Consider the following 72089-nt stretch of genomic DNA (forward strand, 5'->3'; position numbering starts at 1 on the left):
AGTGTACAGTTTCCAATGAGCAAGAGTCTTTTTGTATAATTTTTTGAACAATTTTTTGTCAATTTACAAATTATTTAAACTGTTCACAATTTTACCAGTGGCTAGAAAGTGAAGTTCTGTAAAGTAAAATGCAATGACTGGACGGTAAACTCTTGTCCCAAGGGAAGGTATCCACCTCCCCTTCAGAGTTTCACTTCTCTGAGCGTTTTTAGGAGTCATTTGCTCTCTTCCCACTGGTACATAGTATCAACATAGTCAGTCTCCTATTTATTATTTCATTCAATTTACTGACTAGTATTCACATATGAGTCCCTGTATGTTTTTCTAACGATGTCATAAGTTTGCCATTTTTTTTCCAAGAGAAAAAAGAAAAACCCCATCAAAGTGGCGTACCTAGCATATGTTAGATAGAGTAAACACTTTCAACACTGAATGTGAAGATATCCAAAAATGTAAGACAGGAACAGCATAGACCTAACTCAGTCCAAAAAATGAAGGAAAAAGCCTCAGAAAGGGCACTCCCACTTCACCAAAACGGCTCAAAGAGGTGGTCGAGCGTTCACCTCACTGGCAAAAAACCTTCATTGTGTGATAAAGTCTTATGCTGTGCTTTAATATGCCAACAGAAATTAAATAATAGAAGAAATATTCCACTTTTCTTCACTGATCGGTACACCAACGGTGGCCAGCGTTTCACAAATTCATGCTGCTTCAGGGTGTATCCTGACCGATCAGATTTCTTTCAGAACAGGACGCTAAACCACCTCTTGCTTCTGCCCCTCTCCCCCCCCCCATATGTATGAAAAACCCAAGCTGATGAAGACTAAGACAAACATACTGAAAACGAAGTGGAAGGAGGTTGAACTATAATAAGTTAAGAAAAGTAACTTAAAAAGTTAAAACAGAAGGACGGGGAAGGTTGATTGAGGTACTTAGAGGTCTATTGTGTGTTAATTTGTTAGCATGCACTAACCCAGTGGCGTACCTAGCATATGTGACACCCGGGGCCCATCATTTTTTGGCGCACCCCCCCATCTGTACGAAAAAACATGATTTTTAGTAACAAGCCACACGTCACACATGAGTACCTAGGAAAAGGTAGCATCTTACATACTGCAGTGAGCAGTACAACATCAATACACCCACTGTAAAACTAAACAAGCCAGACTAGTACAGATCAGTCCTGCACAGTCATTCCTAACAGAAAACCATTTCTTTCGAACACACAGAACACAGAAAACACCTTCGCCTAGTATTGAATATGTAATCATAAACTCACCCGTCCCCCTTTTACAAAACTATAGTGCGTTTTTTAGCCATGGTGGTAACAGCTCAGACGTTCATAGAATTCTTAGCATCAGAGTTGTTACCATCACGGCCAGCACTAAAAAATGCTTTACAGTTTTGTAAAAGGGGAGACAAAATAGAAATACATACACAAAAGTTAAACTGAACCACCAAGAAGCTGGACTTTGCATACAATGCAACACCACAGAAACAGTGCCACATGTCCCCTAAAGCAAAAAAAAAAAATAATTTTTTTCTGCCTTTGTCTTCTCTGGTTTCTGCATTCCTCATCTTCTTGTCATTCTCTTCCTTTCATCCATTGTCTTCCCCTTCTATACTCTCCTTCTATGCCCCTTCCAGAAACTGTATGCCTCCCCATCCATCTCTCCCTTCACTCCCATTAGTTTGGCATCTATCTTCTTCTGTTCCCTCTTCCAATGGTCTGGCATCTCTTTCCTTTCCCTTCCCTTCCCTTCCCTCTCCCACACCCCCATGGTCTGGCATTTCACTCTCTCCTCTCCCCTCCCCCCCCCCCACTTCCATCAGCATCTGCCTCCTTTCTTTCTTTCCAACCCAATTCCATCCATTATTCTTTCCCCTTATGTCTCTCTCCCCTTTCCCTGCACTCCAATTCTATTAGCATCTGCCCCTTTCTCTCCCTCCACCACCCTTCCATACCACCCTGCCCTCTTTTTCTCCATCCACCACCCTTCCATGTTCCTTTCTCTCTCCCTCCAAACAAATGCAAGGCCCCGCGCTGCTGGCTCTACTCGCTGAGCTCCTTTACAAAAGGCTGTCCAAAAGCAGAAATTGGTAGAACAGCTGATGGCATCAACAGCAACACGGTCGACTCTGTTCCAGGAAGGACCTGCAATGACTGTGTTTGCTGGTCCATCCCCTTTCGACGTCACTTACTTGCTCCAGAAGAAGTAAGTAACTTCAGAAGGGGATGGACAGGCAGATGCAGTCATCGTGGGACCTTCCTGGAGCAGAGCCAGCTGTATTGCCATTGATGCTGGGGGGCCCTGTGTTGCCGTCAATGCTGGGTGGGGGCCCATCACTGTTGATACTGGGTGGCCCATTGCCATTGATGCCGTGAAGGGGGAGGGACCCGTTTCCATTTGAAAAAAAATTGCAAGGTGAGTCATCTTTTTACCCTCCATCAGTGGGCCCTTTGACAGTTTTGGGCCCTAGGCACATGCCTAATGGGCTTACGCTTTAATCCAGCCCTGTAAGCGGTAGAGGGAAGGTCCTGGTAGGGAAGGCCGCAAACTCATGAAGCAGCCCATTTAGAGCGCTGCCACTGGTTTTGAGGCTTCGGAGGAATGTAAAGCAGTTGGTGATGTTCTGGTGCATAAAGGTATGGGAAGGAGGGATAGATATAGCATGGTGGGAAGGTCAGCGGGGTTCTGGTGCACAAAGGGATGGGTTTATATTAGGACCTACCCCAAAAATCATGCTAGGGCTTATTTTTGGGGTTGGTCTTATTATCGGTGAAACATGGTAAGACAATAATCAGTGGGATGGTTTGCATATTACATTAGACATTCTTATCTCTGAAAATGTTGGCATAATTTTATACAAAAAAAACAACTCAGATTTTCTAAAGGCATCCTCACTGTTTCTGCATCTAGGTTTGTCTGGTTTTTAAGTAAGCTTTTATTGGCAAACAGCAGGCACAGTTCCTGCCAGGAGTGTAATGAGAGTGAGGTGATGATCCATGACTGATCCCTCTTGTCTAATACGGTCTGTATGGGTAGGTATTCCACATTACATGTTTACTGCATGGAAAGAAGAGTAGGGAGGGGCACTTAAGACTGCAGGAGTAATTACAGTGATGCTTCTTTGCTGGGATGGGGTTCTCAGGAATGTCTGTACCCCATTGCCTCTAAAAAAAAAGACACTGCTTGACTTTGCATTTGTCTACATTAAATTTCATCTGCCACTTGGATGCCCAGTAAGCTGCTTGACTTTTCACGATTGCAACACACATTTGATCTTAATAAATCACAAAACTATAGATGGTTGCAGTTGAAGCAGCTTGCAGGTCCTATGCTTTCAGACAGATTTGCTAGGGCATCAGGCCACCCGGTGGTATAAATTGATTTCTGAATTCTTGAATAAGAAACCAAAAAATGGTCTTAGAGACATTTGGAGCATTGAGATAAAGCAGTATATTTCTGTGTCTCGACAGCTACGAATTTGGACTTGAAGGATGAGATGTACAGCGTTAGCATCTATGAGACAAACGTGTTTTTTTCTGTTACATAGATCATTTTGGACCCCTGTTAAGTTACACAAATTAGATAGCTCTAATTCTAATAGATGCTGGCACTGTCATCTAAATCTAAAGAAAACCCGAACAATGGGAGCTAACAAAACTAGGAAAAAGCAAATCTCCCAAGCCCCAAAACAGAAACTGTGATCAGGGGGAGGGACTGCCCACAGAGACGATTGAAGTAGAAAACTACTTCCTTTGACCACTACTAAAGAGTAACTTAACTAATAACTCAAAATAATTTATAGAGAGCCCTCAGTCACACAGCCAACCTCCGGACTCCGGAGGAAAAGGCTGCCACTGGTTTGCACCTAGAAGGTGTCAACTGTGAAACATCCTAGGGCTCTCTGTGAATTTAGGTGCTAAATAACACAAAAGTGCTGTAAGTGCAAAAAATCAAAAACGTACACTGTAAGCAGTCTCTTCCCCTGAACCAGGGGGGCAAAAGAACAAGTGTCCAAATTCAATCTGTAAGCCAAAAGAAGGTACTTAGCTTCTCTGGTAAGCAGTCAGCAAGTCACCGACGTCCAACGGGACTCCGTTTCGGGGGAGCACTCCCCCTTCTTCAGGAACGACTGACGCTGTGCAGGAGCCTGAAAATCAAAAGGCTACAGCAAGATGGCAACGATGGAAAATGGCGCTTGAACCAGGGCGGACGCCTCTAATTTAAACCTGCAGACCAGAGACCTTCTGATCTGTTTGTGTTATTTAGCACCTAAATTCACAGAGAGCCCTAGGATGTTTCACAGTTGACACCTTCTAGGTGCAAACCAGTGGCAGCCTTTTCCTCCGGAGTCCGGAGGTTGGCTGTGTGACTGAGGGCTCTCTATAAATTATTTTGAGTTATTAGTTAAGTTACTCTTTAGTAGTGGTCAAAGGAAGTAGTTTTCTACTTCAATCGTCTCTGTGGGCAGTCCCTCCCCCTGATCACAGTTTCTGTTTTGGGGCTTGGGAGATTTGCTTTTTCCTGGCACTGTCATCTAGACATAGGGACATTGGATCATCTGTTGTTCTATTGTCCTTTGATACTCAGTTTTTGGAGGTCAATATGGGGACAGATTAACCTTATACTGGAATCAGCAATCCCTTTGACGTATGAGGCAGTTATATGTGGAACTTTGCTGCACGTCAAGCCTCCTATGGATCGCAACAAAGGCAGGCTCTTTTTGATTATGACAAGGATAGGTATGCAGTTGATAACCCGCAATTGGAAGAATTGTGATCGGCTTTCCGTTTTGGTGGGCCAGTTTATGTTTAGGGTGCAAATACAAGCTGAATCAAATGGATGGAGATCCTTAGATAAACATAATCCTTAGATAAACATAAAATGTAGAACACTCACAGTTGTATAAAGTGCACAATCTATGCTAAAACAGAGGGAAAAGACCTCAATATACTCCAGAGATTCAATCAATAGGTTGAAACCATTTTGGGGTTAAGGTATCATCATTGGTCAAAACCTCCATTGTGAATCTTGTTTTATATATATTTTAATTATATTTAATATATAATTGTGTAATTAAATGTTTATTTCTCTCATCTTTCAAATAAATGAAAAAGAGCTGGCAACTCTAACGATGATATTCTACGATCTGGCTTTGTAAATAAATCTTTAACAAGCACTTATCTTTTTTAAGCCGACGGAGGTCACATCCGTTTTGCACCAGAAAGCTTTTTCAAGGAAAATGATAAAGCTCGTTTGAATTGCCAGAACAATTCTTTTTTACTTGAAAATCTTTGAATAAAAGAGAGAGAGAAAAAAAGAATATATTACATTTTATCTTTGTTTTACTCTATAAATCAAGACTTTTTATTTATTTAAAATGCTTATAACGAATAGATGCATAAAGCACTACTTGCCTGCTTAGGAGTTGCCACCAGCGCGCTCTCATGTACAAAAACAAAATGACGCCCAAATTTAAACAGAATGCCAAGATTTTCAACCAATCAAACACTGACTCGATTCCTGATGTCAGATAATACAAAATGCTTGGTGGAATACGCTATGCCTTACAGTAAAATATGAAAGCGTTATAGTGGAAAAACACAAGGCCATGAGTTCCTATACTAAAATATGGAGTCCAGTTAACTCCTTTCGCAACACAGGCTGATGACATTCAGCTCATGTGCGGAAACATGACTGTCATCATTTAAATCTGGCTCTTACCTTATGGCTCATTTCCAATGTTTGTATGGGTGTATGGTTCCGGTGTCTCTCTGTGTTTGGATATTACATGTACTTTTGGCTGTGTGTTGCGCTGCTACTCCCCTCTTTCTAGATAGGCGTAGGTCTGCCTGCTGTATCACATTATGTAGATAATTTTTTGTGACTCATTTCATTGGTGCAGCGTGTATGCTTCTTGCCTTGTTAACATTTATTGTACTTAATATACCAAACTTAATAAAAAATTTTGAACTAAAAAAACCCCCCCAAAAACCCCAGATTGTATATCAATGAACTATTCCCGCTGCAGTATTCAAAAACAAGTTGGGGTTTACAAGCATTGGAAAAAGAAAAGGATCAATTGTGATCCACAGGAAGATAAATTATCGAGAATATATTGAAAAGATATTAAAAGAATGCATGCCATTCAATTAAATTGTTTAGTCCATGGGGTTCTAATGAATGTAATTTAGAAATCCATTGTTGTTCCCGTCTTAAAAGGAGCTTGTTGCGATCTCCTCCTCTTGTTGATTTAATAACGGTGTCTAGAACCCAGCATTTCAGATGATTAAACTTATGTTGTGATTCTAGGCAATGAACCACAAGGGGTGCTTCTGTTTTGCTTCGCTTTAAGTTGGATCGATGTTCATTTTATCTGATCTTCAAGCTTCTTATAGTTTTTCCAAAGTAAATTTTGCCACATGGACACAATATTAAATAAACAATGTATGTGCTGTTACAATTACTGAAGAAATTAATTGAATATTGTTTTACCATCATATGGATTTGTGAATTTATCAGATGGCAACATAATTTCACAATTAGATCAATGTCCACATTTGTAGTGTCCTTTAAGTGTAGATTTTATAAACAAAGAAGACCTTAAATTCGATGGACTCAGTAATCTAAAGGAATGTGGCCTCCGTCTGCTTAAAAAAGATAAGTGCTTGTTAAAGATTTATTTACAAAGCCAGATCGTAGAATATCATCGTTAGAGTTATTTGGTTGCCGGCTCTTTTTCATTTATTTGAAAGATGAGAGAAATAAACATTTAATTACACAATTATATATTAAATATAATTAAAATATATATAAAACAAGATTCACAACGGAGGTTTTGACCAATGATGATACCTTAACCCCAAAATGGTTTCAACCTATTGATTGAATCTCTGGAGTATAATGAGGTCTTTTTCCTCTGTTTTAGCATAGATTATGCACTTTATACAACTGTGAGTGTTCTATATTCTATGTTTATCTAGGGTACAAATACGAAAAGATGAATGCAGTTATACTGGGGCATAGCAAAGTATTTAATTTGATCTGGAGCCTGTTGATATCCTTTGTTAATTCAACATAGTTTCTTGGTTTTCAAATCTTTTCTTTATTTTTATACATGTCCAGGATGGGGGTGGGTGGTTGGTTGGGGGCTATATATTTTGGTTTGTTTCTTGATCAAATTGTTGGATGGGAGGGGAGGGATATTTATTATCTTCTTTGTTATTGATGGAATTTAAGTGCTTATTTTGTAATGAATGTATGTATAATTTATGGCACTTTGTATTAGTTTTGGAAAGTTAATAAAGATCTATAAAAAAATAAAAGACACTGATGGGTATAGCCTTTTCTTACTTTTCTAATACTATGTCGCTCATTATCAAAAGAGAAAACATCTCAAAAGTGGCACAATGTCGCAGAGGGACATTTTTAAAAAATTCTGGCTTGGGTGTTTTCCCCATGAAACTCAGACCTGAGGTGGTTTTCTCCATAGTTTGTTTAAATCAGTTTTTTTCTGCTGTTCATCTAAATTGCAAGGGAAACATAGAAACATAGAAAATGATGGCAGAAAAGGGCTATAGCCCACCAAGTCTGCCCATTCCAAGTATCCACCCCCCTGAATTCACTCCCCTAAAGATCCCACGTGAGCATCCCATTTGCTCTTAAAATCCGTCACGCTGTTGGCCTCAATCACCTGTTCCACTGATCCACCACTCTTTCGGTGAAGAAGTACTTTCTGGAGTCTCCATGAAACTTCCTTCCCCTGATTTTCAGCAGATGTCCTCTGGTGGTCGAGGGTCCCCTGAGACAGAAGATATCATCATCTGACTCGATGCAACCTGTGATGTACTTAAACGTTTCAATCATGTCTCCCCTCTCTCTTCGTTCCTCAAGTGAGTACAGCCGCAACTTCTTTAGTCTTTGTTCATACGTTAGGTCCTTTAGCCCCAAGACCATCCTGGTGGCCATTCACTGAACCGACTCGATCCTCAGCACGTCCTTACGGTAGTGTGGTCTCCAGAATTGAACACAGTACTCCATGTGAGGCCTCACCATGGATCTGTACAGCGGCATAATGACTTCAGGTCTCCTGCTGACAAAGCCTCTACGGATACAACCCATCATTTGTCTTGCCTTGGAGGAAGCCTTCTCCACTTGATTGGCAGCCTTCATGTCTTCACTAATGATCACCCCTAGATCACGTTCCACCGTGGTCCTAACCAAGGTCTCACCATTTAGTGTATAAGTTCTGCGTGGGTTTCTCTTACCCAGGTGCATTACCTTGCATTTTTTAGCATTGAAGCCTAGCTGCCAAGTCGTTGACCATCGTTCCAGCAGCATTAGGTCCTGTGTCATATTATCAGGTAACAAGCTTTTTCTTACTATATTGCAAATTTTGGCGGCGGCGGCGAACAGTGATACCTTTCCCCTAAGTCCTTGCGTCATGTCTCTTATGAATAAGTTGAAAAGAATCGGGCCCAAGACTGAGCCCTGCGGCACTCCACTAAGCACGCTCGACGCTTCTGACAGGGTACCGTTCACCACCACCCTCTGTAGTCTACCGTTCAGCCAGTCCCCAACCCATGTAGTTAGAGTGTCTCCCAATCCTATTGTTTTCAGCTTGTTCAATAACCTTCGGTGTGGGACGCTATCAAAGGCTTTACTGAAGTCCAAATATACCACGTCCAGTGACTCTCCGGCATCCAGTTGTCTAGTAACCCAGTCAAAAAAGCTAATAAGATTGGATTGGCAGGATCTGCCCTGGGTGAACCCGTGTTGGTGGGGATCACGTAGATTTTCCTCATCTAGGAATGTGTCAAGATTCCGTTTGATTAGTGTTTCCATGAGCTTACAAACTATAGATGTGAGACTCACTGGTCTGTAGTTTGCTGTCTCTGTCCTGCAGCCCTTTTTGTGGAGTGGGATTACGTTGGCGGTTTTCCAGTCCAAGGGGACTCTTCCTGTGTGTAGGGAAAGATTGAAAAGCACAGATAATGGTTCCGCCAGGACCTCACTTAGCTCCCTGAGCACCCTGGGGTGTAGGTTGTCCGGTCCCATGGCTTTGTTTACCTTGAGTCTTGTTAGTTCATTATAGACGTCACTGGGCATAAATTCGAAATCCTGAAACGGGTCTTTTTGGTTATCTCCCATCTGAAGCTGTGGACCATCTCCCGGTGCTTCACATGTGAAGACTGAGCAGAAATATTCGTTTAGTAGTTTTGCCTTGGCAGAATCTGATTCTACAAAGTTACCGTCTGGTTGCTTCAGGCGTTCAATCCCATCTTTGTTTCTTTTCCTGTCACTAATATAGCTGAAGAAAGATTTATCCCCTTTCTTAATGTTCCATGCTAGAGTTACCTCCATTTGTGTTTTGGCTTCTCTGACTACTTTTTTGACAGCTCTAGACCTGTCTAGATAGTCCTCTTTCGCCTCTTGTTTTCCTAAATGTTTGTAGGTGTTGAATGCTTCTTTTTTCTTTTTGACTAGGTCTGAAATTTCTTTGCTAAACCATTGGGGTTTTTTGTTTCTCCTGCGTTTACTTATTGTTCTTATGTAGCGGGTTGTTGCTTCCTGTTGGGGATGTGTGTTTTGTGTAGGACTTGGGCAGGCCCAGAATTTGGACATTTTTCAGGGTAAAAATTGTGTTGTTTTATGTAAGATTTGTTTTAATCAGTATTAAGTTGCAAAAAGGTACCCTAACTGGCCAGCTGATCACTGGAGAGATGGGCATAACCCCCCTTAAATCTCCCAGTGGTCACTGACTGTCTCCCACCCCTCAAAGATGTAACAGTTCCAATACATACCAGACTGTGACAGTTTCTGATATCATGGCCATTCCTATTAGAGCAACAAGCTGGTTTGCAGAAGTAGGCTAGGGATCGGTGCAGTGGATTGTAGAGAAAGGGCCCCAAGACTATATCCCACTCTTAACTAGTCTACAACAGCCTCTGGAAGCGCGTTCCATGTATCCACCACCCTCTGAGGAAGTTCTTTTTCACTCAGAGGGTGGTGGATACATGGAACACGCTTCCAGAGGCTGTTGTAGACAAGAAAACATTAAATGGTTTCAAAGAAGGTTTGGATAGATTCCTAGAAGAAAAAGGGATTGGGGGGTATAGATAGGTATAGACCATTGCTCAGGCAATGGGCCTGATGGGCCGCCGCGGGTGCGGACCGCTGAGCAGGATGGACCTATGATCTGCCTCAGCGGAGGCAACTTCTTATGTTCTTATGTTCTTACACCTGGGGTGGAAATTGTGAGCCTTCTAAAACCCACAAAATATCAACTTTATCTATTGTTAGGAGACACCTGTAGACCTGAAGGTTTTTGTAGTGGCATACAGTTTGGTACAGTAGGTTTTTAGATGTTCCTGGAAGGCTCACAATAAAAAGTAAAGTAATTAAGATGGAATTTGTAACCAGGTCTCTTTATATGAAGTCCAAGTTTCCAAGTTTATTTACAATTTTCTATCCCGCCTTAGGGAGAACCTTCAGGGTGGCTTACAATCTAAAACATAATAAAATAACAAAATAATAAAATGTACAAAATTAAACCATACATAATACATAAAATTAGGGTTCAAGGGGAAAAATACATTAAATTTAGCAAAGAAATAAAAAAATTAACATTAGGGATATTCTTCTGTTTTCCAAGATACCAATAGTGCTACCTGTTAAACCTGAGAAAATGCATTGGAGTAAAGATAGGTTTTTAAGTTTTCCTTGAATTTATCAATGGAAGTTATTGATTTCAGTGCCAATTGTATTTAATTCTACTGTACTAACACTTGGCTGCACCTTTGCTCTGCTGGGATGTCTCCATGGCCAGTTTATTAGGAATGTTCATGTTTATTTAAAACACTTGATGTACAGTCCAGCCTGAACCAGAAATGGTTTTCAAGGATGATAATGCAGAGGAACTGAATCAGTGAATCTGGAAGATGTACTAAGCCAAATCAACAAGTTAAAAAAATCACCTGGACCAGATGGTATACATTCCAGGGTACTGATAGAACTCAAACATGAAATTACTGGCCTGCTGTTAGTGATTTGTAACTTGTCGCTAAAATCATCTGTAGTACCTGAAGATTGGAGGGTGGCCAATATTACGCAGATTTTTAAAAAGGGTTCCAGGGGAGATCCAGGAAATTACAGACTGGTAAGCCTGACTTCAGTGCTGGGCAAAATTGTGGAAACAATTATAAAAAATAAAATTATGGAACATGTAAGAACATAAGCAATGCCTCTGCTGGGTCAGACCAGAGGTCCATCGCACCCAGCAGTCTGCTCACGCAGCGGCCCATCAGGTCCAGGACCTGTATAGTAGTTCTCTATCTATGCCCTTCAATCCCCTTTTCCTTCAAAAAATCATCCAATCCCTTCTTGAACCCCAATACCGTACTCTGTCCTATCACACGCTCTGGAAGCACTTTCCAGGTATTCACAAACATGATTTAATCAGCAAAACAGAGTCAGCAATGGTTCAGCTGAGGGAGATCTTGGCTCACCAATTTGCTTGACTTCTTTGAAGGTGTGAATAAACATGTGGATAAAGGTGAGCCGGTTGATATAGTGTATCTAGATTTTCAGAAAGCTTTTGATAAAGTTACTCATGAGAGGCTCCTGAGAAAATTAAAGAATCATGGGCTAGGTGGCAAAGTTCAGTTGTGGATTAGGAATTGGTTATCGGATAGAAAATAGAGGATAGGGTTAAATGGTCATTTTTCTCAATGGAGGAGAGTAAACAGTGGAGTGTCGCAGGGGTCTGTACTGGGACTGGTGCTATTTAAATTATTTATAAATGATCTGGAAATTGGAATGACAGGTGGGGTGCTTAAATTTGCAGATGGCACTAAACTGTTCAAAGTTGTTAAAACGCATGCAGATTGTGAAAAATTGCAGGCAGACCTTAGGAAATTGGAAGACTGGGCATCAAAGTGGCAGATGAAATTTAATGTGGACAAATGCAAAGTGATGCACAATGGGAATAATAACCTGAATCACAGTTACTGGATGCTATGGTCTACCTTGGTGTTAGCTCCCAAGAAAAGGATTTAGGTGTCATCGTAGACAATACAATGAAACCTTCCACCCAATGTGTGGCGGTGGCCAAAAAAGCAAACAGGATGCTACGAATTATTTTAAAAAGGGATAGTTAAGAAGACTAAGAATGTTATAATGCCACCATATTGCTCCATGGTGCAACCTCATCTGGAATATTGCATTCAGTTCTGGTCTCCTTATCTCAAGAAATATATAGACATTGTCGCTTCTTCCTCTATATTACCAAAATCCGATCTCTCCTTTCCGAGCTCGCTATCAAAACCCTTATCCATACCTTTATCACCTCTTGCTTAGATTACTGCAACTTGCTTCTCTCAGGTCTTCTGTTCAACCATTTTTCTTCCCTCCAATCCATTCTAAATTCTGCTGCATGACTCATATTCCACAAGAGCTGCTATACTCACATTACCCCTCTCCTCAAGACACTCCACTGGCTCCCCAACCATTTACTGGATAACACAGATTAATGTGAGAGCACTTATTGTCACTGTTCTTCCTAAGCTGACAGGTGTCCTCCAACTGCATTACTTCCATTAAGGGGTGGTGCTTCAATATTATGTTTTCAGTCACGAGATACGCAGGTTCTCTGGACTCCTGCAGAACTTGCCTGTAGAGAATGACACGGTGACAAAATTTGTGACCGTTCCCGTCCCCGCGGATAACCGCAGAAAATAATCCCATGTCATTTTTTAGTGTCTATTTCAGCCTCAGTCCTTCTACACCAGCATTCTTCAAAGCAAAGCTTGCGGGTCAGCGGTTGTGGCCATTCATAATCTGATTCTTCCCTCTCTCCTTAAAGAACGACATGAAGATGGTTTCCCGTGGTTATCCGCGGGGACGGGAACAGTGATGAATTTTGTCACCGTGTCATTCTCTACTTGCCTGTCCCTCACTATTGACAATTAGTGAAACAGCATCTCCTACTGGCAGGGATATAGGTGGAGGACAGTTTAGAGAGAAAAGTGCTTACCGCCTCCTAAATAAGAGGCAGTAAGTTTTTGCTTATTAATATTTTTTGCAGATCTCATGTGCTAATGGAAAAAGTAGAATAGGGTCTTTCCCCCCCAAAAAAAAGGGGGAAACCCTATACAGAGATGCTTAGAAATGAGTTTAGAGCATGGAAAAGTCCTGCATTAAATTGCACTATCCCCAAAATTCTGTATATGGCTCCTTATGTTGTGCATATAAATTGATAAAAACAAAAACTGTGGATGCAGATGTTCTGGAGATAATTTATTAAACACTGACATATAAAAGCATGAAAATTCAATTAAAAAAGTACAATGATAAAAAATACTGTGATAAAAATCCAATCGGACCCTACACGGTCTGTGTTTCGGCGAACACGCCTTCCTCAGGGGTCCAATGGTTTGCAACCTCACATATAAAGAATTGGACTGAAAACAGTCTATTGTCTTTAAACACTTGAGCAAAGAACACCGCAGACAAGTTGAAGTAGCAAAAAAAATGCATTAAGATGGTTTGTAATTAGTGCAGATGCACTTACCACTATAGGAGCCAACTTGTCCCTGGATTCGGTCAAGGAAATTTCTCAATGCTGAGGGTTGCCAAACACCTTCCGTACCTACAGAGCCGGCACCTGCTTGCTGCCTCCACAGTACCACATGATAACTGCGGTGTGCAGTCCATGACCATTCTCCACCCATAACCCATACACTTAAAACTTCCTATCACAGCATGCTTCCATTAGAACATGCTATGATGCCACCACAATAACAGATATCATGCTTGTGTGGTAAAAGTGCATGCTAATTTGTTTATGTTAACTGCTAAACCCAAGCTAGTAAAAAAAAGAACAAAAAAACCCCCACAGTGAATCCTGTAGGCAGCAGTTCCTGGTAAAATAGAGTTAGAATGTGCTATTTTGTTGTGGGTTATTAAATAAGTACTTTAGATTAAACCTTCTGGGGTAAGGGATTGCTCACTGTATCTGAATTGTGACTCATTGTGAACATAGATTTGGAAAGGTAGGTAAATACATCTGACAGTCCCTTAAAAGCAAATAGAAAAAAAATATATCATAACAGCTATTTAGAAGGAAAATATTTTTAAAAAGTCATGCAATAACAGTGTTTAAAAAAAGGTTTATACTTTGATGAAAACCAAGTATTGTAAAAATAATTGTATTTGGATGTATTCTTGTAGGAAAGAAACTCCCAAAGTTCACCGATATTTGCTGATAGCAATATTTCACGTCATTCTTTTTTCTTGCAAATCCCCAGGTTCCATCTTTAAGCCCTTTCCAGCTCCCAATTCAATAAAATTGCTTCATTAACATAATCACCCTGACCCTTCTCAGCACTGCTGCTCCTGTGACATGTTGGCAGGGATTTCAGCCAAACACTTTCCTTCCACCTGAGAGGGTTCCTGGAGTAATCACAGATTGTTCCCCTGTGGCGAAGCAGTCATTTAACATCGGTTCAACCTTGAAAGTTATTAGAAACTTGAGGACCACACTTCTATTACAGTATTCCTTGTAGAACAAAGGTGAATAAATGAAGTACCGCATTAAATAAAATACCATTGTGTATTCTGCTTCATCGTTCCATTAAAAAAATGTATCACCTTAACAAAGCAGCAAAACCTTCTGGGAAGCTATCTTAGAGAGAAACTATTAGGCAGAAGTGAGTTTGATCCCAAACAATACTAGAAGGATAAAATAAATGAATGCACACATTTTTAGTATTTCCGTGGTGCATATTTCTTTAATATAATACTTTATATATAATATGCTCTGTGTATCATTATGTCCATGAAGAGTGATTGATGGAAATTTTATTATTTTAGGTCCCCGGTGCAAAACGGTGCATCTGATTTAAGGTTTTACATTTCAATATACATTTATTTATTTATTTATTTACTGTCATCTTTCTTACACAATGAAACTTTTAAAAACTAAGAAATCAATGTTCAAAACATTTAAGCTCCTGTCTTTGGGCTCCTTTTACAAAGCTCCACTAGCAATTCCTGTACAGCAAACGTGATGAAGCCCATAAGAACTGAACGGGCTTCAATGCATTTGTTGCACGAAAATCGCTAATGCAGCTTCATGAGAGGAGCCCTTTAAGAGGTGACGGTTCTTTTTATATGTCACAAAGGGAAATTAATTTGTCTAGGTCCAAATATGCTCAGTTTCCTTCTGTATTTTGCAAAAGGCTCTGCCAAACACAGAACTTTTGTAAAACACCTGGCAATAATGTTAGTAAATACGGGGCTGGCTGAACCTATGGACCAGGTGAGCCCCTGGCCCAGGGTGCTGGTGATAAAAGGTGCCAAAATGCTGTCTCTCGAGCTATTTCCTGTGAACGATCTGCACGGAGCAGGAGCGTGGGAAGATCGATCCTGCCTGAAAACCCGCTAGACAACCAGCTAAGGCTTAAGGGGGGGGGGGGGGGGGAGGACTTACAGGGCTAAAAAAAAGCCCGAAAAATTAAAATTTATTTTTTGGTCAAAAATCACAAATAACTGAATCTGTAGATACAGAATTCGCGAATACGAAGGGGGAAGTGTAATTTAAAAACTTGCTTTATTTTGGATTGTCGATAGCAAATTCCATAAATGAGACACCTGAGCAACACAATTAAGAAATTATTTGCAGTTACTGTATCAAGTGGGCAAGATTGAAATTAATGAAGGTACAGGATTTGAAGAGCATTTCAGCCCACTGTTTGAGGGCATAATGGATAATTTTGTGTGTGTTGGGGGGGACGGCGGATGCATTTGGAGATCACTGCCCTAGATCCCTGGCTCTTATCAGGGGCTGTCGTTGATATCTATTATTGAATAGAAACAAGCCCCTATTGTAAGCCTGGGATCAAAAAGGCAATGCTGACTCCTAATGGTAATCTTATGATACTACTGCTAGGAGTTGAACTGCTAAACAAGGGCACATACTACATATTTAGCAGCCTGGCACCATGTAGAACTATCATGAGCTTAGTGCTAGGGAGTCAGAGCTGCCATTTTGCTACCAGATGACTGACAGGACATTATCTGTCACAGTCCCTATTGCATAAAATATGCCTTCAGTAAATAACAGTCATCCACTTGTTCTCAGGATATCATAAAAATTATTCACATATCTTTTTACTTATATTTCTGAAGTTTATAAAGGCTTCAGCTGATTCACACACACACCTCGTCATCAGCCCTTCTTATCTTTTAATCATTAATTCTTAAATACTGCATTTTAAATAGTCTCCCCTCACTGACGGACACGGCAGATAGTGGGGAAGTCCTTGAAAAAGCCATTTTCTTGTTTGATTAAACATGTTGGACATACTCCCCCTGGCTGATGGACAGAATGTTTAAGATAAGTTATTGATGTCTCTATTTGCTCATTAAGATTTTGGAGTGAAAGTTTAATTGAGCTTTGAGTGGCACTGCTGAAGCCTTTATAAACTTAAGAAATATAAGTATAAAGATATGTGGAGAATGTTTATGATATCCTGAGAACAAGTGGATGAGTGTATATCTCTTAGGATAAAGAATTATAGTTGCTGATACTTGGTTTTACCCCTATTCTTTTTATTTTATTAACTGAATTCTATTGTTTAACGGTTCCTTTTTACATATTTCTTTAATTCATTTACATATCATTTACATAGATGGTGCTCCTATCTGTAAAGTTAGGAATTTCTATGAAATATTCTATATACTTCTCTCCTCTCCACTCCTCCCTACCCTCGTCTAACCTCTTCCTCTGTAATGTCGCGATGCACAAATGGAAGAAATAAAATAAATAAATTTCAGTAAATAACACTCATTAACCTTCCCCTCTCCCGTTTATAAAATTGTGGAAGCAGTTTTTAGCTCAGGCCACTACAGAGCATTCAGCGCACTGGCCTGCGCTAAAAACTGCTTCCGCAGTTTGTAAAAGGGGGGGGGATAACCGTATAATCACACACTAAGGGCTCCTTTTACTAAGGTGCACTAGCATTTTTAGCGCACACAGGATTTTAGCATGCATTGAACCCGCGCTACGCAGCTAGAACTAACGCCAGCTCAATGCTAGCATTAAGGTCTAGCACGCACGGCAATTTAGCGCGCGCTATTCCGCGCATTAAGGCCCTAACACACCTTTGTAAAAGGAGCCCTAACTGTTATAAATTACCCTTATTTGTGTAGATATACTTTAATGCAATTTGAACTGAACTTTTTTGCACAGCAGAAGGTGAAAAAGTACAAAGGTTTAAAGACTTTGACAAGGTGCTTTAGGCAACCGGTATCCATGGGCGTTTTTACTGCCTTTGAATCTCTCATCTCAAACTCTAAATGATTTATTCTATTTTATGTCATTTGTTGTAAAGATCAATCCTATCTTATTTCCTCTTTATCTGTATTCCCACACAATATATTTTGGGTTTTTTTTAGATTCGTTGTCTTCAAATACTTTAGAATAATTGTTATAATGCTTTTATGATTCTATAGCAGGGGTAGCACCAATGAATATGCATTGAAAGCAGTGCATGCAAATAGATCTCATGCATATTCATTGGGGACATCCTGAAAACCCGACTGGAATACGGCTCTCGAGGACCGGAGTTCCCTACCCCTGTTCTATAGTATCTCATTTTCACTCAAAACATAATATCAAGTAATCAACACTTCTTAATGCAAAAAAATTCATTCTGTCATCCAGTCTCTGAGTGCAAACAAGAAACTGCCTTTCTTCTTGAGAAATTGATTCTGTGAAAACACTGTTTGTTTTTGTGTTTCATGATAGCTTGTTTGAGTCTATGTATGCTCTTTTGGTTGTTTGGAAACATGATCTGTTTTATTTCTGTCTTCATTTAATTCACCATATAGGAATTGTGTTTTCTCATTCAACTCTTTAACTAGTGTATTTCTTTTTTCTGATGCTACACTAACCCCCTCTTCTATTAAACTGCGCTAGCAGTTTCTAGCGCAGAGAGCCGCGCTGAATAGCCCGCGCTGATCCCAATGCTCATAGGAACTCATAGGGGGTGATCGTGGGGGGTGCTTCATGGGCAGGAGGGATTGGGCTACCTCCTGCCTGTATTGGTTTGGGGGTTGGGGGGGTCATCGTGGGCAGGAGGGGTTGGGCTCTCCTGCCGTATTGGTTCGGGGGGTGGGGGGTCATCTTGGGCAGGAGGGGTTGAGCTCCCTCCTGCCCGTATTGGTTCATGGGGGTTGCATCTCGGCAGGAGAGATTGGGCATCTCTCCTGCCGCGAATCATGACAGTCAGGAGAGGGGGCATCGCTGCAGGGGAGATGAGCCATCTCTCCTGCCACGATTGTTGCGGGGTTGGGGGGGATTATGTAACCGGTGTTGTTTTTGACAGACATCAGTTACAGAATTCAGCTTTTAGGTGAAGGACTGGCTTCTCCTTCGCCTAAAAGGTCTGGTTTTTTGGCGTTTGGGACATAGGCTATTTTTTGGTTGATAATGTGTTGTAAGTTTAGATGTAGTGGTGGTCTGGCCGTTTAAACTGCTAAACATAGTGGTGGGCTATTCTAAAAAAAACCCTCATTTTGGATTTTTTTTTTTTTAGATTGGACATTTTCCCTGCTGCTACTTTCAGCATTTAGGCCCGGATTCTGTATAGGACGGCCCAGGAGAGGCGTCCTATACAGAATCGGGCCTACACTAAACCCCGATTCTGTAACCGGCGTCCCTGTTACAGACGCCAGTTACAGAATCGGGTTAGAGTAGATGCGGCCGCTACACTTATCGCGGCAAGGGATCTCCCTGCCGCGATAAGTATAGTGGCCGCCTGTCCGATTACTGACAGAAGGGTGCTCAAACCCTCATGCCGGAAGATGCCCCCACTCCCCCCGACACTACCGATTGCCGGCAGAAAGGTGGCCAAACCCTCCTGCCGGAAGATGCCCCCACTCCCCCCGACACTACCGATTGCTGGCAGGAGGGTGCCCAAACCCTCCTGCCGGAAGACACACCCCTCCCCCACGCTAAAAGCCCACAAACCTCCCCCCACCAAACTAACCTTTAATTGTTGTCCGGACGGGTCTTGCCCGTCCAGCCGGTAGGCCCGCCTCGTCAAAATGAGGTGGGCCCGCCCCTTCCTGGCCCATCCCGCGAAGCCTAAGGCCTGATTGGCCCAGGCTCTAGAAGTCTGGACCAATCAGGCCTTAGGCATAGCGGGTCCACCCATCACCACTAAGCCTAAGGCCTGATTGGCCCAGGCTCTAGGCGCCTGGGCCAATCAGGCCTTAGGCTTATTGGGGATGGACGGACCCGCTATGCCTAAGGCCTGATTGGTCCAGGCTTCTAGAGCCTGGGCCAATAAGGCCTTAGGCTTCACAGGATGGGTCGGGAAGAGGCGGGCCCACTTAATTTCGATGAGGCGGGCCTGCCTGCTGGATGGGCAAGACCCATCCGGACAGAAATTAAAGGTTAGTTTGGTGGGGGGGGAGGTTTGGGGGCTGTTAGCGTGGAGGGGAGGCGTCTTCCAGCAGGAGGGATTGGGCACCCTCTTGCCGGTGATTGGTAGTGTCGGGATGGGGGGGGCATCTTCCGGCAGGTTGGTTTGGGCACCCTCCTACCGGCGATGGCAGTGTCGGGGAGAGTGGGGGCATCTTCCAGCAGGAGGGGTTGGGCACCCTCCTGCCGGCAATCAGACAGGCGGCCGCGGCCGCTATACTTATAGCGGCAGAGAGATCCCTTGCCGCCATAAGTATAGTGGCCGTGTCTACTTACAATGTAGACCAGCATTTTGCTGGCCTACATTGCTAGCGTCTCTTCCTCTACTAGGGAGACGCGTAGGGCCACCTAGGTTTGCCTAAGGCCCTTAGGCGAGCTTAGGCGTCTTGCGGGCCTCCTTAGGCTTCCGGAGGCGCCTGGGGAGCATTTTTTTTAAAAAATGTGCATCCTGATTTGCTGATTAGACAGCTGTAGGACGCCTACAGTTGCCTAAAATCAGGACGCACTTTGTAGAATTAGGGCCTTAGGCCAAAAGAGGACTTAGATTTTTTTTTTTATAATGCCCATCCATGGATCTAATACCAATATACATAATTATACATTATAAATATGCATACATGTATACATACATACATTATAAATATACATACATTTTTGTGGTTGTCTATTTCATTTTAGTTGACAGTTGCTATATTTTCTTCCAAATTCAAGTATTTTCTCATATGGTAGTCTTTCACAGCAGAAAAAAAAATAGACCACGTACACACAAAAACAAAATAAAACAATAGCAATAAACATTAAGTTATTACAATTTAAGATTTGGGTAAATTACATAAAGTTTTTGGTAGAAATGTATTGCGCATTCTTTTCTGTGGAAAGTTTCCTTCCAGATTTTGCAGCAAATTGAATTCTAAAAGGAAAGATATGCTTTTTCAAAATAGTGAAAACAGACTTTACTACATCGCTACATTTTTGCCCTAAGGTTAAATTTGGCTCACAACATACCATGTAACTGTTACTAAATGAATTCCTTACTCCAGACTAATGGCACATCCCTGCCAAAACATTTGGAACTATATCCACAAACTCAGTGGTGAGATTTCTGTAAAAAAACCATCCAGCTGTAGGAAAACAATGTAGTTGGATCCATCCTGAATGTATTTGCAATACGTACATTTCAACTGAATTATAATAGATTTAACGTTACTTATCTTAAATTTGCATTATCCATTTTGGCAGTCAGTTTATTTGCATGGAATTAAGACAGTAATGGGTTTCCCAATCTAATAACAGGGTAGAAGATTATTATAGTTATATTCAAATGTTATTATATATTTAAAATGCCAGCCAAACTACATTCTTAATCTACATTTTCAAGAATTGAGAATAAAATATTCTGACAGCATATTTTCAGCTACTGTGTGGCTTACTCTAATTGATTAATAGAAATCTTTCTTTCTTTCTACTGGATATGTTAGAAGTTTTGAGATCAGTAAAGATACTTTAATTGTTAAAGCATGATAGAGATTTTAAATATCTTAACAGACTGCTAAGCATGAACTGATATAAAACAAAATCTAAGAGCAGCAGGCGGGAGACATTATCTACATGGGTCACTGTTAAGATGTGTTATTTCACTCATTTCCAGTTGTTACTGACTAGATCTCACTACATAAAATGGGACCTGTAGTAAAATAGCCCACATTGAAAACTACATCCCTAAGAGGGCTAATCTAGCCAAATGCATTATACTGTATATATTTTTAAAAAATAAATAAGAAATAATCACAGTCCTACTCTATTTTAGAACGTAGATTCATTACAATTTATTTGGTTTGCATGGGTGCCTAAAAAAGTTTGCATACTTTCCCTCTGATTCTATATAGCTCACCCAAATTTGAGTAGAGATCCCAGATCTGTGTGTAAACTAACTAGTCAAGTTAGCACTAACTGTTATTGGGGTTAACAATAACTTAATTGGCAGTAATTAAGAATTACATGTGGATACGCCCTACACCCTAGTCCAGTGATCTTCAATGAAAGATTCAGTGGCTAATGGCAGCCCTCAGAGACCTCTGGGATGGCCACCATAGTCTTTCTGTTTTATTTCTGCTACTCAGCATCTCTACCCAGGACAGAAGGGGAAAGTAGATGGAGGACAGAGCAGTATCCCACTCCACAAAAAGGGCTGCAGGACAGAGACAGCAAACTACAGACCAGTGAGTCTCGCGTCTATAGTGTGTAAACTCATGGAAATACTGATCAAACAGAATCTTGACACAATCCTAGACGAAGAAAAACTGCATGATCCACACCAACACGGGTTCACCCAGGGTAGATCCTGCCAATCTAATCTGATTAGCTTTTTTGACTGGGTTACTAGACAACTGGATGCCGGAGAGTCACTGGACGTGGTATATTTGGACTTCAGTAAAGCATTTGATAGTGTCCCTCATCGAAGATTACTGAAAAAGCTGAAATCGATAGGATTAGGAGACACTCTAACTACAAGGGTTGGGGATTGGCTGAGCGGTAGACTTCAGAAGGTGGTGGTGAACGGTACCCCATCCGAAGCATCGGACGTGATCAGTGGAGTGCCGCAGGGCTCGGTCCTGGGCCCGATTCTATTTAACTTATTCATAAGAGATATGACGCAAGGACTTAGAGGAAGGGTATCACTGTTCGCCGACGATGCCAAACTTTGCAACATAGTAGGCAAAAGCTTATTACCTGATAATATGACACACGACCTACTGTTGCTGGAACAATGGTCAACTACTTGGCAGCTAGGCTTCAATGCTAAAAAATGCAAGATAATGCACCTGGGTAAGAGAAACCCGCATAGAACTTATGTACTAAATGGTGAGACCTTGGTTAGGACCACGGCGGAACGCGACCTAGGGGTGATCATTAGTGAGGACATGAAGGTTGCCAATCAAGTGGAGAAGGCTTCCTCCAGGGCAAGACAAATGATGGGGTGTATCTGCAGAGGTTTCGTCAGCAGGAAACCTGAAGTTATGATGCCGTTGTACAGAGCCATGGTGAGGCCTCACTTGGAGTACTGTGTTCAGTTTTGGAGACCACATTACCGAAAGGACGTGCTGAGGATCGAGTCGGTTCAGCGAACGGCCACCAGGATGGTCTTGGGGCTCAAGGATCTCACGTATGAAGAAAGATTTAAAAAATTGCGGCTGTACTCACTTGAGGAAAGAAGAGAACGGGGAGATATGATTGAAACATATAAGTACATCACGGGATGCATCGAGTCAGAAGATGATATCTTCTGGCTCATGGGACCCTCGACCACCAGAGGGCATCCGCTGAAAATCAGGGGAGGGAAGTTTCATGGCGACTCCAGGAAGTACTTCTTCACCGAAAGAGTAGTGGATCATTGGAACAGATTCCCACTCCAGGTGATAAAGGCCAGCAGCATGACGGATTTTAAGAGAAAATGGAATACTCACGTGGGATCTTTAAGGGAGTAAATTCAGGGGAGGGGATACTTGGAATGGGCAGACTTGGTGGGCTATAGCCCTTTTCTGCTGCTTTTTCTATGTTTCTATGCTTGAAGGACAAGGCATTTCTCAATAGACCAAGAGAATGCATTTTCAAATGTTTGCAACCTTGAAGATATCCTCCAAAGAAGTTTGAAGGTGGGATAGTGGGGATGGATATCATTGACACACACTAGTCAGCAGTGTTGTGTCCTCGCATGAGAAGAGATTATGGTGGCTCTCCTTCCGCTCATTAGAATCCAAAATGGCCCCAGCTTATAAATTAATGAAGACCATTGCCTTATAACATGCGCACCTAATTTCATAGTGTACAACTCAAAAGGGGGCGTGTCAATGGAAGGGGCATGGATGGATCATGGGCTTTGCCAGAAATTAGGGTGATGTTATAGAATACCTGTATTTGTTTACCTAGCTGTCATCAATTGGATGTGATAATTTATACCAGATTTTGACAGGTGTAATTTCTTGTATTCAAAGTTGGATCATGGTTTTGATATACCTCTTTTCTGTGGTATGACCAAAGTGCTTTATATTTATTATATACAGGCAAAGTAAAATTAACTAAAACTAAAACTTAATTTTATAGACCAGGTCTTCAACCAAAAAGGTGCTTGACTCGGTTTACAATAATGTAAGTATAATACATAAATATAAAAGAAGAATGTAATCTAGAACAGCTTAGTTTCCAAAATGTTTACTAAACATGAAAGCTTTCAGAGCTTTCTGAAATAAAATGAAGGGGCCTAGACTTCTAAGTAAAAGCGGTAACTCATTCCAGAGCTCAGTTAGTTTGAAAATGAAAGAGAGGCTGAATCTCTTGAAAGTTCTGTTTTTACCCCTAAGGATACTTTTTACAAACCACTAGCTTAGAGCAGATCATAAAGGTACCTACATTTTGACACCATTTACTGAATCTAACCAAAATTGCTTTTGCAGATATATACCTATGACAATGCACCTACGTTACCTAAGATTAGCTGTGCACACATATCAGTGCACATAGCTGAAATACACACACAACTTAATTGATTGGCTTAATTGGCACCAATAATTGGTAATTAACACCTCATAACTGATGCTGATTGGCACTAATTAAAAGTTAGGCACACAACTTGGAAAGCACAATTCTGTAAAAAAGCATGCTCCAGTTGCAGTGCACAAATTTCAAAAGGGGGCATTGCCAGATCAGATTGGGTGCATTCCTAAAAGTAAGGCACATTGTTATAGAATTCAATGAACGCACGCCTAACTTAGGAGCAGGCATGTAGGCCTGGTTTTAGCTGGCCTAAATGCCTGCGCCTAACTTACATGATTCTATAAAATATATGCACACCTTGTAGAATGGCGCTAAGTTTGTTTTTAGGCACAATGGGCTAGATTCACAAAGTAAACCGATCGTGACCCCTTTGCGACTAGATTTCCCTCCTACACTATTCACTAACCTCTCCAGCGATCCGCTTCGAATACGTGCATGCAAATGAAGGGAAACGCATGCAAAGTAGGCAGGGACGCAATTCACCAAACAAATTTTGTTTATTTTATTTTTATTTTTCCTCTAACTCTACTTTTCACTTCTCTATTACCCTCCAGGTACTTTAGTTAGATTGTGAGCCTTCGGGACAGTAAGGGAATTTTTCAAGTACCTTTCTTATTTCTAATCTTAATGTATATTTTCTGTAAACCGCTTAGAACCTAACGGATGTAGCGGTATATAAGAAATAAATTACATTACATTACATTTTACATTACATTACATTACATTACATTACATTACACAGATTGGGCTGGCCGATCAAGAACAAAAGCGACTGCTGGAGACCAGTCACACACATCTCTGCCGACCCTCCTGCTCCATTGCTGCCCTGCACTCAGCCCCGATCTTCCACTGCCGCCATGCACTCTGACCAGATCACACTGTACTTTGCTCCCGGAGGGTTTTTTCCTGCAATATGTTTCTCCCCCCATGTCTTCTCTGTTCCCTCTGGCTCTGCCGCCATCCCGGCAGTGCGAGCCCATGGGTTTAAAGCGGGGCTGCACGCCGCAGTGTAGCCCCGCTTTAAACCCATGGGCTCGCACTGCAGGGAAGGCGCAGAGAGCAGGGCATGACCAGCTGAGTGTCACCGCCGCCGGGAAGAGGCTGTCGTTGCCATGGATAACAACAAGCCCTTCCCTGGGAGAGCAGGAGAGTCAGGGCTGGAAAAAAAAACAAAAAAACACACAAGTTTAAAAAAAAAAAATCTGTGCCAGGCCTGGAGGTCCTGGGATTGCTATAGAGCGATCTGGGCATGCAGATGGTGGCGTCCCTATGATCGCTTCCATCTGCATATTGGGCTTTGAAGAATTCATCAGGCAGGTTTGTGAATCTAGCCCAATATATACAGGATGGGCCACAGAAAAGTAGCCCGCCTTTAATACCGGTGACAGAAAGATGGTGTTCTCCCTGGAACTATTTACAGTGTCAACAAAAATTATGGATCTAGCATATTCTGCTGTAAAGATGGTAAAAGTTTTGCTACAATTTTTGACCCTACTTATAACATATTTTGTCATCTGAAAAATGGTGTCCATGTGATTAAGCCTATGTTGATCGTACATCTTGACCTATCAAACTATAGCTCAGAGAACATTGCAGTTGTCTGAATGTACCTGACCTGCACTTGTAGTGAGTCATTTTTTACAGCATGCACATGATTTTGACTGTCAATAAAGAGTTATAGATTAGATACTAGGAGATTTGCCCTTGGATAGAGATTTTTACACTAAAGGGAACAATATTGTTTTTATATATTGGGTGCAGTATGCCTTCAGGATTTAAAGCTTGAGATCAACTGGATATTTTTAGCATAGTTTTAAATCAGCAAATATGCACCACTTTAATTGGACTGTTTGAATCTTGCTTGCTGATTGATAGCTGATTGCTGAAAGTTTGGGATACGAATGTTAAGACACCATTTTTCTTCTCAGTTGATAGATGCTTTGGCAAACTTCATTGAGAAGAAAACACTGAAGCAGATTGTTATTACTTCAAAGATGATTATCATGTTGGTTGCTTTATCTGTTGGGTTCAAATATGTCTGGTAGATGCTGGAATGTTTTTTTAAGAACTAATGGGTTAATAAGATGATTAAACAAATGTTTTCAGCTGGTTTTCTCAATACTATCACTTAATAATGAAAAAAAAAACTTGCTGTTTGAACCTATTCTATAAACTGGTTGAGATACTGTTTTTATATACACTATTCATTTTCACAATATCACATAGGATTTTCCCTCAAACACTATACTTATACTGCAAAGTGAGCATATCATAACTTGCTAGAAAATCAGATCGTAGGACCTCTTATATATCATTCCAAATCCACATCCTGTGTATTTGTTTCCATAATCATTTATTGCCATTCTTCCTTCCAATCCCTCAACGTTTTTCTAGAATAACTGTGCCTAAACCCTTTCTCAAAACATTCTGTACAAGAAACGCTTTACCATCATCGTAATAAGTAGATATATCTACAAAAGAAGGCAACTCTTATCTTCCGTGGAACCTGCCATGGTCAGCGCTGATCAATGCTACAGTCTCCTGACACCCTCTAATCCGGGCATTTCAATTCACACCGGATCTTCTTCAGGGGATGCTAGAACATTGCCATTCTAGTAGAAGATTTGGATGGTAAACTTTGGAAATAGTGAAGTGATACTGCTTATAAAGAAAAGTGCTTCAAAAATGTTTCCTTATTTTGTGTTTGAGTTTGGCATCATTTGAAGATATTTTTTGATTAATGAAGCAGATAATACGTACATGGTATTTTGACTTGGACCTATCCTTCTGAACAAACATAAAATAGCCATACTGTATATGATTGTCCATACAGATAACATCACATTCATATTGATTTTGTATTTAGCTAAAAAATATTTTACTATATAACCTTGAAGTGCTATGGTTTCTACAGTGTAAGCATTATGGTTGATTTGTGCTGCGATGATCGCAAAATATTCCAGGCTATTTTGCTTAGGGTTTCGGGTAGGAAAAATGCAAAAAGATTAATTCAAAACTCACTGTTTGACTGCAGTTGTTGTTTTATTTTAATACCTTTAAACAATTCCATCTGTTTGCCACAGTAAAAATCCCACAGATGCTACTGATGCCAGTATGCAAGCTATTAGTAGCAACGGTAGTAATTAGGGTTAAATTTGCAACAGCTAATCAGCAACAGCTTACCATATGTCCAAAGCATAGAAGGATAGGAAAACCCACCTCAGATTGGTATGACTGATTAAAGAAATAGCAGGGATTAGCATGTGACTGGAGCAATTGGCATCTCGTATGAGCATTACAAACCCGTGTATTATGAGATTTTAGTCCATTTGTATTCTAACTTTCATTCCTGTATATAGTAGCCCCACGCTGTGACACTCTTGCTTTAAATGGATATAAACACAAGATTGTGTCAGAATGAAATTTAACTCATGACTGCTCTCCGGGACACTTCTGTTTGTTTGTTGGGTTGTCTTTGTCAACTTGAAGACCTCGATCATTTCTTCAGAACCACTGACTCTTTATTTATTTATTTAGATTTCTATCCCGTCCTCCCGTGAGCTCAGAATGGGTTACAAAAGCACATTCACAGTAGACACATTCAGTCAGTTATATTAGACCTTCATGGTACATTACAGTTAAATAGTTATATAGGGCTCCTTTTACGAAGGTGCGCTAGCGTTTTTAGCGCATGCAGAAGATTAGCGTTTGCTAGCCGAAAAACTACCGCCTGCTTAAAAAGAGGCGGTAGCGGCTAACGCACAGGGCGTTTTAGCGCGAGCTAAAACCACTAGCGCACCTTTGTAAAAGGAGCCCATAGTTGTTCATGGTACATTACATAGGACAGCTATGGTAGTGTAGGACCTGACAAGATGCAGAGAGATGTTCATGGCAGTCACGGGAGGTGTTTCTTGCTGATTTTATAAGTGTTCATCAGAAGAAGAGAGTAAAGGGAAGTGGCTTGGTGAAGAAGAAGAAGGTGTTTGCTGCTCTTAACCACCAGTATCTTAATTACATCTCAGTGAAAGAATCATTTCTCCCTCTTAAAATCTTATTGGGTTGTTAAAAAAATGGACAGATCCTAAGAAAGACTCCAGCCAAAAAATATTATTCAAATTCATCCCTTTATTTTGAACATGGGGTAATATTCAGCCAGTGAAAGTAAACATTAAAAAAAAAAAAAATGTTGATTGCCTCTGCAAACATTATGCCAAGATATTCAATACCTGGCCATGTTCAGATGCCAGCATTAAATATCTGGGTATGTGCAGCCAATATAGCCCTTGACTAAGTTAAAGTGGACAAAGATAGGGCTTCTATTTATGAAATCCTGTTTGCCTGGTTAACTTATCCAGTGAAGGGCTGAATTTAACGCATCAACTCAGCCCTGTCTCTGCCCCTGGATTGCTCCCCCAATATGTTCTGAGGCTTGAGGAGTGGCCTAGTAGTTAGAGCTGCTGTCTCAGCACCCTGAGGTTGTGGGTTGAATCCCAGTGCTTCTCGTGACTGTGGGCAAGTCACTTCACCCTCCATTGCCCCAAGTACCATAGTTAGATTGTGAGCCCACAGGGACAGATGGGGAGAGTAAGTAAGAGTACCTGATTTTAAAGTTGCTATACACCACCTTGAGTAAATCATGTCATAAAGGTGGTTAATAAATCTAAATCTAGCGAGCTATGACTTTTAGCTATTAGAGGGTATATTCAGAGACACCTCTGTTGAAGATTCCCTCAAGGCCTGATCAGCATAAATTAGCTGGATAAGAGCCTCTCTTAACAGGTTAACTCATTTTCAATATAGACCCCTCCATTTCTAAATAAGATACACAGTCAAACCTCGGTTTATAAGTAACGCGGTTTGGGAGCGTTTTGCAAGACGAGCAAAACACTCCAGCAAACTTTGACTCACAAGACAAGCACCGTCCCAATCAACAAGTCCTACAAACCACCAGGAACAGCTTAGCATTTTCCTCAGTACTGTTCAAATGGATAGTCTGAGCTTTAATTTGACGTTCCATTCTAAGAAAAGCTGCACCTGCACTTTCCCGTCACCCTCCCTTTGAAGCCCGCCTCCAAATTCTCGCGCCCTTCTTTTCAGCGGCCTCCGACTGGTGGAGAGCGAGAGCCGGCATCCGTCCCCGGATGTTGGCTCAAGTGGCACTCAAAGTTAAGCGGGATGGTGACGCGGCCATTTACAACACAATGCGTGCAGGGGGTTCGGGGCCTGTGAACTACTTTCTCTCCTGCTGCTTCAGCGTCCACATCGACCGCTTGGCTTCCTGCTATGCTTGGCTTCCTGCTGTTATTGCCATCTTGTGGGCCCTGGAAGCAGGCCTGGCTGGGCGCTCCAACCCGCGAGGATGTGCAGGCTTACCAGCGAAAGATGAGATGGTATGGGCTGCTTGTGCTCTTTCTCCTACTCACCCCCGTCCTGTGGTGAGTAAACCCAGCCTCTCTCTCTCTCCTTCTCTCGGTATCACTATTAGAAACTGGGGAAAGTTCACTGTTCTCGGTATCACTGTTCTCTTATGGGGAAAGTTGCTTTAATATACGAGTGTTTTGGATTACGAGCATGCTTCTGGAACAAATTAGACTCATAAACCAAGGTACCACTGTATTTCTTACTTTCACGTTTTCTGGTCTTTCCCTGCTCTCTTCAGTGTAAATTGTGAGACACATTTCTCCTATATATTTGCAAATTTGAATATTGTGTTATCCAGTGCACATAATATTCAGGGGCAGCAGAATGCCTTTTTATGGGTTGTGCCCTAGCTCCACCCCAGCCCCCGCCCCATTAATAATAGTACTAATTCCTTCTATAGTCCCCTATCTTATCTGCCTCATCAGTCCCCTTGTAAATCCCTACCTGAGCAATATGCTTAGATCCATCTCTTGTCCTGTGTCCCCATCTTAATTAGACTGTAAGCTCTTTTGAGCAGGGACCATCTCTTGAGTATTTACTGTACAGTGCTGCATACATCTGGTAGCACTATAGAAATAGGAAATAGTAGTAGTAATTGTAATGCCATGTCCCCCATTCATTCTTCATATACGGTAATCTTATTAACGAAATAGAATGGTAACCACAAAATTAAACTACACAAAGCAAACTATGCAGTGAAAATTTTAATCAACTATCATTTATAGTCTGATTTTTTTCAGCTACTGGATGTATAGCGCAGCTTAGAGGGATCACCCCTGTACAAGCATCACTTTTAAAAAAGAGAGGGGGGCAGTAGGGGCACTTTTCAACATAGCAGGGAAGGACTCCTTCACAGTCTACAAGCTGCCTCCCCCCATACCTCTGTTACCGATGGTATTTTGCACACTAAGTACCAAGAAAATGGAAACATTGCAACATATTAAAACAGAAGAACATTTGCTATATTCTGGAAATATAAGCACGTACTTTAACACGTGGCTCTCAGTCAGCCTTAGCTCCTCAGTCCAATATCTTCCTGTTGGTCATATAAACAATGATGTCCAGCAGCACTGTAACAGAAATCTTGAAGTTTCTGGCAACCATTAAATAATTTACCTATCCATGTTTTTGGTAGGTTGCCAAATAGCCACCAGCCTCCAGCTCAGCAGGACTTTAGTAAGCAGTTGAATTACCAAAGATTTAGTAATATTTATTTTTTTTTAGTTCAAATATTTTATTCAGTTTTCAACAACAGAACAAATAATAGAACATCAAGATCAAGTTCCATAAAGCAATGCATCAGCAATATTGATTAGTTTAGACAAATTCCAATACCTGACAGCGCATTATAAATCTAGAAAAGAGAAAGAAAAAAGTAATAGTAAGATCCTAATAGTTAAGAGAAAATAGGAAAATAAGTGGAAATAAATGACTGCTTGGCTAGGAAACTCAAAGCACATGAGTAAATGATCTAACATACAATGAGATAACTCTATGTCAATCAGTACAATAGTCCAGAAAAGGCTGCCATATGGCATTTATTTTGCGCAGTGACCCTTTCCGTTCTGCTGCTGCTAATTCAAATTTGGCAATAAGGCAGACTTGATTCCACCACGCTGTATAGGATAATGAAGAGGAATTCTTCCAGTTGAGTAATATCTGCTTAATAGTAATAGCAATTAGGGCCTTGAGTAATTTGGTGTGAGGTTCAATAAGAGAAGACTGAAGTCCATGATGACCATACATCACAACTGCTAAAGTGATGGGTTCCGAAATATGCAGAATAGCACTTATAGTACGCCAAATTTGAGACCAATAATGGCTAATGATGGCACAATGAAAGATCATATGATCTAAAGTTCCTGGAGAGTTGTGGCACGACCAACATTTTCCTTCTGATACATTGGCCTTGTGTGCGATTTTGGCCAGCTTTAAAGGGGTCCAGTATGCCTTGTGGAGGAGAAAGAAAAGGGATTGAGTTATAGCTGAAGAGGCAAGCGTGGAATGGGATGTCTTCCATACCTCTTCCCAATCGGATGTATCCAGTTTCAAGCCAGTGTCATTGTTCCATATTGAGTGCAAAGTATTGAGTGAAAAAGTATCATGCTTCCTCATGGTTTTGTACCATTGTGATGATTCATGTCTGTTAGAGGAAATCTGATTACACAAGAGTAGTATCTGAGGAAGTTCATCTTGAACAGGTTGTCGTTTTATGTGAGCAGTAATGGCTGATTTCAGTTGAATCCATTTAAAGAAATGCGATTTTGGAATCTGATAGGATTCAGCCAGTTGTTGAAACGGGATCCATTTTGAATTCGAGTAGAGTTGACAGAGACGACTTATTCCTTTGGATTTCCATGTTGAATTATGGACCGGTGAGTTTTGTATGCGGATGTTTTGATTATCCCAGAGTGGCAGCTGAGTGGTTTCATGCCATTTCGGAGAAAGCAGAGCATCAACATGTCTGATGGCTGTGCAAGTGGATGCAATGATTGGTTTTAATAGTTGAGAGTTGATTTTACCAATGAAAGGCAGGTTCTCAAGGGGTACGTCAGTAGAAATAGAACGTTCCAGTTGAAGCCATTTGGGTTCTGTGGTGATATCTGTGGGTAGGAGCCAGCGGGAGCCTTGTCGGAGCAAGAAAGCTATATGGTAATTTTTAAAGTTAGGAAAATTAACTCCCCCAGATTCTTTAGCATTTCTCAGTTTTTGTTTTCTCAGTGGTGGTTTATTGTTCCATAGGAAGGCTGTGAGTATTTTGTCCACTTTAGTATAGAAAGTTGGTTTCATCAATATAGGTAACATGCACAATGTATAGTTTATAACTGGAGAAATCATCATTTTAATTGTATCCAGTCTACCCCACCAGGATAGTTTTAGTGGGGACCAGGTGGTAGTGAGAAGACGTATTGAATCGAGTATGTGATCCGAGTTGAGATCTATAGTTGCTTCCAAGTCAGATGTGTAATATAGTCCGAGATATTTCAATTTGGTAGGTGACCACATTAGTCCAAGGTCATTGATGGACTGACCTACTTCTGGACAGTTTAAAGGCATTACCTCTGATTTGGAGAGGTTTAGTTTGTATCCAGAATGAGTGGAATATTCCGACAACAATTGAAGTAATGGTGAGATGGAGTCTGGCGTGAGGTATAACAGAATGTCATCAGCATACGCTGACAGTTTAATATTTACTCCAGCATAGGTAAATCCTTTGATATGAGATGATGTACGAATTGCAATCAGGAGAGGTTCCAGAGCTATATTGAAGAGTAGAGGGGATAATGGGCAACCTTGTCTTGTTCCTCTGCTAGGATTGAAAGGTGAGGAAAAATGTTGATTAGCATAAATTTTATTGGATGGTGAAGAGTACAGTACCTTTACCATATTAAGAAATTTAGATGGGAAACCAAACCATGTCATTACATTAAAAATAAAAGACCATTCTACACGATCAAAGGCTTTTTCTGCGTCTAAGCCAACGGCCACAATTGGGTAATCCAATGTTTTGGCAAGAGAGATTATGTGAGTGAATGTTCTTGTGTTATCACTAGAAAGGCGGTTAGCCATAAAACCAGTTTGATCAGTGTTAATCAATTTGGGGAGAATCTGTTGTAATCTAGTGGCTAAAATTTTAGCATATATCTTAGCATCTGTATTAATGAGAGATAAAGGTCTATAGTTGTGAACTTTAAGCGGATCTTTATTGGGTTTGAGTAATACAATAGTGGTTGCCTCTGTAAAAGAGCCCCTGATGTCACCAGAGTTCTGCATGTAGTTGAATAATTCTAGTAAGTAAGGGCATAACAACTTTCTGAATACCTGGAAGAATTCAGCTGGTAAGCCATCAGGGCCAGGGGCCTTTTTAGTGGACATGAGATCCAATGCCTCACTAATCTCATCAATGGTGATATCCATTTCCAATCCTATTGTGTCATCATCAGTTAAAGTGGTGTGTATGAGATCTTTAAGGAAAGGAACAGAGGTATTTGTTAGTTCTGATGTATACAATTTGGAGTAAAAAGTGTGGAATTGATTGACAATCTCCGTCGGATCAGTGATCAAGGTATCATCGGGGGTGGATAAAGCTGAGATAATGGTCTTGTTACGTTTCCCTTTCAGATAGGAAGCAAGGTGGTGACCACATCTATTACCATCGGAATAGTATTTAGCTGAGGTCATAAAAATTTGTGAAGCTGCAGTCTTACTTAAACTAGTATTATATTGAAATCTAGTGTGTTGAAGTTGTTTGAGTGTCTGGATGTCACTAGGATTTGCTTGGTGAATAGTCTCTAAATTTTTAAGTTCAGATTCAAGAGCAATTAAGTCTTTATTGAGAGATCTTTTTATATGAGCATTATAGGAGATTATTACTCCCCTGATATACGCCTTGAACGCATCCCAAATTGAAATCCAATTACTATCCTGAGGGGAATTAAATAAAAAATAATCTTTTATTGCTGCAGATATATGCTCGCAGAAGTTCCTATCTTGTAAGAGAGATGAATTGAATCTCCATGCTCTCTGTGGAGAAGGTGGTTGTAGATTAGTTAAAGATAGAATGACTGCAGCATGATCTGATACGCTGATCGTTTTAATTTCAGATTGGAGTATGGATTTAACTAGGGAAGGACTTATTAAGAAGTAGTCAATCCTTGTGTAGGATGAGTGAGGGGCAGAGAAAAATGTGAATTCCTTATCATCAATGTGGGTTATGCGCCATGGGTCAGTTAATCTAAATTGGGTAATAATATCCTGTAGGTATAACCATGTCTTTGATTTTTTATGTTTATATATGGATTTCCTATCTTTTGTGGGGTCAATTGTTAGATTGAAATCTCCCCCAACTACAAAAGGAATGTCTTGATAGCAGTTAAGCTGATCAGCTATATTAGTGAAAAAGGCACAGTCATCAGTATTGGGTCCATAAAGATTTAAGAAGTAAATTTCCTGTGATAGTATACTTAATTTCGTAGAGATCCACCTGCCCTGATTGTCAGTAGTATGTGATAATATTCTAATATGGTTTGAGTTTCTAATAAGAGTAATGACACCATTTTTCTTATCTACAGCAGGGGAAAAAAGTGGTGGATATGCCCAAGGGAGAGTGAGTTTGGCAGAGGAGATAGCATCTAAATGTGTTTCTTGGAGAAATATTATATCAGCTGATAGGGAAGATATGTAGTTTAGTATTTTCCTAGCTTTGATGGGATTGTTTAAACCTTTAACATTTAATGTAACACAAGTGAAAGACATGAGGTGCTATAAGATATAGATTAAGTATATGTATACCAAATGATATGCATAGAGCAATCTATTGACATCTGGATATAATACAAAACTTAGCCAAGCAGTCAAAAGGAAAAAAAATAAAATGAAACTTAGGTATTGCATGTAATGAGTGAACTAGGTAGTTAAACACGGGTCAGTGAGCCAGGTGGAGTAACAGAGCATCACTGCCCAGCAGAATCAAACAAGTTTAAATTTCAAAAACCCTGCATTAAATATGGGACACAGCTATACAGGTAAACATCCTGTAAGCATACTGAGATGAACCCATGAGGTGAAATAACACTGCAATATAACATAGATACGAGCAGGCTTTATAACAGACACTAGATTTCAGGTACAATCAATTGTACTCGGGCTCAAGCTTTCTATGTAATCAGCCAGTTCAAGAGGGTTAGTAAAATCCTTGGTGTGATTGTTGTATGTAACCCTAAGTCGGGCAGGATACATCATGCCGAACCTGGCACCCAGTTGCTTCAATTTGGGGCGATATTCCAGCAGTTGTTTTCTAAGTTTGGCTGTTTGTTTCCCCAAATCTGGCACAAATAAGAGGGTATTACCCTCAAACTTAATTGGCGCTTTAACACGTGCCTGCTGCATAATAGTCATGACTTGTGTGTATCTCAGGAGACGCACTACTGTTGGCCTAGGATATTGGCCGGTTCCATGAGGAAGTGAGTTGGAGGGAACACGGTGCGCTCTATCGATTTCAAAAGGTAAATCAAAGTTTAGATCGAGTAATTTCAGCAGATTTGTAGACAGAAATTCCGACATGTTACGTCCCTCTCGGGATTCAGGGATCCCGAGGATTCTGAAATTATTCCTACGAGATCGATTACTAAAATCCTCAAGCAATGTCTCTAATTGCGCTATACGCTTTGATTGCCTGTGCAGATCTTTTATGTTATTTTCAGCGACAGACATCCTGGTGTCAGTCGCTTGTACCTGGAGTTGCAACGCTGCGATATCTTTTTTAAAGGCAGCCAGTTCCTCTTTGATTTCTTCGGTGTCGGCCTTGACTTCCGACCGCATGGCTCTTATTTCCTCCAGTATGGTTTGTGAGGAGGCTTCGTCGGCCTTGGATGTTGTCGCTTTTTGTGGCGAAACCGGGTCCGTATTACGGCGCTTTCCAGGCTTGGTGGATGCCATATGGGTTTAGGGCACTATTTGTACAGCGAAAGCCGAAAGAATAATGCTCAAATTGCAGGGGAAATCGAGTCTAGATAAGATTCTGCGGGAGCTGCGTCGCTATGCGTCCACCATGAATCGCGCTCACTAGCGCCCCCCCCAAGATTTAGTAATATAAATAATATGTGTTATCTGTATTAGCAATGCCTAATAGAGCTGCAGGCTGAGAGTCTTCCCATCCCTTTTAATATTTTTGTCTGCATCTCAATGGCCACGAATTTGGTCTTGGAGGATGAAATGTACAGTTTCAGCATCTATGAAACAAACTTGGTTTTTTCTGTTGCATAGAGCGTTATGGACCCCTGTTAGGTTGCAAAAACTAGATAGTTCTTTGTCTAATAGATGCTGGCATTGTCATTTAGAAACAGGAACTTTAGATCATTTATTGTTTCATTGCCCATACATTATGAAATTTTGGAAATCAATTTGGGACCAAATTAATAATTTATTAGAGAACCCAGTGGCATTGACTTATGATACTGTGATATTTGGTATGGAAATGAGAGCCAAAAGTCAGATTTCTGCAAATAACAACAAATTATTACTTATAATGACTGGAGTTGCCATTCAACAAATCACATTTAACTGGAAAGATTGGAAGAGATTGAACTACAACTTCTGGTGGAACTCTTTATGCCATATATATAAAATGGAAAGGTTTATTGCAGTACAGCGGGGTTATCTTAAAAAAGTTTCAGGATGTGTGGAAACCATTAATGAAATATTGTAAAGATTAATTTAAAAATTGGTTCCCTTATATTAATTGTTAATTTAAAGTATAGGGAGGGGAGTATTTTATTATCACATGTTTTTATGATAATTAAATATATGAAGGGGAGGGATGGGATTGGGTAGGGTATAAGAATATGTGAGATATGCAAATGATTATTTCTAAGTGATGTATTTATTGTTTATGTGATTGAATATATTTTAACACTTAATGTAATATTGAAAATGAATAAATAAAAAAAAATATATATATTTTTGTCTCTTTGTAGCTTTTCTAATTCTGCTATATCGTTTTTTGAGATACGGCAACCAGAATTGCACACAGTATTTGAGGTGAGGCCATACCATAGAGTGATACAAGGACATTATAACATTTTCACTTATGCTTTCCATTCCTTTCCTGATATTCCTAACATTCTATTTGCTTTCTTAGCTGCTGCCGCACATTGAGCTGAGGGGTTTCAATGTATCCTCAACGATGATACCTAGAACCTTTTCTTGGAAAGTGACTCCTAATGTGGTACCCTGCATCACGTACCTATAATTCAGGTTATTATTTTCCACATGCATCACTTTGCACTTACTCACATTAAATGTCATCTGCCATCTTGACGTCTAGTCTCCCATGGTCCTCTTCCAATGTTCCACAATTCTCTTGAGATTTAACAACTTTGTATCATCAGAAAATTTGTCTCACTAGTTATTGCCATCTCTAGATAATTGATAAATATGTTAAAAAGCAGCGGTCCCAGCACAGACCCCTGGGGAATCCCACTATTTAATTTCCCAAACCAACCCCTGTCTGAATTGCAAAACCTAACTAACACAACCTGGTGTAGCTAGGAAGAAAAACATAAAAACGTATATCGACACTTTCTCTCCGTGCTCACCGGTGTTTGCAAAGATGGCCGCCCTCCAGGTCAAACTTTGAAACTCGCAGTGTCTGATGTCAATATAGACCCCTCCATTTCTAAATAAGAAATATTTCTTACTTTCATGCTCACTATTTACCCTTCTCCATTGAGAATATTGACCTTTTAAACCCACTCTCTGTTTTCTGTCTTTCAAACAGTTCTTAATCCATAATAGGACATTACCTCCTATTCCATGATTTTCTAATTTCCTCAGGAGTCTTTCATGAGGTATTTTGTCAAATGCCTTTTGAAAATTCAGATACATAATATCAATCAGCTCAACTTTATCCACATGTTCATTCACCCCTTCAAAGAAATGCAGTAGATTGGTGTGGCAATATTTCCCTTGACTAAATCCATGTTGGCTTTCACTGATTAATCCATGCTTATGTACGGTATATGTTGTCATTTTATTCTTTATAATAATCTCTACCATTTTGCCTGGCACTGATGTCAGATTCAGCAGTCTATAATATCCCAGATCACCTCTGGATCCCTTTTTAAAAATTGACGTTATGTTGGCCACCCTCCAGTCTTCTGATACTATGCTAGATTTTAGAGAAAAAAATACAAATTACTAACAATAGCTCTGCAAGTTCATTTTTCAATTCTATCAGCACTCTGGGATGTATACCATTCAGTCCAAGTGATTTGCTATTGCTCAATTTGTCAAATTGACCCATTATATCTTCCAGTGTTTGAGCTTCTCTGATTCATCAGAATTGAATACCATTTCTGGCACCGGTAATTCCCCAACATCTTCCTCAGTGAAGACTGAAGCAAAGAATTCATTTAATCTCTCTACTATGGCCTTATCTTCCCTGAAAGCACCTTTTATCCCTTGGTTGTCTTGCAGTCCAACTGATTCTCTCTGCTTCTTGCTTTTAACATACATAAAAAAAGATTTTACTATGTGTTTTTGTTTCCAGTGCAATCTTCTGTTCAAAGGTCTCTCTTTGCCTTCCTTATTAGGGTCAGAGTTAAGAGTTCACTTAGAACAAAGATCCTGTCTTTTAACATGATCACACAACAAATCTTTGGTTGCTCAAACAAGCTGCCTGGACTTATTGTACACTGTTAAAAATGTTGTAAAGTTCTTGATGAAGGTGGGATTTTTGCTCTAAGTGAACTGTTAACTCTATCCCTGATATAGGCACAAATCCCCGGATTCTCTAACCTGTGCCCATGTCAGCAGCCTTCTGATTGCATGTCAATTATGCTTGTTAGAGAATTACGCCTGATTCATGCAAAGATAGGTAGTTGACATGTAAACCTGAAACTAGAATGCAACTTGCCATCAGTTGATTGCGGCAGGGAAATTTCTCCCGATCAACTGAGCCAGCAGGACTCCCCGAAACCATGGCTTTGGGGAGTCCAGCCAGCTCAGCTGATCAGGGGAAATTCCCCTGTTGCAATCAGTTCAGCTGGCTGTGGTGAGCAGAAGACCCCATCCCCACCAATTGGCAGGAGGGATGCCTAATCCCTCCTGCCTGAAGACCCCCCTGATACCACCCCCCACATCTGAAAGTGGCAAGAGTGATGCCCACTCCCTCCTGCCTGAATGACATCACCCCTCCCTCCCGATAGTCCTCCCACACCTTCATACCTTTACTGGAAGACCGGCAAGATGGATGCCTACTCCCTCCTGCCGGCAGGCCCACCTGTTCAAAATTGCGGGCCTTAAATGCACTGGGAGGGGCCCTATATATAAATGATGCCCAAAAACAATATATTTCACTGGGGTCTTTGGAGAGGTGCTGTGTCCAGGAGAGTGTTGTGCCTAGTTGTTCAAGCCATGGACTGAGAACCAGGGAAGCCTAGTTTAAATCCTCTGACAGCTCCTTGGTATCTTGGACAATTCACTTAACTATGCATTGCCTCAGGCACATACTTAGGCCCTCTTTTGCTAAGGCATGGTAGAGGTTTCTGCTGTAACCTGGAGTGCTAAATGCTCTGACGCTGTTCCAAAATAATTCCTATGAGCATTGGAGCAGTGTTGGAGCATTCACTCCAGCCTGCAGCAGAAACCTCTACAGCGGCTTTGTGAGCCATTCAGGGACTGAAAAATACCTACTATACTGAAATGTACAGTACTTAGCTTTTGAATTCACAGGTGAAATATGAAAAAAAAAAAAATTACTTTCTTCTATTTCTCTCCCCCCATGACATTTCTTTTTAGCTTTCAACTTCCTGTTTTCCATGTGCTGCCTCTTGATCTTTATTTATTTACTCTCTGGTTTGTCTTTATCCTTATAATATGGTTAGATTTTAAATCCTCTGGAGTACCCATAGAAAAAGCAGTATAACAAATATTCAAATAAATTAAACTAAACTAGTAACTTCTTAATTACTCAGGAAAATTGCTTTTTAAATGGATTTAGACTTGGAGAATGAGATGTGCAGCATCAGCATCAATGAGACAAACTTGGTGCTTTTTGTTATATTGAATTTTTTGGACCCCTGTTCGTTTACAAAAGTTGGATAGTTCAAAGTCTAATAGATGCTGGCACTGTCATCTTGAAATAGTGACACTGGATCACTTGTTGTTTTATTGTCCCTTGATACTCAATTTTTGGAAGTCTATTTGGGGTAAAATTAATAGGATATTGAAAACTTCTATCCCACTGTCGTATGACGTTGTTTTATTTGGAACTTTATTGCAACCTAAGAGTCCAATGGATGCGAATAAAAACAGACTTCTTATCATGATGGTAGTAGCTATGCAGTTAATAACAAGGAATTAGAAGAACTGGGACAGGCTGAATTTAAAATTTTGGTGGGAAATGCTTTCCCAATATTATAAATTTGAAAAAATGTATTCTGAACAATTGGGACATAATAAAAAATTTAAAGAAGTCTGGAGTCCATTAGCAGAATTTGTTAAATCTGATTACTAGAATCACGCCTTTAATTCCTAAGTGATTTTCACACACATCCAGGCAGGGGGGAAATTCTTTGTATTATTATTATTTGTTTGGCTAAAAGTGCTGTGTAATGTAATAATTTACTGCATGTTCTTTGCACTTGGTATTTGATTTGAAAATCAATAAATAATTTTTTTTTTTAAAGAAAATTGTCATGCAATAAAATTCCTAATGTTTTAGTATTACTGATGACAGAATTGACCAATAACAAACAAGACTAGTGAAAAGGGTACCAGTGAAAAGGGTAAGTTAGCTTTCAGGATCACCCCTCCCCCCATTAACTTTCAGGCCCCACATCTACCTTCCCCCCACCCCAGACAGCATGCTTTTAAATATTAAATGTGTGTGCATGTATTATATACAGTATAATCACCTTCTGTGGCCGCTAAATTGATCATGGCAGGGATATTCCCTTGCCGCAATCAGCTCAGCGGCAACACAATTCTATAACCAGCGCCTGTGACATGGACGTCAGTTAGAAAATCCTGGTGGTTAGGCAGGCTTAGGTGAACAGATGTGATTCAATATCGGATGCCCATGTGCAACTCTCAAAAGCCACTTAGGTGGCTTCTGAGACTGGGCGTCCTATACAGAATCCAACCCACATTGTTTGAGTCACATTGAATTTAGAGCACTGGAAACGGCATAGGAGAAATTAGCCCACAAATGAAAAGAGGAGGAAAATGTCGTAGAACCCAACCACCACCCTCCATAGATCGGGTTGGTGGTTAACTAGCGGAGTAAAAGAAACCTCATTGCCAGAAAAAAAAACTCCTTAAAAAGGGCTTAACTTATAGCCTTGTGCAATGCAATAATCGAAAAGCACTTTACATTTCAAACCTATGGGGTTCATAATAAAAAAAAAAAATCTAAAAAGTGTCCTAAGTGGTTACTTGGACGATCAAAAAGCCTGATCGTCCAAGTACCCATAACCAAAGCTGGTTTTTAGACGTATCTAAAACCAACTTAGGCCTTTCCCCTGTCTCTAAACGCACAGAGAGAAAAGAGGTGTGTTTAGAGGAGGGGAAAGGGCGGGCAGTGGGTGGGAGGTGGGCCGATCTACATCTAGGCGTACAACAGGTATAACCAATACAGTTTAGTCGGCACTTAGACCTTTTTCACTTAGACGAAAGAAAACCAGGTCTAAGTGCCGAAAAAGGGGCCGCTGAGCTGATGGCCGTTGGCGCCATCAGTTCAGCGGCCCGGCAACCTAACTATCGCGGCAGGAGAGATGCTTCATCTCCCCTACCGCGATGCCATCACTCTTCTACCCGAACTGCCGCGTAGGCGTGTGCCACTTCTGAATGGCTGCCTCAGTTCTCACTAGCTCTTCATGAGAACTGAGGCAGCCATTCATAAGTGGCAAGCCCACACAGCAGCGCCGCTGGCCCCGACATGCCAGTAAACAGCAGGCAGCCATCCAGTGAAGCACCAGTTACTGGAACAATTAGGAAGTGTCGTGGGCCCAGGCATTAGTATACTTGTGTGCCGCGGGAGCTCAGAACAACAGTTTACATGAATTTATTCAGGTACTCAAGCAATTTTCCCTCTCTGTCCCGGTGGGCTCACAATCTAATGTGCCTAGGGCAATGGGGGGGATTAAGTGACTTGCCCAGGATCACAAGGAGCAGTGTGGGTTTGAACCCACAACCTCAGGGTGCTGAGGCTGTAGTTTTAACCACTGCATCACACACTCCCCAGTTAGGTTAGGTGCATAAAATACTGGCATCTAACTCAATCCGTGCCCAAACTCTACCCCTAACAAACCAAATATCACCCGATAAAGAGTGTAATTAAACACCAATTATTCTATTATAATGAAATATGAGGAATTTAGGAAACATCTAAAAACACACCTGTTCCTGAAACATCTTGACAACTGATCCACTTATCTCTTTCCTCTCAATAGCGACCTACTGTCCTTTTGATCACTTTTCTCCTCAACAATGAATTTCCTGTCTAATTACTTCTCTTTCTTCCCCTCTTGAAGTCAGTCAATTTGTGCCTTTGCTTAATCTTTTGTAAACCGCATAGAACTTCACGGTATTGCGGTATATAAGCTGTTATTATTATTATTATTGTATTGTGTATGTTAATAATAAGGGTGGGGAGGGGGGTGGGATGTTGGGTTTTATATATATAAAGTTGTTGTTATTCTGGATAGATTTGCAAGTGATGCTTTCAAAAGAATGTATGAATTTACTTTGTTCACTTGTTGAAAGTTTAAAAATGAATAAAGAATTAAAAAAAAAAAAAAAAAAAAGAGTGTAGACGCTTGAAGATCTGGAATATATATTTCCTTATTCCAGAGGAAAGAGATCCGACACTGGGCAATGATATAGCTACTCTTTTTCTTTCATCTCAATCTTTGATTGAACTATTTTTTAGAATTTTTAGCATTTCACGGAAGCTGATCTTCTCCTTCTTCTCTGTTCAAACTTTCCGAAAAAAAACCAACCCTCTACCCCTAACCTTGCCTACTGTTTGGGTAAGCACCGCTAGTCACTTCAGTGTAGACACCTGCATCGTGTCTATTAAGTTAAGTGTCTACTGTAAAATTATTTTAATTGTTTTTTAATGGTGCTTTTCAATTAACAGTGCCAATTGAATTGATTAAAAAATTATCCTCTATTTTATCAAGTTGTGCTAGAGGTTTTTAGCGTGAGCTGGTGAGATAAGTTCTCATAGGATTTTATGAGCGTTGGAGCTGTTACTACACCCAGCGCTAAGAACCATGCTACGGTTTTATAAAAGGTTGGGGTGGGAGGATAAGTACTATATAGCATACTAGTTGGTTAATGTTTCCATGCCTACTCTCTCTGCCCATGACATGCCCCCCCCAAAAAAAAAAAAAATAGTGCACACAAACAGACATATTACCACATAATGCTTTTAATGTATTTCTGCGGTAGTCTGTGCATGCTAACCTCACGTTAAGTACTTGACACCCTTTAGTAAAAGGATCCCTTTATTAATGAGGGTGAGATGCTATTGTACAATTCTTAAAAAATTATATTCTACTCTATGCTATCATTAAGTCCAGCAGGTTGGACAGCTTGTAACTCATAAATCCAGAATCATTCTTGCAGAATTAATACAGCCTGATTATCACATCCCTTTCACAGACATCCCACTTGCTCTCTGATCAACCGCCATTGTAGCTTATGATACTACCTGCTGGGCATTGTATCTTGTGTCTGCTGAGGCAGCTTTGATCCTTTGATATTTCTATGACTCTTCTTGTCATGGGTAATGCCATTTCCTCACTAGTGTTTGGAGGTAGTTTAATTAAATTAGAATATGTACTCTTAAAAGCATGAACAATACAAACTTGTCCAGTTGGATACTATCAGTTACTCCCTTTCTTCCTTTCGGGTTCATTCTTATCACACCTTCTGTAAACCTCATGGGCAACTGAATGGGGTGGGACATTGTGGCAATGATCTGACAAATATTTTGCCCAATAGAGCATCAGCAACTAGAGAGCTTGGGGATGGGCCTGAGTGGGGTTTTATAGTTCCTCTAACCAAAATGATGGCCCACTGTCCCTACTAAAAATTGACTCCTGCTGCTATTGATCTTGTGGCCTATCCCTTGATACAACATACCCCTCACTGGCAATGCATTTGACTCATCATTCCAGACTCAGTAGCCTTCTCCATAACTGTAGTTGATGTAGTATATGTCAAGGTTCACAGTTCAATACTATTTGTTTTTCCAAGCAATACCCTTTTGGAGGATCTACAAATATAAAAACATAAGAATAGCCATACTGGGTCAGACCAATGATCCATCTAGCCCACGATCCTATTTCCACAGTGGCCAATCCAGGTCTGGCAGAAACTCAGATAGTAGCAACATTCCATAAATATACTGATGGCAATACATCACAATCCAGGTTTTGTTACCGTTAGAAGACAGGTTAGCAACAGATAGTCCTAGTATCTTAGCACTGCTGACAAGAAACTTTCTCTTGGGCTCCTTTTCATCAGATATGGAGAAAATATATAGCCTAAGCATTTCTATTTCAGGGATTTTAAATTGATTTACAAAGTCTGTAGCTGAGTTTCCTGACTGATAAAATAATATTACTTTAAGAAAAGCTGATAGAACTGTTCAAAGCAGAGATAAGTCATCCTATTGAGTTCCCAGAAGAAAAGAAGTCATATTAAGAAAAGGAAAAAGATTTGAAAATATACAAAAAAAATATGTATTGGTACTTACATTCCTATCTTCTATATCAGGCATTGTATGATAACAAATAGCACTTTGTTTCAGGTTTCAAGAAATATGCTGTGAAAGTCAATAAATAGAAAAATAAAAAAAGCTTTAAAAAACATCTGATTGCATTTACAAAAATATACTAATTATAATAAATATTTCAAATACAGTTTAAATTTATCCTGTCAGCTGATACAGGGGTCCTTTTATAAAGCTGTGCTAAAAAGAGGTCTGCACTATTTTTAGCACATGGGTTTCCCAAACAGTGAGGCCAATTTTTAGCACAACTCTAAAATGGCTGCAGTTTTTGGTTTTTTTTCTTATTAATGGATACATACTAATTCCCCCCTCCTCCTTTTACAAAGATGCATTAGACTTTTTTATCGCTGGCCACAGCGTTATTTGGGTCAAACAATGTGGGTTGAATTCTGTATAGGATGCCCAGTCTCAGAAGCCACCTAAGCAGCTTTTCAGAATCACACATGGGTATCCTATATAGAATCGTGTCTGTCTTCCTAAGCCTGCCAAACCACCATGATTCATTAACCGGAGTCCATGTCACAGGCGCTGGTTAGAGAACTGCGTTGCCACTGAGCTGATTGCGGCAAGGGAATCTCCCTGATGCGTTTAATTTAGCGGCCACAGCATAGAACCTGTCCACCATTAGACATCCCCTGGCAGGAGGGATGCCCAGTCCCTCCTGCTGGAACCCATGATGCTTTGATCTACCCCCAAATGTTCCTGGCAGGAGGAATGCCCAATTCCTCCTGCCACCACCCCTCTTAGAAATCCTCCAGCAGAAGGGATGCCCAGTTCCTCCTATTGAAAACCCCCCTTCCGAAACATTGCACGACAGGAGGGATGCCCAGTCCCTCCTGCCAGAACCCCCCACCCCCATGAGACATCCCCTGGCAGGAACATAAGAATTGCCACTGCTGGGTCAGACCAGTGGTCCATCGTGCCCAGCAGTCCGCTCACGCGGCGGCCCTCTGGTCAAAGACCAGCACCCTAACCGAGACTAGCCCTATGAGCGCATGTTCTTGTTCAGCAGGAACTTGTCTAACTTTGTCTTGAATCCCTGCAGGGTGTTTTCCCCTATGACAGACTCCAGAAGAGCGTTCCAGTTTTCTACCACTCTCTGGGTAAAGAAGAACTTCCTTATGTTCGTACGGAACCTATCCCCTTTCAACTTTAGAGAGCACCCTCTCATTCTCCCTACCTTGGAGAGAGTGAACAACCTGTCTTTATCTACTAAGTCTATTCCCTTCAGTGCTGTGAATGTTTCGATCATGTCCCCTCTCAATCTCCTCTGTTCGAGAGAGACGAGGCACTGCTTCTCTAATCTTTCGCTGTATGGCAACTCCTCAGACCCTTAGCCATCTTAGTCGCTCTTCTCTGGACCCTTTCGAGTAGTACCGTGTCCTTCTTCATGTACGGTGACCAGTGCTGGACGCAGTACTCCAGATAAGGGCGCACCATGGCCCAGTACAGCAGCATGATAACCCTTTCCGATCTATTCGTGATCCCCTTCTTTATCATTCTTAGCATTCTGTTTGCCCTTTTCACCGCTGCCACACATTGCGTGGATGGCTTTATCGACTTGTCGATCAGAACTCCCAAGTCTCTTTCCTGGGAGGTCTCTCCAAGTACCGCCCTAGACATCCTGTATTTGTGCATGAGATTTTTGTTACCTACATGTAGCACTTTACACTTAACCACACTTAACCACATTGAACCTCATCTGCCATGTTGATGCCCATTCCTCGAGCTTGATTATGTCACATTACAGATCTTTGCAATCCCCCTGTGTCTTCACTACTCTGAATAGCTTCGTATCGTCCACAAATTTAATCACCTCACTCATCATACCAATGTCCAGATCGTTTATAAAGATGTTGAAGAGCACGGGTCCAAGCACCGAGCCCTGCGGTACCCCACTGGCGATGCTCTTCCAGTCCGAGAATTGTCCATTTACCCCCACTCTCTGTTTCCTATGCTCTAGCCAGTTTTTAATCTACGTATTTCACCCTCATGTCTGCCACTCCCTCCTGCCAGAGACCCACCCACCCCCTCAGATCATCGGCAGAAGGGATATCCACTCCCTCCTACTTGAACCTCCCCTGCAGGCATGCCTCCCAATGTCCCCCCCCAAGCCCATCCAGACCCTACTAATACCTTTTTTTCATTGGCAGGCCTGCCTCCACAAAATGGTAGGCCTTCCCCTTCCTGGTGCATCTTAAGATGTACTGAGGAGGGGCCTAAGGCTCTGATTGGCCTAGGCACTTAAGGCCTCTCCCATAGGAGGGGCGTTAGGCACCTAGGCCAACCGGAATCTTAGGCCTCTCTCCCAGTGTATTCTGGGATGCACTAGGAATGGTTTAAGACTCTGATTGGCTAGATTTCTTAGGTCACTCCCACAGGGGAGTAGTTGAGCCTAACTTTGAATGACATGTGATAGGTACAATTTTCCTATGTCCCTACCTATTTTGGAAATGTTTATAGATTCAAGCTCTGACTTCAGCTTTGTGTGAGCATATTATCGATTGTAATATCATTTGCTCTGCTACACTATAATATGCATTATGGACGGAAACATTGCCAAAACACAATTTTGAAATGGAGTGGAAATGTGGCCACATAAGCAACTTTGAAAATCTGGCTTTTAATTTTTGGCGATGGAACTTACATTGAATCTAAAAATTAAGTTAGTATACCTTTCTCTTGAAATATGTCCCAAATAAGCATAAACTAGCATTTCACAAATTACAACAAATATAAATCCAGCCCAACTCCTCTTCAGATCCTTATTCTTCGGTTCTATCCCTACTTAATGGCAATTTAATCAAATTCTCTCATCAGATATCATACAGTTCTATTCTATTATCTTGTTCTACTATAAAGGTATGGCAAACCATTCCCTTTCAATTACCCTTTTGTCTTGCTATGATTAAGTCCAGGCTCACCATGGACCCCTTTTACTAAGCTGTGTCTGATCTATAAGGCACTAATGCATACCTAATGCAGCTTAAAATGGGATGTGCTCAGGCATTTCCCTTCTGAAAATAGGGACTGCTCCTGTATATTTAGCTCTACCATAGACCCACCTAAAACATGCCCAGACAATGGTCACATGCAATATGCACCTATTTGTGATTTGGATTTATATATCCTTGATTTCTAAAATTAAGATTTAGATGGTTTATGCACATCCGGATCATGAATAGCATTTCTAAAATAATCACCATAAAACGAAAATTGTAAAGACTGACTGGCAGGGTTTCACCTGGGATAGTCTTCCTATCGAGCATCAGTGGAATATGTGCATTAAATCACCTTTAGTTCCACATGCCTTCTGGTAAACATACTGCAGTTGAACTTCAAGAGTATCAAGACTAAAAAGTGATACTAGAACAGTAAACAGGCCTGGTTTATGGCTAAAGGATTAGACAATTGTAGCTAGTCATCCATATTCTTAGACTCATAGGTAATCCCATATATATAAGTACCAAATTGCAAATGGGTTATAGAGGCTACCACTTGTGTGACAGTTTTTTTGCAGACTATTAGCAGGATGACTTGCCATTGCTTTTCCCAGTCATCTTTAACACCACCACCCTCCCCCCTCTATCTAAGAGTGGATACTTATTTACTGAAAGTGCATGAATGGCGGAGTTGGCCAGAGGGATTTGAACTCATGTCATAGGCATAGTAGGCAAGTGATTGCACCATGAGACCCTTACCTAAATGACTTTAAAAAATCATGAAAATGACTACAAAGCAGAACTGAAAAGTCACAGTGAGATGTATCAATGGAAAGATAGTTGAGTGATATTTTTTGTGACCTACAGGGATTTCAATTTTGAGTCAGGTTTCTCGTTAAATAGCAGTCCGTTGACATTCATTGTAATGAGAAGTTCTATGTAGACTTTTTTAAAACAGTTTTCTCATGATAAAGAGTGTTTTTAATTTTGAAGAAGCCTCTGCTTTGAAAGAAGATGCCTTAAGGGACAAAATTTGACATTTGGTGGATACTGGGACATTTTTGTGCTTTCAGTAATTTGATAGATTTGTCATTATTGCATTCTTTTTTATCATAGCTATGAGAATAATACTTAAATGGGGAGAAACTGTATTGGATATCTATTTAAATTTAGAGGCTTACGTTTAAATACATTTTGGCCTGGATTCTAATAACAGCATCCTGAAGTTAGTCAGTTGTAAGCGTTCTACCACTGTCTAACTAAGCAATCAGGCCACATTTAAAAAAAAAAAATAAATTAATGCAGCGAACGGCACCTATGCTGAAGGTGTTGTTCATGCACCTAAGAACACTTGAGGCCGGCGTGGTTGTGGTTTATGCTGGAAGTGTCCTTAGGCAACCCTAGGCGCTTCTGTAGGTGCAAGACAGGCACCTTAAAGGTAGGCTTGTAAAATGCGTATATTTAAGACACCAGTTTTAAAAACAGCTGAGATTCTATAGATGGCACCATTGCGTGATTGACATGTGATAGGTGGCTGTTTTTAGGTGGCTGCCAATACTGGCACCGTTTATAAAATCCAGGCCTTATAGAATCCGGCATCCTGAAGTTAGGCAACAGTAGGCATCCTACTGTCATTTAACTAACCAATTAGCATGCACTTTAAAAAAAATCAATAAGGTGATAATGGGACTAGTTGTTAGGCCATTTCTTGTATTATTTCATGTAAAAAGTGTCTCTTCCTTTTACCTGGGCCTTCCTCTTACTATTGTGGTCTGAGGAAGATTATGGGCTCCTTTTACGAAGCCACGCTAGCGGTTTTAACGCATGCACCGGATTAGCACGCACTATAGCGTGCGCTAGCTGGAAATCTATCACCTGCTCAAAAGGAGGCGATAGCGGCTAGCGTGTGCGGCAATTTAGTGTGCGCTATTCCACGCGTTAAGGCCCTAGCGCGGCTTTGTAAAAGGAGCCCTATGTATCTTTTCCCTTTGTACTTTCTTATTTTAGAAATTGCTTTCTCTATTTCTGAAGCCAGAGTATTCTTGTGAATTATGGTAAAATAACATTAAAATATAAATTAAGCAAAAAAAAAATTGATAAGGTGAATAGCGCCTACATTGAATATGCCATTTGCATGCTTACATCCATGTCTCTATAAAACAGGGGAACCAATTCCACAAAAATCGAACAAGCAAGAGCAAAGTGGAAATGTCCAATCAGAATGGTGCACAAAAAAGTGTCTTTCAACTCATCTGATAAATCCAATGATCTTTATTCATCCAAACCAATTCAAACATCCAAAGCAACTCAATGACTCGACATGATCATGTTTCGGCCATCCGGCCTGCATCAGGAGTCTTAGGAGTCTTTGGGTATCAAATGGTCTTTAAAATAACAAGTGGACTAAAGTAAAATGTTCATGCCGTTGCTCCGAATCTATAGCATGGCTGAGTTGTTTTGCAGTGCTATAGATTCGGAGCAACGGCATGAACATTTTACTTTAGTCCACTTGTTATTTTAAAGACCATTTGATACCCAAAGACTCCTAAGACTCCTGATGCAGGCCGGATGGCCGAAACATGATCATGTCGAGTCATTGAGTTGCTTTGGATGTTTGAATTGGTTTGGATGAATAAAGATCATTGGATTTATCAGATGAGTTGAAAGACACTTTTTTGTGCACCATTCTGATTGGACATTTCCACTTTGCTCTTGCTTACATCCATGTCTCTAACATACCTGATAGGGGCATGTAAATATGAATAGTGCTTCTAAAATAACCACCTTAATTACTAAGGATCACTTTTGAATTGACAACTTTAAGGCTTCTGTAAAATTGTGCAGCCAGTAAAAACAGGTTTCCTTATGAAAACTGAGCTGCCTGGAAGGCAAAAGATACTTAGGTCCTGATTCTATATATATTACCTAAAAAAAAAATCAGCGGCAACTAGTGTGGCACTAAGGGCTCCTTTTATTAAGGTGTGCTAGTGTTTTTAGCGCGTGCAAAACCGCACGATAGACGAAAATACTAACGCAAGCTCCATGGAGGCGTTAGCATCTAGCGCGCACGGCATTGTAGCGCATGCTAAGCATGTGTTAAAACCGCTAGTGCACCTTAGTATAAGGAGCCCTAAGTGTGATGCTATAAAAGTAAGGCGCCCATTACAGAATCATGCGTAGTGCTGTCTAAGCGTGCTTAAGTGGCGCTAAGTATTCTATCATTTAGGCCAGGGGTGTCCAATGTAGGTCCTCGAGAGCTGCAATCCAGTCGGGTTTTCAGGATTTCCCCAATGAATATGCATTGAAAGCAGTGCATGCAAATAGATCTCATGCATATTCATTGGGGAAATCCTGAAAACCCGACTGGATTGCGGCCCTCGAGGACCGACATTGGACACCCCTGATTTAGGCGTACCCTATTTATGCTAGGGTTTTCTTGGCCACGCCTAACAGCACCTAATTTAAAAACAGGCGCCTAGCTCAGAAACATGCCCAGGAGCTGCCCCCTAATCACACCCACTTTTAATTATGTGCTTTGTACTAGGCCCTAGAACAGGGGTCCCCAAAGTCCCTCCTTGAGGGCTGAATCCAGTCGGGTTTTCAGGATTTCCCCAATGAATATGCATTGCAAGCAGTGCATGCACATAGATCTCATGCATATTCATTGGGGAAATCCTGAAAACCCGACTGGATTCGGCCCTCAAGGAGGGACTTTGGGGACCCCTGCACTAGAGAATGACACGAGGAAAAAATGTGTCCCCGTCTCCGCCCCATCCCCACAAGCTCTGCCCTGTCCCTGCAAGCTCGGTCCTTGTCCCCGTCCCGTCCCCACAATCTCAGTCCCTGTCTCCGCCCTGTCCCTGCAAGCTCAGTCCCCATCTCCACCCCATCCCCGCAAACCATCTGATCCCATTTACACAAGCCTCAAATAGTTTTATACTGAATTTATTTTATTAAAGCATAATAGGAAACTTTTTAACATCCTCCTTGCTGCTGCCATTCATCTTATAATTTGTAATTGGAAGGTTAACACTAAACTTAACTTTAGTGAATGGTGGAGCTATGTGTATTCTATACGTAAATATGAAAGTATTTTCGCTATAAAATCTTGTAATATAGCACATTTTTGTAAAACTTGAGCACCACTGTTTATGAGAACTTATCTTTATGTATCAGCTTGACTATATATTTCAGTATACATTATTATAGGTCTGTAATTGTTAAATATTGCATTGCTTATATTTTATGTACTTTTGTTATTAACTTTTTAAATACAATAAAACTTATTGAAAAAAAAGTATAAAAAGAAACAATATTCTGTACAAATGTAATTTTATAAATCAAAGTTCTGGCTGCCGAACTAGAGGAAGAGATTTTCAGCTGGTAGGACTTTGTTTATAAATGTTTATCAACACAACTAGTATACTACTTTATCCTAAAGCAATAAAAAGAAAAGAAATAATAATTTTTTTTTTCAATCTTTGTTGTCTGGTTTCTACTTTCCTCATCTTCTCATCATTATATTCCTTCTTTCCACTGTGCTTTCTCTCTGCTTCTTCCATATGGAATCTGATCTAGTTCTATGCATTTACCAGAAACTGTGCCTCTCCCTTCCATATCTCCCTCTACCCCACCCCCATTGGTCTGGCACCCATCTTCTTCCCTCCGCTTCCCTCCCTAGTCTGGCATCTCTGTCTTCTTCCCTTCTATCTTTCCTTCCCTCCCCCAGATATTTAGCATCTCTCTCCTCCTTTCCTCCCTTCAGATTTGGTAGCTGTCTCCTCAATCTAGCATGCACCCTTTTTCTTTATCCCCTCCTTCCATTCAGTATGTGCTCCCCTCTCTCTCCCCTCCCCACGTTCCTTCAGCGTCTTCTCCCCTTTCTCTCCTACCCATTTCCATATAGTGTCTGCTCCCCACTGTCTCCTCCCCATTTCCCTTCAGCATCTGTTCCTCTCTCCCTCCCCCTCTCTTTCCACTTCCCTTCAGCATCCTTTGTGTGGTCCAGTGGCCTCCTCCCTCCCTTCCCCTCACCTTCACTGGTGATTTTCATTTTTCTATCTCCAAGTAGCCTGAGCCTTTGAACAACTCGTGTGCGACTGCATTGAAACTTCTACTCTGACGAAACTTCCTTTTTCTGGTTGCATCAAAAGAAAAGTTTCAGACAGCCGTGCACAACTTGTTTAAAGGTTGTGCCGCTCAGAGACAGAAAAATGAACATCGCCAGCGAAGGTGAGGGGAAGGGAGGGAGTGAGATGCCTGGACCATGTAAATCGGAAGGAAGGAGATAGGGGGCTGCTGGACCATGCGATCAGGAGGGGTGATAAGTGAGGCAATGCAAGCAAAATACTTAACTGCAGGGACAAGGCCATTCACAGTTCCACTGGGCAACGAATGGCCTTGTCTCCGTACCCGCAACAACCAGTTTTATTTCTCCCCATTTCGGTGGGTTACCCGCAGCTACCCGCATCACCTTGTCATTCTGTATTAGGCACCTAACTGTTGTAGAATCACACCTACCAAGTTAGGCACCTAGCTTTCAATTAACTTCACATAGGGCTCCTTTTACTAAGGTGTGCTAGCGTTTTTAACGCATGCACAAAATTACCACATGTACCACGTGGTACACTTCTAGAATAATGCCAGCTCAATGCTGGCGTTAAGGTCTAACACGCGTGACAATTTAGCGCATGCTATTCCGCGCGTTAAGGCCCTAACGCACCTTAGTAAAAGGAGCCCTTAGTGCCAATTGAGAGAGTAGATTTAGCCTATTAAGTTAGGAGCCTACATCGGCTAGGGGCCTAATGTAGGCGCCTAATGTTCGGCACACTTTATAGAATTTGGGAATTAGTGCCTATGTATATTTTCACGTGCTTCTCCAGTCTTTTTTTTTTTTTTTGACACAGGTAAAAATAGCACACTATGAAGAGAATAGATATTTGTACTTGCAGAGAGGGGTGGGCAGTTTTCAGCAGAGCTTTCAAAGTGGCCCTATCCAAGCATAGGAAACACACCTTCCTTGTGTTAAGCTAGAAGTGTACTTGTCTCCAACAAGTATTTGAACAGCCTTAGAAAAGTAAGATTTTAATCTTTCTTCTGGGAATTGTATGTTTGATTGCATATAAAGGAGAGGTTCACTTTAGATCTAGGCTTTTATTTTGGAATGAAAAAAAAGAGTGTCTAGGCAAATGTCCCAGCTGCTAGAAGAATAAAGCACCTGCACAGATGGTAGATATTGAATCTATTCCTCCTGGAAGCTTATTGTGAAAAGATTTGAAGCTGACAAAGTCCTAACCTCAGGAGACTAAAAGCAGCTAAACTCAAGATCTCTTTGAATAAAAGATAAGCATTTCTTTAAAATAAAAAAAAATGAAAGAAAGCTTATCTGAGTTCTAAAGTTCTTGATTTTTTTTTCTTCAATGCAGTAGAAGGTAGACAATTCTCAATTAATATGGCTGAGATATTTCCCTATGTATTTTTACCTAAAGCATATTTATTTGTTCTCTTTTTTTGAGTCTTTATCTCCTCAACAAATAAGTACATGATCTAATGTGATAAAGTAAAACTGGCCTGCATGATTGATTTTCTTTCCTTTGCATTCATAATCTGTGGTGGCATTATTTCATGTAGGACTGCCCTTTCATTTCTTGATACCTGGGGGCTCATAATCTAAGCACAAATACTTCTAAAAACCCACCCAAGTTGGCACTTGGATGATCTAAAAGACAGGTCATCCAAGTGCTAGTAATCAAAATGGGTTTATAGACATATCCATGGACTTTATAGGCCTCTGAATGCCACTGTACGCCCTGAGCTGAAAGGAGCATTTTAGGAGGAGTGATGAGGGTGGGAGGCGGGCAGGATGTGGGCCGACCTAGACTTAGTCATCCTGCATCAATAATCAAAAGTTTTACAAGGCTGCCTGGATGGAACTTATATGTTGTGACTTAGACAAAGTTACAACAGGTATATGTGCCAGTTCGGGTTGCTGCTGAGCTGTTTGCGGTGAGGGAATCTTCCAGCTGCGAACAGCTTAGTGGCCACAGCATAGAACCCGTTCCCCCATGTGAAGACTACCAGTAGGAGGGATGCCCAGTTCCTCCTGTCAGAACCCCTGAAGCCCCTCACCCCCGAATGTCCATGGCAGGAGTTCCCAATTCCTCTTGCTGCTACCCACAGACACATCCACCAGCAGAAGGAATGCCCAGTCCCTTCTGTTGGACCCCCACCTCCCGCAAAGATCACTGGCAGGAGGGATACCTAGTTCTTCCTGCCAGACTCCCACCCCGCCTAAGATCACCATCAGGAAGGATGCTCAATCTCTCCTGTCGGAACCCCTCCAAATCCACCCAGATGGACCCTCCCCAAGCCTACTCAGACCCCAAAGTATCTTAAAAGTTAGCAGCCAAACGGATGCTTTCTCCATCCTGCTGGCAGGCCTGCCTTTACTGAATGGTGGACCTGCCTCTTCCCGGTGTACCATGGGATGCACTGGGGAGGGGCCTAAGACCTTGATTGGCCTAGGCACCTGAGGCCCCTCCCATAGGTACCTGGGCCAACCAGAATCAGGCCTGTCTCCCAGTGTATTCTGGGATGTGCTGGGAGTGGCTTAAGATTCCGATTGGCCAGATCCCTTAGGCCACCCCCCATGAGATAAAAAAGTCTAACATGGCTTCATAAAAGAGGGGGATTGTTTGGTAATCTGTTACACTAGAGCAGTGTCTCTCAAACTTTCTCAAGCCAGGGCACACTAAAGGTAGTGGCCACGGCTTGAGGCACCCAGAAGTGCACAGATGTAACCTGATGACATCACACATATGCATGGCATTATCATGTCGACATCCGCGCATGTGCAGAGTCCCTCCAGATGGGCCCTGAGACACCAATAGGGGGTGCCAGAAGGGAAGTGGGCCGGAGAGAAGGAGAGGTGCTGGCACCGGCTGATTGCCTACAGCAGTGTTTATCAACCACTTCAAACTAAGTATCCCCTAAGTCTAACAAATATCAACTGAGTACTCCAACTACAAACCTCCCAAACTCTGCCCCAAATCCCACCCCCTTTACTAATTCCATTGCAGTTTTTTCCATTCATTTTTCATATGCACACAATATACACAGCAGATATAAATTCTCAAAACTGACACATTTCAATCACTATATTGAAAATAAAAATATTTTACCTACCAGTGATCCTCTGCAGGCTGTTGTAATTAGCTTTAAAGGTGAGATCAGGAGGCCAGGGGGGAAGCTGTAGGATGCTAGAGAGAAGGGGGAAACAGGCAGACATTCGGCAAATCGGGCAGTGCTGGCGCTGTACCGCGTAGAGAAGTCAGCTGGCAGGCACCTCTCTTCCTCCTCAGTGTGCCATGGCACACTTGGAATCTCAGGAGGCACACTAGTGTGCCTCGGCACACAGTTTGAGATACATTGCACTAGAGATAAGCTTGCTGTCTGTTTGTCCTCTCTAGTTTTGCCTCTGACGCAGCCCTCAGGCAAAACGTGGCCATGTCAGGTGCATGTGACATTAAATTACTCTTCGCTCCATACACTCATTTGGTCTGCTCTTTGTTCTATACATGAGATTTAAATATAGAACAGGTGGACATTGGGAATAAGGCAAAGTTCAACAGGTAGGGCAAAAAGCTTGGTAATGTGCAGCCAGAACATATCAATTGAGCCATTTGTTCCAGAATTAGCCTCCCAAATAGAAGAGATATTAGCCCACTAGTACCATCCGCTAATCAATCTGTCTTCAGTAGCCCAGTCAGGAACAGGCCACATTTTGAATCCAACGACAGATAATTACCAAATATAGACAGTTTTAAAGCTAAAGGAAGATATAATTGCCAGGTTAGAAGACTGGTACTCCAGACCTGTGTTAGTTTTTCAAATACTGATACCCTGACACATACTATATGTTCTTCAGTGTTATTTAATATCTATAACAAATCTAAACTCCAATTTTCTACTTGTGTCAGTTCCTTGTGACTCCTCTGTGTTATCTCTCTATTTAAAAGTGTAATCATTGTTTAAAAATAACGGTATGCTTTTATCATTGCAACCGAGGAAAGTAATTGATAAATGACACGCAGATGTTGCTGGTATTAGCTCTTTGGTAGAGACTAGAAATTTACAATGGTAAACTAATTATATCATCCTCAATGCCATCATTCAGAAGGCTGATAATTGCACACTGATGTACAAATCCAATTATACAGCTCAATATCTGAGAGAGAGAGACTCTGCTGCTAAAGGCCACTTGGCTTCATTATTACCTGTAGTACCTAATGAGTAAAACTATTTACTATAAATAGTTTTGAATGAAAATATGGCAGATTTTCAGCTAACTCGATAAATAGTATAAATTCTTTCTATAGTTGGCCTTCATTTAGGGTTTTGAGATTTTCAGCTAAGCCTGATTGCTCTTCTTTGTAGATTTTAAACATATTAGCACGTGAAAGGTAGTTTCCAAAGCCATTGAAATGGGAAATGGCAATTTACCTAGCAAAATTATTCAGTCTAAAAATCACCTTCCTCTGTCTGACTTCTACACTGTATGTAGTTCCCTAGAGCAGTGTTTTTCAACCTTTTTACACCCGTGGACCGGCAGAAATAAAATAATTATTTTGTGGACCGGCAAACTACAAGGACTAAAATTTAAAAACCCTGTTTCCGCCCCATCTCCGCAAGCTCGGTCACCTCAGTAACTATAGAAAAATAGACAAATATAGTGTAAAATATAAACAGCAGATACAAATTCTCAAAACTGACACGTTTTGATCACTAAATTGAAAATAAAATCATTTTTCCTACCTTTGCTGTCTGGTGATTTAATGAGTCTCTGGTTGTTTTTCCTTCTGTCTGTGTATCCTTTCTTTCTACACTCAGGCCCATGAATTGTCCCTTTCTAATCCCTCCCTCTTTCTTTCCTATGTCCTTAGTGCCCCCAGTGCCTCCTTCCCATGTCCTTAGTGCCCCTTCCTGTCTTTAGTGCCCCCAGTGCCTCCTTCCCATGCCTTTAGTTCCCCTAGTGCCTCCTTCCCATATCCTTAGGGCCCTTTCCTGTCTTTAGTGCCCCCAGTGCATCCTTCCCATGTCTTTAGTGCCCCCAATGCATCCTTCTCATGTCCCTCTCACTGCCTTCCACACTTTGTCCCTACCTGTCTACCTCTCTCCCTTCCTCCCTGGCCAAAGCCAGCATGCTTACCTGCCTACCACCTTCCCTCCCTGCCCCGCAAAAAAAAAAAGCCTCCCTCCTTCCTTTCCCCTGTTCTTACCGCCCTGCCGCTGCTGCTAAAGCCGACAGGAAGTCTTCTTTCCGACATCAATTCTGACGTCGGAGAGGACGTTCTGGGCCAGCCAGGCAGCGATTGGCTGGCCCAGAACGTCCTCTCTGACGTCAGAATTATGTGGGGGGACAACGGGGCAGGAGGTCTGAAAATGGACCTATGGTCGTTTTAATCTTGCCGGCCCTGTGCGGATCGGCAGAAATTTCCTGCGGACTGGCACCATTCTGCGGACCGGCGGTTGAAGAACAGTGCCCTAGAGAGCTTAGGGTCAGAAGAGGAAAACAATGTGCATTTGTGATATTTTCAAAACTCCCATGTGCTCCTGCACAAAAGTAGAACAAAGTAAAGGGAACAGACACTAGAGAATGACATGGGAAAAAAAAACTTGTCCCCGTCTCTGACCATCACCGTCCCATCCCCGCGAGCTTGGTGCCTGTCCCCGTCCCGTCCCTGCGAGCTCGGTCTCCGTCACCGTCTCTGTCCCCGCAAGCATGGTCCCCGTCATCTCCCCGTCCCCACAAACCATCTGATCCCATCCACACAAGCTTCAAATAGTTTTATACTGAACTTATTTTATTAAAGTAAAAAAAGAAACAATATTCTGTACAATTGTCATTTTATAAATCAAAGTTCTGGCTGCTGAACTAGAGAAATAGATGTTCAGCTGGCAAGGCTTTGTTTATAAATTTCTTCCAACTCTCTCTCTTCTCCATTTCCCTTCAGTGTCTTCTCCCCACTCTCTCTCTCTTCCCCATTTCCCTTCAGTGTCTGTCCCTCTCCACCCCCCTTCAGCACTCTTCATGCAGTCTGAGCATCTCTCTCCCTTCTCCTTATCTTCATTTTTAAATATATATACATATATATATATACGGTGCAAATTACAATATAAAAGCCAATAAAACACCAAAATAACACCCAAACACAGTATCACAGACAAGATAGTAGAGGGTCAGTTACAATACAACTGACAAACCATAATTCTTTAGTACATGGCAAAAAAACACACAACCCCAACCCCCCAACCCCTCCTCACCTTCCACCGACTATCCCTTCCCTCCAAACATCCCCCCACCCCCCATAGCTTAACAAAAATTACAAGATGGTGGAAGAGGAATAACCTGAAGAAAATTCAAAGAATCCGAAGAGGAGCTGAAATCCCCAAATAACTACTCAAGTAGGTTGTGAATCAGCAAAATCTTTCAAATAAATAAATCCTTCCCCTCTTTAAAAAAGCCCACTGGCTCCCCGTTCAACATAGAATAACTTATAAGATTTCGCTATTAATTTTTAAAACCCTTAAAACTAAAGAACCAGCATTCATAGATAAATGCGTGGAGGGGCATAATAAAAAAAAAGTCTAAGACCCCTTTTGGCCTAAGGCTTTAAATGTTGAAAGTAGAAGCAGGGAAAATGTCCATTATCAAAAAAAAAACATCCAAAAGGAGGGTTTTTTTTGACAATGGCCTGCCTCTACGTTCAGCTGTTTAAACGCCCAGATCTACGTCTACATTAACACCATATAATAAAACTATAAAAAGCCTAACTTCAAACGCCCAAAACAAGAGCTTTTAGGTGAAGGAGGAGCCAGTCCTTCGTCTAAAAGCTAGATTCTGTAACCGGTGTCTGTCAAAAACAAAACTGGTTACAGAATCCCCCCACAACGATCAGGGCAGGAGGGAGCCCAAGCCCTCCTGCCCTGGTGAACCATTACCTCCCCCCCTTTCCCCGCTGACATTGGGGCAGGAGGAAGCCCAAGTCCTCCTGGCCCAGCGACACCGCGACCCCCCCCCCCCACCCGCCCAACATGATCGGGGCCAGGAAGGAGCCCAAGACCTCCTGGCCCTGCAATCCCCATCCCCCCTTCCCCCCGCCGATTCTGATGGGGCCGACTAGGCAACCTGTCAAAATCTTTGGTTATACCTGTTGTATGCCTAGGTCTAGGTCAGCCCACCCCCTGCCCTTTCTCCGCCTCTAAAAACGCCTCTTTTCTCTCTGTGCATTTAGAGGCAGGGGAAAGGCCTAAGCTGGTTTTAGATATGTCTTAAACCAGCTTTGATTATGGGTACTTGGACGATCAGGCTTTTTGATCATCCAATTACCCATTTAGGCCACTTTTTAGACTTTTTTTTTTATTATGAGCCCCTTATTCTCTATGAATCTACATCTGCTATGGGTTCCCTTTTTAAAAATCATAAATACCCATTGGTCTTCAATATTTTCAATAACTGCACCTACAATTTGGAATGCCTTAGCAACTCATCTTCGGGCAGAGAAAAATTTAGATAAATTCAAAGGATCTGTAAAAAGATTTTTATTTACAGATGCGTTTGACTATTAAATTCTGCTTTTTTCCTTTCACTGACTCCCTTTGTCCTATTGTTTTTCCCATTTATGTTCTCTTTCCTTTCACTCATTGTAGTTCTATCTTCTTTCCTGTTGTTTACTGTACCCCTCTTCTACAAAATTGCACTGCCGGTTGGGTCCATGTGCCTAAGGCTCTGCCCACAGGCCCCTGTGGGCTGGCTTTGAGTCGCCTGGGCCAATCAGGCCCTAAGGCCAGCCATCTGGAGATGGCTGGCCTGTCGGATGGATGGGCTTGGTACCCGTCCATCCGACCAACAATTTTTAAGGTACAGGGGAATGGGGGAGTCATGGGGTCAGCGGAGAGGTCACAGGTAAGCGGGGGCAATCGGAGGTTTGGGGGGCAGTCTTGGGGTGATTGCATCGAGGGCAGGAGGGCCTGGGATCCCTCCTGCCCGTATTTTAGTGGGGGAGGGGGGTTGGAGATCGCTGGGCCAGGAGGGCTTGGGCTCCCTCCTGGCCCCATCGGACTCGGCAGGGGTGGGGTTGGGGATTGTGGGGCAAGAGGGTTTGGGCTCCCTCTTGCTCGATCATAATAGCCAAGGGAGGGCTGATCGCTGCAGGAGAGATGGCTTATATCTCCTGCCAGCGATGATGATCGCCCACCCCCCTCCGAACCGCAGCACTTCGGGGTGAGGATCGCCGACAGGGGAGATGCCCTGCCGCGATGCTCACCCCGAAATGCCGCAGTTCGGAGGGTGGTGGGCCATCACCATCGCTGGCAGGAGAGATGAGCCATCTCACCTGCAGCGATAGGCAGGTTGCCGGGGCCGCTGAGCTGCAGCGATCAGCTCAACGGCCCCTTTTTCAGCATTTATACCTGTTTTGACTTGGTCTAAGTCAAAACGTATAAGTACCGACTAGGCAACCTGCCTAAAGTTTTTGTTATACCTGATGTACGCCTAGGTCTAGGTTGGCCCAGCTTTGATTATGGGTACTTGGACGATCAGGCTTTTTGATCATCCAAGTTCCCATTTAGGCCACTTTTTAGACATTTTTTTTAAATTTATTATTATGAACCCCCAAGTGTTTTAAATAAACATGAACTTTCCTAATAAACTGGTCATGGAGACATCCCAGCAGAGCAAAGGTGCAGCCCCTTAGTATTTGATAGGTGTTTAGTCAAATTTTTCAATAAACTTGGATAAATTTGGAAAAAGTTTAATGTCATCTGCAAATTTAATCACCTCACTCATAGTTCCAATTTCCAGATCATTTATAAATAATTTAAATAGCACCAGTCCCAATACAGATCCCTGTGGCATATTACTATTTAACCTCCTCCATTGAGAAAAATGGTCATTTTACCTTATTCTTTGTTTTCTGTCCAATAACCAATTCTTAATCCAGAACTGAACATTGCCGCCTATCCCATGACTGTTTAATTTTCTCAGGAGTCTCTCATGAAAAACTTTGTCAAAAGCTTTCTGGAAATCTAGATATACTAGAATGAATTATTTGCTTCTGTCTTTATGGAAGAAGATGTAAGACGAGAGTGTGGTGCCACCTACAGCCATAAGGACTATTGGGGTTGTAGACAGGTAGGTATAATAGGTTTTGGGGGAATTTTGGAGGACTCATCATACATTAGAAGGGGGTTATGGTGCGGTTTACATCTGGCACCCTTTATATGAAGTTCACAGCAGTGCTCCCTAAGATGATTCACAGCTCTATTGGCACGTCAATGTGGCTAGTCCATTACAATGCTGGCCCCTCCCATGACCAAATGGTCTGGATTTGGACATTTTGAACTTGGATGGTTTTGTGGTCGAAAATGGTGAACAAAGTTTACGTTCTGAGGTTGTACGTCCTGGCAGCCAAGATATCAATGTAGGCGTTTTTCAACTAAAGAAAAAAATTGGATGTTTTGTGGTGTTGGTTTCAAAAAAGGCCATTTCTCCGCCTCCAACTTTGGATGTCTTGTGGGAAACATCCAAAGTTGGACTTAGATGTCCTATTGAAAATGCCCCTCAATGTATTCATATGAAAATGATTCATGCATTCCTGATTGCAACATGCAATGGTTCGTATGAACATTCTGTTAGGGGAAAAAATAGATCCTCTTAGCATATATGAGGGAATTTTGTATATGGCAACAAACATTAAGAGCAGAAAAGCATTTGAATGGGTGCAAGGTACTGAAACAAGGCAGATATGGCAGATTCAAGTGAAAACACACTTATGTGCCCATTAATAGAATTCCATTCAGCATTGGTTTTTTGGCACTGAATTTTGAACACCATTTACCGAATTCAGCCCACAGTATACACTTTTTTGAAAGAGTGTGCACCATTATTAGTAAATGAAAAAACTTTTTATTCAGTTTCTTTTCATTTGTTCATGACATGGGACAAATAAGTTCTCAGCGATGACTTGCTCAGATGGATTATTTCTTAATTGCATCTCTTAGCTATTCTTTGCCTTATGCATGTCCTCATTCCTCTGACTTTGATGTAGGATTGTGGGCATGATGATTTTTCAAAGGAAACTCCATGAAGGTTCTCTGGTACATACGCTATTCAGTTTTGACCTAAAACTGTAAGTTCAGAATGAAATCTCCAGAGTAATAAAATTCCACCGCTTTGTTGAAAAATTATAACTAAAACAGTCCATTTGACTATGGCACATAAAAGCACAATAAAATAATCCACGTATATTCTTCCCAGAGCAAAGGTTAAGAACCGTAAGATGCAAAGTTACTAAACCAAAAGCCAGAGCCCCAAGGTGAAAATATACAATTGCAAAATTGCCTGTTTCATGCTCCAGTTATTAGTACCATCTGCTCCTTTTATCGTGTGATCACGTTGATAATATAAACAAATAAGCAAGGGAATAAAGGCAGCTGTTGCCTCCCGCCAGTGCTAACAAAATACAGGGTGGCACCATCATCTGTGATTCCTCATTAATTCCAAAGAGGCTTTTGCAGTGTTATTAGTCTTTGTGTGGGAGATCTCTGTGTAAATGGCAATCACTGTTCACTCATCATAGTTAGCTGGTTGGAAAAGAGTCCACTTCATGCTATGGGTAGAGAAATTAAGGAATGGTATTGTGTTTTTACAGATCCAAATGTACACTGTGTGTGAGAAATTCAAACAAAATTTAGAAGTGACTTCTTTTTGGGTTGTTTCATTTCATTTTTGGTTGTTTCATTTTCACATTCATAATATCCAGATTACAGGCAATCCCTGAGTTACAGACGCCCAACTTAAGTACGACTTATACTTTATGTGGTCGTGGCTTCATTTGATTTCACTGAACAGTATTTCCAGTGGCAAAAGGGTCCTTTTACTAAGGCGTGCTAACCGATTTAATGCGCGCTAACCAGTTTAGCACATGCTAAAGCTTAGAACATAAGAAGTTGCCTCCGCTGGGGCAGACCAGAGGTCCATCCTGCCCAGCGGTCCGCTCCCGCGGCGGCCCATCAGACCCACTTCCTGAACAGTGGTCTCTGACTAATTTTATAATTTACCTCTAATCCTGTCCCTATAACCTTACCTCTACTCCTATCTGTACCCCTCAATCCCTTTGTCCTCTAGGTACCTGTCCAGACCTTCTTTGAAGCCCTGTAGCGTACTTCTGCCTATCACATCCTCCGACAGCGCGTTCCATGTATCCACCACCCTCTGGGTGAAAAAGAACTTCCTGGCGTTTGTTCTAAACCTTTCCCCTTTCAATTTCTCCAAGTGCCCCCTTGTACTTGTGGTTCCCCTTAATTTGAAAAATCTGTCCCTGTCCACTTTTTCTATGCCCTTCATGATCTTGAAGGTTTCTATCATGACTCCCCTGAGTCGTCGCTTTTCCAGGGAGAAAAGCCCCAGCTTTTTCAGTCTGTCAGTATATGAGAGGTCCCCCATACCCTTTATTAGCTTAGTTGCTCTTCTCTAGACTCTCTCAAGTACCGCCATGTCTTTCTTGAGGTACGGCAACCAGTACTGGACACAGTACTCCAGGTGCGGGCGCACCATTGCACGATACAGTGGCAGGATGACTTCCTTCGTCCTGGTTGTGATACCTTTCTTAATGATACCCAACATTTTGTTCGCTTTCCTTGAGGCTGTGGCGCACTGCGCCGACGCCTTCAATGTTGTGTCCACCATCACTCCCAGGTCTCTTTCAAGGTTGCTCACCCCTAGCGGTGATTCCCCCATCTTGTAAGTGAACATCGGGTTCTTTTTCCCAATATGCATGACCTTGCATTTCCCTATGTTGAAGCTCATTTGCCATTTTTTGGCCCACTCTTCCAGCATTGTCAGATCTTTTTGGAGGTCTTCGCAGTCCTCCATGGTTGTGACCCTGCAAGCGCTAAATGCTAAAGCGACAATTATATTCCATGGGCGCATTAGCATTTAGTGCATGCTAATCTTAGCGCACGCTACATCGATTAACACACGCTAAATCAGTTAGCGCGCGCTAAATCAGTTAGTGCGCCTTAGTAAAAGGACCCCCAATAGACTCCTATACGTCTCCAGTAACGGATTCAGAAATGACGTGTGGCCACATTAAGAACAGTGGTTGTGCTTTCTGTACCTTAGAGGGAACACTGCCAGAGACAGTTGGCCTTTTTCTCAGCTGGGAGCAGAGGTATGCAGCAAGAATCTTAAAATCTACAAGTTCTGAGTTGCATATAAATCAGACTTAACCCGGGGACTGCCTGTAGTTATACAAAAAAGGTCCTGATTCTATATAGGGCGCCTAAAACATTGGCTCCAACTAGTACAGCACTAGGCGTGATTCTATAAAAGTTATGCACACTATATAGAATCACAGTGCTGGCTAAGTGACGTTAGGTATTGCTAGGCATTCTAACTTTAGGTGCACCATATTTATGCCAAGGTTTTCTTCGCCTAAATGCCTGTATCTAAGTTGGACACCTAATAGCGTTTAATTCAAAAAGAGGTGCCTAACTTGAAAGCATGCCCACAGTCTGACCACTTTTAGGTAGGCGCTATGGACTAGGTGCCTACTTTTTATAAAACTGTGTTTTACGAGTTAGGCATCTTGGCTTTCAATTCAATCTAATCAACATCAATTTTGAGGTGTTAAGTGCTAATTATTGGCACTAATTAAGCCTATTAACCAATTAAGTTAGGCACCCACATCGGCTTATTGTTAACCGCATTGAGCTTCCTCTGATTGAAGACCTGGTATATAAAGTTAAGGTTTTTGTTTTGTTTTGTTTTTTTTATAATCTTTATTGATTATCAAACTTCAATAGTGTAATACAATTAATATATCAGAAAAACTGCATAAAAACACATTCTGAAATATAATTATTACATTAACAATCATTTCTCCACTCATGAACTTATTATTTGAATATTAATACACTTAAAATAATTTCAATGTTATAATGAATTAAATAAACTTTTCAAAATATATTTCCCACCCCCACCCTCCCTGGATGTGCAATGAATTTAATGAAAAAAATGAAAGAAACATGACCTTAATTATAATACAATAAAATTAGTCAATGGACTCCATATATCTCTAACAGACTTATTATTCCCAAACGTTCTGCCATCATCTTTTCATACTTGTACATGGTACACACATTTACCCACCAAATAGTAAAATTAATCCTATCATGATTTTTCCAATTGTGGGTAGTCAGCTGAACCCCTAAACCTGTCAATATCATGAAAAGGCGATTTTTAAATTTCTCTAAAGTAAGTTTGAAATGAAGTAGTGTACCACATATTATCGCCTCATATGACAAGGGGATAGATGATAAAGTTAAGTTTTAATTTTTATTTAGTTTAGTTTAATGTAGGCTCCTAACTTTAGGTGGGCTTTATAGAATTTTCCAGAAAAATGTTTAAAGAATGCCATAACCTTGCTTGAAATATCTACTATTCAGAGCTGAATTAAGGCATTGACAAACTAGATACATGTTTATGGTCCAAAATATTAGGGGGGCCCATCTGATGTGCTAAAGAGCTTGAGCTTGCCAATTGTCTGAATTTTTTCAGGATACTTCAAATTTGTAAATTAACTGCCCTGAAGCCAGAATGATGGATATTTTTCAGACTGTAGCCCCATACTGTAGAGCTCTCCAATGTTCCCTCCTTTGAGTACAGAGGCTGTGTTAGAAACTAGTTAATGGGAAGGCTGCACAAATCCTGTGAAAGAGGGACTGAGCTGCAAGACCTATGGGAGAAGCTAAGCTCTACACAGGGCATTAGAGAGAGTCAGTGGAACAAGTGAGTGATGTGGAGGGTGGGTGAGTGGGGTTGTTGAGATGGGATAGAAACATAAGAGGAAGTGTAGGACGCCTGCTGTAGTCTGAAGAAAAGCTGGCATAAAATGCATCAACTCTATAGGATGGTGTTGAGCAGAATTTGAGACAGTGAGTTAATGAGCACAAGAGAGTTAAAGAAAGTGAAAGAGATAACACTGGTCAACAAAAAAAAAAGTTTTTCTTTGCTACTGAGAACTTAAGAAGTATTCTTAGTTAATTTAATGACGCTGATTTCAGATTTATAATTGAAATTCAGGTAGCACGTCAGGTTTCTGAGATACACGTTACTGATTCTTTAGGCAGTTTGCCATATTGGTACACGGTGGCGTTATTGAAAAAAATTATATAAACACAAACTGATGCATAACTTAAAAACAGGATGTGATAGGCGAAAACTGTTTTCGGATTGAGAGTCAGCATGTGACCCTTGTTAAGGTACAAGTGACAGAACTCCAGTAGCAAAATGCTTGTTGACTAGTGTAATGTGTGTCGGTGCATGTGAAGACATGGGCCAAGGTGCACAGGTGTTCTACCCCTATCTGTGCATCTTAGCCCATGTAACATAACATAACAAATCATTTATAAACCGCATCTTCCTCGCAGTTCTGTGAGGTTCACAATTCCAAGATACTGCACATATGCAGCGAGATACAATTCAGCCTATTTAAATACTTTTTTGAATAAGTAAGTCTTTAATGATTTCCTGAAACTTAAGTATGAATCAGATCTTAGGATCAACATGTCAAATTTGTGATCCCAAAAGGCCACCTGATAAGCCAGAATTTGGTTAAAAAATCTTTTATATTGGCAACCCTTTACTGATGGAAATTCAAATAGTCTAAAACCTTGAACAGAACGCAAACTGCCTGCAAACTTAAAGTGATCAGGAAGATAAATTGGAACCAGGCCATTTATTGTCTTATAGCACATGCAGCCAAGCTTAAAAGTATTCTTGCCTCTATCTGCAGCCAGTGCAATCGTCGGTAGTAATCCAAAATATGTTTGAAATTCTTTAAGTTGAATATTTGCATCCTTTTGATGTTCTTTTTCTATTCATCATGACCCTTGGAAACTTGAAATCTCATTCAGCTCATGCCTTTCTCAGAAGTTCAAGGTGAGTAGCATTCATGCACAGTAGATATTTTCCTGTTCTCAGAGAGTTCACAATCTAAAGGGTGATTCTTTAACTACCTGTGTAACTGCCAAGATAACTGGAACTTAAGCGTCTATTCATACTACATACTATTCTATAAAATAATGCTTTTGTACATTGGGGTGTAACTGCAAGGGGGCATAAAAATTGGCAGTGAATGAGCAGAACATGGACGTGTCTCCCACACATGCACATAACTTGCAGAGTACTGAAAGTTGTGCATGTGCAGGTGTCCTCACTTGAACCTGTTTTTCATGTGGCATGAGCAGCATGCCTAATATTATGCATATATCTTCAGGCATCAGTATTCTATGACAGCATCTGTGCACACAAAGGCCATTATAGAATTGGCGCTCAGTGCTCCCCAACTGATAGCACCTGGTTCTAGAATCACTCCTTAAAGAGCCCTTTGCTACACCACCCTGGAGCCCGGAACAACTAGACAACCAGGAAAGGATGGATCTGAACAACCTGCCTGTGGAGAGAAATCACTACAAGTACCATCACCATGGTGAAAGTGATGGGAGCTGTGATGAGCCTAAAGGGAAGAGCCATGGACTGGTAATAACATAACATTTCTATATCGCAAAACTATTAGGATCGTTGTGGTTAACATTTAAGAAAAAGCTGAACATCAGGCAGCAAATTGCAAAAAGTATAATATGGTCAGTTAGAAAAATTTATCGTACAAATAAGTTTTTAACTCTTTCTAAAGTTCATATACGAGATAGAAGTAAGAAATAATTGATGAAGAACAGAATCCCAAATAGCTGCTTGATATGAGAGCAGTCTGTTATGAAATCTTTTGTAACGGCATCCCCTAGTTGATGGAAGATTGAACATTGTTGAAATAAGTAAAGAGCGTTGAAAACTAGAAAATTTTAAATGATTCACTAAATACCCTGGAGTCATACCATGCACCACCTTGATACAGACATCCAAGCCTAAATAACACCCTTGCCTCAATGGGAAGTCAAGTTTTCCTCATCGCATTTAAATGAAGAAGGTAGAAAGAATCTGATTTTCTCAGAATTTAGTTTGATTTTATAAACCTTCATCCACTCCTCCACCGTCACTATTATTGATGAAAATGTTTGTAAAATATTTGAGATGTGAGAATGTAACGGAAGTACAATAGTTATGTCATCAGTGTAGCTGTACAATTTTATTCCATAATTCCATATATTTTTTTCCAACAATGTCAAGTAGATGTTAAATAGTGATGGAGAGACAGGGAAACCCTGGTGAACTCCACAAGGGTTAGCCCATGTTTCAGATAGCTCATTCTGAAAACTTGCTCGATAGGTTTGAGAACTAAGAAAACCCTTAAACCAATGCAGCACATTCCCTGAAATGCCCATGTCATCCAGACAATACAGCAACATTCTATGATGATCCACTAGATCAAAAGCACTACTCAAATCAAGTTGTATTATGATTGCTCTTGAACCAACTATAAACAGAGAGAACAAGTAATCTAATAAGGATGCCAATATGGTCTCTGTACTGCTGTTGCAGAACATGGAAACACAGACATGCGATGCTCTGGATATAGTGGAATATGGAGGAAAGCCTCCATGAGATCCAAAGACACTAGAAATTCCCCAGGAGAGACAGCAGCAATGACTGTGTGCACGGTTTCCATTCGGAAATAAGGAATCTGCAGGAAGTGATTGATCGACTTGAGATCCAGAACAGGCCTCTAGTCCTCTGAGCCATACTGGGTGGAATTTTTTCCTGAAATAACGGATCCAGACCAGCTCCCCAGCCCTAGAGGACCCAAAGGAGGTGAAGTCTGAAGCCTCTGCCCCTCCCTCAGCGTGCTGCATCACACGGTCGCTGATCCAGTGCCAATTAGGCACAATCAATGTACACAAGGTGTTTTAAAGCAGAAATAAAACTTTGAAAAAAAGATTGTTACAAATCCAAGATGGCCACCACCAGCAAATTAATGCCCAAAACAGCAAAAATAAACAAAATCTGAAAATAAAAAAAGCGATTTGGGGTTTGGGGAGGTGGGAGACCTGAACCCTACCCTCAGAAACTCTCATAAATGAGTTTTAGAGAGTTTCACCCACAAAGTTGTCATAGGAAATAATGGAGGAATGCTCACAGTCATTGAAGGGCCTTCTGTCAGCTCTTTTCACTGCAGCTGAATGGAGGAAAAGGAGTTTTCTGCCTCAGAATAGCTCCAAAATAACCATACTTAAAGATCTTTGGACTGCTAGTCGGATGGATAATGACTGTAACCCCCATCCCATGGATCCTCTCCATGCTACCGAGGATGGGAAATGCAGCCTGTGCCTTGAAACCTGGAGGAATTTTACTCAGGATGCATACAGCCTGCACTTAAACCCCTGACAAGGTCAGTAAGCAAGTGTGCTTCCAGGTGAATGGACCCCAAGTCCAGAAAGGGTAGCACACAGCAAGCTAGCTCCACAGATCCACCAAAGTCTCTCAGTGAAGCAGTAGTCCAGCTCCATGGGACTGTGTCCTTTCCTCCACTGCAAAGGGGTCTCAAGGCAATCAAGCCACCGAAAAGATGAACTGTTAGTGAAAACAATAAGAAAAAAATGCAGAGCAAATCCAAAAGACTTCTGCACAGATTGCATGCAGAAATTGAAAACTACAGGGGGGCTCTAATTCTCTCTCTCTCTGATGTGGGAGGAGCATGTACTCAGAAAAGTGTTTTGGATTTCTGCAACTCCTGGATTGTGGAAATTGATTGAACACCTAGCATACTGAATCCGGAAGGGACATAACAGAATTGTTCTACAAAGCTTTTAGCATTCTGAAAACCTTCTCTGTGCAAAATATTACTGAGCAATGCATGTGCCTGTAGAGTAATAGTAAATCAATTAATGAGCTTTGCGTTAAGTGAACATTTTAATATTATGTTTTGCTAGAAGTTCAAATTAAAATAATTGTTTCAAAATAATACAATGAAATTAAATTATTTTTATGAAAGTTGGTATGGATACTTCAATATTTATAGAGACTGCTATTGCAATAGCATTGCCATTAAAGTACTTGTCAGTAATTCAGGGGAGGCACAGGAGCTACTGAAATAGTGAACTTTAACAGAATTATTACTATTATTATTAATAAATAATAACAAATATTAAACTGAACTCTCTTGGCCTCGAAAAAGATCGTATAACATGTTGAAGAAATTGTAGCAATTAAAGTTTCCCTAAGCATTAGCAACTTGTCTATAAAAACAAAATTAATAGAGTTAATATTATAATTCAGATTTGGACTTAATATGTTGTATTAAAATTGCACTACAATTGCATTACATTTGCAAGAAGTCAAATTTAATTGGGAAAAAAAAATGTTTTAATTGTTTCAACAACAGCTCAAAAGTATTTGTTTATCTACCCTTATCCCCACCCTCACTTTCTGTACTAGGTCCTTTAAGACAACATGATAGGACAGGATAATCAAAAGAGAATTAAATTTAGTAGCAGTAGCTAAATCTATAAAACTTCTGCTACTTAAAATTCCTACGGTCTGCCCTGGCACTATCTGGATAGCCCAAACTTTTTACAAACAATTTAACAGAACAAAGAAAAATTGGGAGAACCAATAATCCACAATGAAAACAATCCACCGATGAAAGCAAAAAAAACAAAAAACTGTGGATACAGATGTTATGGAGATAATTTATTATACACTGACATATAAAAACATGAAAATTCAATTAAAAAAGTACAATGATAAAAATATACAGTGATAAAAATCCAACCGGACCCTACACAGTCCGTGTTTCGGCGAACACTCCTTTCTCTGGAGTCCAATGGTTTGCAAACTCACATATAAAGAATTGGACTGAAAACAGTCTATTGTCTTCAAACATGTGAGCAAAGAACACCGCAGACAAGCTGAAGTAGCATAAAAATGCTAAGGTGCAGTCCTCTTTCAACACTGCTCAACCCACCTCTCAATTCTGAAAACTTCCATTCACAATTGTAACCTTAGGCCTTGGTTCTATAAATGGTGCCTGGCGGTGCCTAATGGCTATGTGCTATTCAGCGCGGTTGTCAATCAACTGCTAGGCATCCTTTATAGAATCGCACCTAACTTGACTTAGGTGCCGATAGGCGCTAGGCTCCTTGATTTAGATGTTAGTAGGCAGCGATTTCCTTGTGGAATTTTAATTGTTTTATAAATCATTTTCAATTGGCTTTTAATGGCATTTTCAATTATCATGCCATTTAAGCCAATAATAAAAAAATGTAGGTTCCGTGTGACAAATTGACTAGGCGCCACTAGGCACCGCCCATCTAGGTAACGTTTATAGAATCAAGGCCTTAATGTGCAAAGTAGTGCA

Source organism: Geotrypetes seraphini, chromosome 7 (assembly GCF_902459505.1).
Source record: "Geotrypetes seraphini chromosome 7, aGeoSer1.1, whole genome shotgun sequence".
NCBI classification, from domain to species: domain Eukaryota; kingdom Metazoa; phylum Chordata; class Amphibia; order Gymnophiona; family Dermophiidae; genus Geotrypetes; species Geotrypetes seraphini.